At 43.8% G+C, this 72,089-nt stretch overlaps 1 long non-coding RNA gene across 1 annotated transcript; it reads left to right on the top strand.

The window, feature by feature from the left end:
• Positions 1–32,814: 32,814 nt before the first annotated feature.
• Positions 32,815–40,944, top strand: LOC102552793 (uncharacterized). Its single transcript, XR_015641335.1, has 3 exons — positions 32,815–33,311; positions 39,387–39,561; positions 40,521–40,944. It is a non-coding gene; the product is annotated as an uncharacterized LOC102552793 (long non-coding RNA).
• Positions 40,945–72,089: the final 31,145 nt, after the last annotated feature.

The raw sequence follows: 72,089 nt of genomic DNA, 5'->3' as shown, positions 1-72,089 counted from the left end.
ACGAGGGACATTGGTGACTGCTGTGGTTAGAGTAAAAACAGCCACTCCATAGGGAGTGGCGCTATTAAGAGGTGTGGCCTTGTGGGAGGAGGTGTGTCACTGGGGGTGTGGCTTAGAGGTTTCAGATGCTCAAGCCAGGTCCAATGTCTCTGTCACTTCCCGCTGCCTCTGGGATCTATGTAGAACTCTCAGCTCCTTCTCCAGCACCATGTCTGCCTGCACACCACCATGCTCCTTGCAGACCAGAGCCTACCATAGTTGTCATCTGAGATATTTCACTCAGGAACTGATGGGGGCAGGGAGGATGCAGAGATCCACAGCCAAACATTAGGTGGCTCGCTGGAATCCTATCAAAGAAAGGGAGGAAGGGTTGCGTGGGCCAGAGAAGTCAAGGGTACCACAAGAAAACCTACAGAATCAACTAACCTGGGCCCATCGCGGCTCACAGAAATGGAACCACCAACCAGCAGGCAATAGGACAGGCCTAGGCCTTCTACGCATATGAAACAGATGTTCAACTTGGTCTTCACATTGGACTCCTAATAGCATGAGCAGAGAACGTCTCTCTGTTGCCTGGCTTTGGATCTCTTCCCCTGAATGAGCTGCTTTGCCTAGTTTCAATAAGAGAAGATGCACCCAGTCTTACTGCAACCTGATATGCCAAAGTGGGATGATATCCATGGGAGGCCCCCCTTCTCTGAGGAGAAAGGGAGGGGGTAAAAGTGAGGTGAAAGAAGCATGGGGGTTCCTCATACAGGAACTCTCAGAATGGCAGGAAGATAGGAGGGTCTCTAACATGACATTGGAACACACAGCAACTGAAAAGCATCTAAAAATCATGAGATAACTATAATGTATATTCACAGGGAGCTCAACAGAAACATGTGAGAGAAATTCAGAGAAACCCACACCTAAAGATGTTACAATCAGCCTGGAGGAAGGTGAAGGCAGGGAGAGCCTGGAAGGCCCAAGGGAGAAGGGACCTCTCATCCACAAGACAGCCTTTTGATTTTCATCAGTAATTATGAAGGTCAGAGTCGCCTCCCACTTTTCGCTACATAAGAGAACACCGCAGTCCAGGTAATATATGATAGGAAGTTTATTTGGCTCCTGGTTCTAGATTCTGGGTGTTGTAGAAATTAGTCAATCCTGACATGAGGTTTCTACCCTGCCTTAGACCATTTAAGTTCCCGGATGAAAGTCACACACAACCTTCATATTTACAGCCTTAAACGACACAAGAGCTGGGCGGAAACTACTTTCTATGCTGTTAGAATCCACTTTCCTATTGATAACTCTGAGTTATTGCTATGTTTCATCTGGCCTGCTCTTAACTACAATTGGACAGCCCTCAGGGCCATGTTCTCTGGACTCCTAACCCTTCCTGCATTCCTCCTCTCTATCCAGGTCACTCCATACCTCTAATCCCTCCACTAACTGGCTGTTGCCAATTTTATTTAACCAATAGTTTTAGGTTAAAGAACAAGGTTTGCACAACAAAAGCTTATAAATGTGAGAAGTCGCTCCTAGACCTAGACCTAGACCTAGACCTTTGGGTATAGGATCTAGCATTACAACAGACTAGCAGTAGACCTAACCTCAAAAGTATTTCAAGGCCAGAAAAATGAATCTCATAAGGCTCTTCTGACTGCATCACAGTGTGACAAAAGTCGTTCCTGAGAAAGGGAAAAAAATGGAAACAAGCTGACTTTTGGTTTTTAAAAGTATTCTAACTCCCAAGAGAACAACCCAGTACAGAGAAAGACATTATAAGAGAAATTTCTTAAGTGTCCCACTGTGGTTTTTTAATCACAGGGACTTATATAAAGGGACACAGTTAACCAAATAAGCAACAGTGGGAGAGTAGGAGAATTCTAACAACACATACAAAAACTGATGCCAGTTCCACTTTTTCAGCAGTTACAGTAAGTGCAAATGAATCTCAGAACTCAGGCAAGATAACAGAGATTGGAAGAACATGCTTTGACTTGGCTTTTAAATTACAATCCAAAGTTACACATGCTGGCACATGCCTGTTATCCCAGCCATTGGGAAATGAACAGAGAAAGACCATCGATTCAAGATCAGGCTTACTATATGGTTCAAAGCTAGCCTGGGTTACATGAAACCTGGTCTCAAAACACAAAAGCAGAAGAGGCCAGAAAAATCACACAGTCTATCAATGTGTTGTCTACAAAAGACAAACCAAAAATGGGGGTAAATTTAATGAGTTCAAAGCTGAACTTATTTTGAAATCTCCAAAACTATTGAAATAGGTTAACAAATAAATATGCAGACATCTTATACCCATAAATTGACTAATTGACTTAATATTATAAAAAGTAAACATTCCCCTGCTCCATTTGTAGATTCGATGAAATTCTATCAAACTCATGGGCGATGTTTTTTGAACAAACACGGAAATGGGAAAGACCTGGAATAGCCAGTTTTTGAAAGAATAGCAAAGTTGGAAGGCTCAGCCTTCCTAAGTCAGAGCTCACTAAGTAGTTACAATAAATGAGAGACTGTGGTGCTGAAATAGAACAGTTGCACACCAAATGGCATAGGATCATCTAGAAACAAGCCAGTTGAGCTGAATGTTTGAAAGAGAGACCAGACAATTCAATGCTGAAGGAATAGTCTACAGTAGAAAGACTTGTTTTAACCCTTTCTAAATTATGTGTCTGCATGTGTGCATGTGAGTGCAGGTACCCTGGTGCCTGAGGGAGAGGGCACTGGATCTCCTGGAGTTGGGTAATAAGCAGTGTGAGCATCCCAGTATGAGTGCTTGGAAATGAACTCAAATCCTCTGCCAGAGCAGTTTGTACTCTTAACCGCTGAGCCATCACTCCGGCCTCAAAGATAGCCTTTCAACCAAATACTGCTAAGAAAATTAGCTATCCAAATACACAAGGAGTCACGTGGCATATGTTCTCGTGGCATACCAAATTAGTTAAGACCTAGATCTAACAAAGACCTAAGCATACTCATTAAAGACAGAAACATTTTGAAAGAAAACACGGACATCTACAAGAACTTGGACTAGACAGGAAGTTCTTAGACAGGACTGAAAATGCAGACAACATAAGAAAAAATAAATACATTTATACATCATCAAAATTGGGATAATTTGTGCTTCCAGGAACTGCCTCAAGAATTAAAATAACTCACAGAACGAAGGTAGACATTTGCAACTCATAGACTGACAAGAAACTTGTCTCTAGAATATATGAAGAATTTCTGAATCTCAACAATAGCAAGGCAAACACATCCTTTATTTTAGCAGCTAGAGTTTAAACTCATGTTTCTGCAGAGAAGAAGCTCAGAGGTACAGAGAAGCCATGAGTAGACTGTCTCATCATTGGACATCAAGAACACACAAATTGAACACGGTAACAGGCCAACCACTTCACGCCTGTGGGGAGACGGCTGCCACAGCTGGCCTAACACGTGGATCTGGAAAGCTCACACACATCTCTGGCAGGAGCACGAACTAGGGGCGTCTGCTTTGGAAAACTGCCTGGCTGGTCCGCAAAACTTCACGTGGGTGCACTCTTCCACACTTAGTCATATACTCAAGAGAATTTGAATTTATAAACAAACAAGCACAAATCCGCATAGAAATCCGTACACAGCATTTACAGGAGCCTAATTCACAGAGTAAAATAATGGGAACAAAATGCAGAAGTCCATCCGCAGATGAAATGTCTAAAAGCACGGACACGCCATTCATCCAGTGGGATGTGATTCAGTCACAAAAAGGGATGAAGCCCTGGCACAAGCAAGAACAGGAATGGATCCAAACAGCCTGCGCTAAGTGAAAACGGACACCAATGGTAGCATGTTCTCGGTTCCACCTATGAAATGTGCAAAACGGGCATCGGAGAGACCGCAAACAGATTCCAGAAGCCAGAGTAAGTGGGGGAAATAAAGGACCACTAGCCCAACGTGGTGACCGACACCTGGAATCCTAGTACTCAGGAGGCTGAGGCAGGAGGATCACTTCAAGTTTGGAGCCCATCGGGGTTACACAGTGTATTTGTTACTTTTCAGAAATACTTTTCAGATAAAGTCCATGGTCCAAAGCCTTGTACGGAAGACAGGGCTTGTTTGGCGTATGGTTCCGTAGAATACAAGACCATGATGGCAGAGAGCCATGGCAGCAAACAGGCCCGTCAGCATGAACAGAAGACAGAGAGATTATATTCCCACCACACACAGAGAGAAGCAGAGTGCACGAACTGAAAATGTGACCAGGAGGTATACTCTCAAAGCCTGCTCAGTGACGCACTTCCTCCCAAGGCTCCGCCTTTTTTTTTCAATTTCAGTCCATTTTATTTTTATTTCCCACTTGCTACACTCCCACTCTGATCTTAAATTGATATTCACAAAGGGTTTATGCTTCTCACTGTATATGCAGATGTGCAGTTTGGATGTTTTTTATTGGATTGTTTTTATTTACATTTCAAATGTTTTTCCCTTTCCTGGTTTCCCAGACATAAGCCCCCTATCCCATCCCCTTCTCCCTTCTTCTATAAGGGTATTCCCCTTCCCCAACCAGTCCTTCCTGCCTCCCCACCCTGACATTCCCCTACACTGGGTGGTTGAGCCCTAGCAGGACCAAGGGCTTCTTCTCCCACTGGTGCCCAACAAGGCCATCCTCTGCTACATATGCAGCTGGAGTCATGGGTCTGTCCATGTGTACTCTTTGGATGGTGGTCTAGTCCCTGGGAGCTCTGGTTAGTTGATATTGTTGTTCTTATGGGTTTGCAAGCCCCTTCAGCTCCTTCAATCCTTTCTCTAACTCCTCCAATGGGGATCCCGTTCTCAGCTCAATGGTTGGCTGCTAGCATTTGCCTCTATATTTGACATGCTCTGGTTGATCCTCTCAGGAGACAGCTGTATCAGGCTCCTGTCAGCATGCACTTCTTGGCTTCATCATTATTGTCTAGGTTTGGTGGCTGTATACACTTGGGCTGGATTCCCAGATGGCCAGGCACTGAATGGTCATTCCATCAGTCACTGCTCCAAACTTTGTCTCCATATCTCCCCCTATGAATATTTTTGTTTCCCCTTTTAAGAAGGACTGAAGAACCTGCACTTTGATCATCCTTCTTCTTGAGCTACATGTGGTGTGTGGATTGTATCTTGGGTAACCAAGCTTTTGGGCTCATATCCACTTATCATTGAGCCAGGAACAGACTGAGCATCCCCAGGCAGCTAGAGGACGGTCTCCAAGCCCACCCCACAGTGACACACTTCCTCCAACAAGGCCACACCTTCTAATCATACCATTCTCTGGGCCAAGCATATGCAAACCACCACATTCCACTCCCTGGCCTCCACAGACTTGTTTAAACACTCGAGTCTGTGGAGGCCATACCTAAACTTAGCATAATAAAAAAGTACATTTAGTTCAACTTCTAAAGTCCCCATAGTCTATAGCAGTATCAACAATGTTAAAAGTCCAAAGTTCAAAGACTCTTTCTGAGATCCATCCAATCACTTAACTGTAATCCCAAAATTAAGACAGGCAACCAGCTGGGCAAACGTCACACTCTGCCATCTCCATGTCTGATGTCAAAGTGGTCTTCGGATCTTCAACTCCTTTGTCATCTTTGTTGACTACAACAAACTTCTTTCTCCTGAGCTGGTTCCACTCCCTGTTAGCAGTTTTCCTCAGCAGATAGCCGGTGACTCTGGCAGCTTTAACATCTTTGGGTCTCCAAGGCAGCTTCAATGTTACAGCTTGTTTCAATGTCTCAGATCCACACATGATCCTCCAAAGGGCTGGCTTCACTTCTCCAGCTCTGCTCTATGTAGCAGTTTAACTTCAGGTTGATCCACACTACACTGTTGCTGTTGTTCTTGGTGATCATGGCATGGTCTTGGCATCTCTAATACACTGGGGTCTTCTGTTCCATCTAGACTTCACCAATAGCCTCTCCTAGGCTCTCTTCATGGTGCCAACTCCTTTGCATGACCCCTTCAGTGCTGGGCCATCAATTGCAACTGAAGGTACACCTTCTCCAACGGACCCCTTCAGTGCTGGGCCATCAATTGCAACTGAAGGTACACCTTCTCCAACGGACCCCTTCAGTGCTGGGCCATCAATTGCAACTGAAGGTACACCTTCTCCAATGGCCTTCCACGGCCTCTCACAGTGCCCAGCCTCAGCTGCTCTTCATGACCCCTTCATGCCTTCAAAACCAGTACCACCCGGGTGACTCTTACACACTACCAAGTCCAACCACAGCACGAGGTACAACGTTGGCATCCCTGGAACACAGCTCTCAAAAGACACTTCCCAGAAGATTTCACCTCAGTGATGCTGATCTCTTCCTTAGCTCCAGCTAATCAGCATGAAGTGTCCCAGTCGTCTCCTTCTCCTCTTGAATAAAAAGCCAGAGACACATGGCTGCAGCTGCTGACTTCTGCTGCTTGCAGGAGCTGGAACATGGCCCCCTTGTTCTATTACATTATCACTAGCTTCCTCTTTTCTAACTCCTTCATTGCTGAAACGACTGTCCTCAATTTTGCTTTGTAGATTGACCTTGAATTTAGAGAGCTATATGCCTGTCTCCTGGGAGTAAAGCTTTATACTAAGTTGCCTGGAGCTAATTTAGCAGGGTGGGCTCTTGGCCGAAGGTCATTACTCCCTTAATTCAATTTAATATCGTTGAACACAGGATTTAGCTCCGTTTTACTTCCAGGTGTCCCTTTAATACTCAAACCATATATTTTGTATTTTTCCTTTTTCAACTTCCCTTTTCTCATTAAAATGCTCTTCATGAGACTTAACCAGAGAACAAAATCTATGATGGGCGTTTCTGAAGCTTCCTTTGTCAATTTAATTAATCTGAGCCTTTTCACTTTAGTCTCAGGCAGACCCTTCAGACAAGGGCAAAAAGCAGCCACAATCTTCACCAAAATACCACAAAAGCAGTCTTTATAGCACATACCGAAATTCTTCTCCTCTGAAACCTCGTGGGCCAAGCCTGCACAATTCAAATCACTCTGAGTAACAAAGACTTCCACATTCCTACTAAGATTCCCACTAAGCCCCATTTAAATCATTCCATGACTTTCCAAATTCATAGTCCCCAAATCCACATTCTCCTAAACAAAAGCATGGTCAGGCCTATCACAGCAATACCCCTGTCTCTGGTACCAACTTCTGAGTTGGTTAGGGTCTTATTGCTGTGAACAGACACCATGACCAATGTAAGTTTTATAAAGGCAACATTTAATTGCAGCTGTCTTACAGGTTCAGAGGTTCAGTCCATCATCATCAAGGCGGGAGCATGGCAGCATCCAGGCAGGCATGGTGCAGGAGGAGCTGAGGTCTACATCTTCACCCGAAAGAAGCCAGGAACAGACTGAGCATCCCCAGGCAGCTAGGAGGAGTGTCTCCAAGAACATCTCCCACAGTGACACACTTCCTCCAACAAGGCCACACCTTCTAATCATGCCACTCCCTGGGCCAAGCATATCCAAATCATCACAAGTATCCTTCCTTATCTTTTCTGATAACTTTTGGTTGAAGTCGATTTTATCCAATATTAGAATGGGAATGGCTACTCCAGCTTTTTTCTTGGGACCATTTGCTTGGAAAATTGTTTTCCAGCCTTTTACTCTGAAGTAGTGACTGTCTTTGTCACTGTGGTGTGTTTACTGTGTGCAACAAAATGCTGGGGCCTCTTTATGTATCCAGTCTGTTAGTCTATGTCTTTTTATTGGGGGAATTGAGTCCTTTGATGTTAAGGGATATTAAGGAATGGTGATTGTTGTTTCCTGTTATTTTTGTTGTTAGAGGTGGAATTATGTTTGCGTGGCTCTCTTCTTTTGCCTTCGTTGCAAGAAGATTACTTTCTTGCTTTTTCTAGGGTGTAGTTTCCCTCCTGGTATTAGAATTTTCCATCTATTATCCTTTGTAAGGCTGGGTTTGTGAAAAGATATTGTGTAAATTTGGTTTTTCATGGGATATCTTGGTTTCTCCATCTATGTTAATTGAGAGTTTTGCTGGATACAGTAACTTGGGCTGGCATTTGTGTTCTCTTAGTGTCTGTATGACATCTGCCCAGGATCTTCTGGCTTTCATAGTCACTGGTGACAAGTCTGGTGTAATTCTTATAGGTCTGCCTTTATATGTTACTTGACCTTTTTCCCTTACTGCTTTTAATATTCTTTGTTTTGTGGGTCTCGTGTTTTGACTACTATGTGACAGGAGGAATTTCTTTTCTGGTCCAATCTATTTGGAGTTCTGTAGGCTTCTTGTATGTTTATGGGCATCTCTTTCTTGAGGTTAGGGAAGTTTTCTTCTATGATTTTGTTAAAGATATTTACTGGTCCTTTGAGTTGGGAGTCTTCACTCTCTTCTATACCTATTATCCTTAGGTGTGATCTTCTCATTGTGTCCTGGATTTCCTGGATGTTTTGGGTTAGGAGCTTTTTGTGTTTTACATTTTCTTTGATGGTTGTGTCAATGTTTTCTATGATATCTTCTGCCCCTGAGATTCTCTCTTCTATCTCTTGTATTCTGTTGGTGATACTTCTGTCTATGACTCCTGATCTCTTTCCTAGGTTTTCTATCTCCAGGGTTGTCTTCCTTTGTGATTTCTTTATTGTTTCTATTTCCATTTTTAAATCCTGGATGGTTTTGCTCAATTCCTTCACCTGTTTGGTTGTGTTTTCCTGTAATTCTTTAAGGGATTTTTGTGTTTCCTCTTTAAGGACTTCTTGTTTACCTGTGTTGCCCTAAGGGAATTATTTATGCCCTTCTTAAAGTCCTCTTATCATCACCATGAGATGTGATTTTAAATCCAAATCTTGCTTTTCCTGTGTGTTTGGATATCTAGTATTTGCTTCGGTAGGACCATTGGACTCTGATGATGCCAAGTAGTCTTGGTTTCTGCTGCTTCGGTTTCTGCACTTGCCTCTTGCCATCAGGTTGTCTCTGCTGTTAGCTTGTCTTGCTGTCTCTGACAGTGGCTTGACCCTCCTAAAAGCCTGTGGGACAGCACTCCTGTGGACCTGTTTTCTTACATCTGGATCTGGGTGCAGAGAGTTGTGGGACCATGTCAGCTCTGGCAGGCAGAAATGGGAAGTCAAGGCTCAACCTTCTAAAGGTCCCGTATTCTTCCCAAACAGCACCGCCACCTGAGTTTAAAGTATTTGAAGAGCGGAGCCTCTAGAGGACTTTTCTCATCAAACCACCATGCATACTGAGGTCAAAAACAGCCTGAGTTATATTGTGAGACCCTGTGTTGGAAGGGAGGGAAATAAAAGAGGGAAGGAAGGAAGAGAGGGAGGGAGAGAAAAAGGAAGGACAGAAGGAAGGAAGGAAGGAAGGAAGGAAGGAAGGAAGGAAGGAAGGAAAAGAGGAAGATAGAGAGGGAAGAGGGAGGGAGTGAATGAAGGGAAGGAGGGAGGGAGAAAGGGATACAGGAGGAAGAAATGTCTACTAATATATTTGGAGTTTCTCTGAGGATTGACCAGCCAGTTTTAGAATCGTGCAATGGTGACAGATCACACTTGTTAAGTGTGCTGCAAACCATCAAACTGCATAGTGGATTAGCATGTGTATAAGTTTACTGTTCTTACCATTCCAGCTTTACAGTTGATAAACTGAAGGCACTGAGGATTAAGCAGTTACCCCAAGTCACACAATCAGTATGTGGTAAAACGGGGGTTTTAGTGTAGCCCCCCCAGACCCAGAGCCCAAGCATCAGTGTCTGGGTCCTGTGGAATCCCTTTAAAGTTCTCCTTGCCTCTAAGAGCTCAACTAATAAACCAAATAGGAGCCCTTCTGTTTCTGTTCGTTGGAGACAATGATACAAATGGGGATAATGCACCATTCTTATAAATAAGGTGGTAAATCCAGATATCCTGTTAGAGTCCAGGGACATATGATGAAACCTGGAAAGACTTTTACAGAAATTGCCTCTTCCTGCGTCATTTTCAAACCCCTTCTGCCTTTACACATATAGAAGCTTCTCCCCTAATGACAGAGGAACAAGGCTTTCACCTGTACAGATGTTATTATTGTAGATGTGTCTTTCTCTGTTATACAATGTTGCTTAACCCTTTAGTTTCCATTTCTTTGTAACAGAGCAGCAGTGCCCCACACCTTAAAAGGCTGCGTCCTTCAACTGGAGGTCAGTCTCTCTCATGAAAACTGGCTGTGCATAAATTTTAGTTGTCATAGTAGTGGTTAATATTGTCTCCACAATGATTCCAAAAGCAAACCAGCACTTTCCTCGTGGTTCTCGTTAACATCAACTTCAACTCTGCATCAACAAAAGGTTATACATTTCAATGACAGCGCAGTCAACTCAACCCTGTACAACTGAAACATAAATTGCTAATAACTCCTGGCCATGGGGAAGGGCAATGAAGTATGAGCTAACCAAGTAAAGACTGAAGACTGGAGAAATGCACTGTCCTGCACCAGCAGCCATTGTTCTCAAGTGAGAGAAACAGGAAATAGCTAAGATAAAATTATTCACAGCAACCAAGTCTTGAAACCAATTTATGTGCCTATCAACAGAAGGGTTAAGAAAACGTGGTTTATGTTGCATGTGGAATTCCTTCAGCCATGAATGAGAGGATGAAGTTATGAAGGAAACCAGATGCAACTGGAGATAACCACCCTGAGTGGGTAGTCAGTCTCAAAGTAACAAAGATGTTTCCTCTCCTCTAGACATGATAGACAGCTAATGCTACTGGGCCAAACGATGTAAGAGTAGAAACAAAATTGCCATGAGATGAAAGACAGAGAGGAGCATGCTGGGAAAAAGTAATCTAAAAGTACGTTATATACTGACACCTGTGAGACCCTATAAAATAAAAAACGTCATTTCAGATAGAGAGAGAGAGAGAGAGAGAGAGAGAGAGAGAGAGAGAGAGAGAGAGAGAGAGAGAGAGAGAGAGACCTCAGAAACAGGAGGGGCTTGACTAGAAACAATGGACCCGATAAGATCCACAAAGGTACAAGCTCAAAGCACAGGTGCCCGCACGCACACAGAGCAATGTCTGCATCTGCCAACAGACATGAAGTCAGTCTCATTTCCCCCTTTCCCAGCAGTCTTTGAGCCTCTATCACGTCTCCTCTAAGAAAGCTTACTGGGCTCCTCTTTTCCAGTTATGCAGAAGCACCCAGAAGATGCGGTGCCTACAGAACCCACAGGGGTGAAGCGTCAGTCACATAGGCCTTCTGCTTGCTGAAGCTGCTGGGTCACCTTCTAGTCCACCCTTAACAGATCTTCTCTCAGGTGACAGCTCTGTGATTACTTTCCTCCTTTCTTCATCCTTCCTTTTTAAATTAAATCCATAAAAACAACTGGAAAAAAATAGAACATACTAAAACCCACATCAAATCCCTTAAAGGCTGACCATCAATTTAGGAAGATCTTGGGGGACAAGGAATCAATACACAATCTCTCAGTGTTTACTCTGTACCTTTTTCTTTTTTCATGGAGTCATGGGAATGCATCATTTTCTTCACTGAGGTTATCTACATTAAAATATTCCCAGCATTAGAAGTTTGGTGTAGGGCTGGTGAGATGGCTCGGTGGTCAAGAGCACTGGCTGCTCTTCCAGAGGTCCTGAGTTCAACTCCCAGCAATCACATGGTGGCTCTTGAGCATCTGTAGAAGGATCCAATGCCCTCTTCCAGCCTGCACTGTCACATGCAGAGAAGAGCAATCACATTTTAAAAAAAAATCAGTATAGAGGATCCATTGACTCGGAATCCATTTTCTTCTTCCTCCTTAGGCGTATAATTTGAGGATTTGGTTTTTTGATGGTGTCCCCCATTTTCTGCTTGACTCTCTCCCGATTTGGTTTTTTTTTGTTATTGTTGTTTTTTGTTTGTTTTTGTTTTTCCTGTACCACTTATTTGTCCCACTCCTGGCTTATTTGGCTAACCCTCTATCTATCATTTGTTTTTTGTTTTTTGTTTTTTGTTTTTTTATTAACTTAAGTATTTCTTATATACATTTCGAGTGTTATTCCCTTTCCCGGTTTCCGGGCAAATATCCCCCTAATCCCTCCCCTTCCCCTTCTTTATGGGTGTTCCCCTTCCCATCCTCCCCCCATTGCCGCCCTCCCCCCAACAATCTAGTTCACTGGGGGTTCAGTCTTAGCAGGACCCAGGGCTTCCCCTTCCACTGGTGCTCTTACTAGGATATTCATTGCTACCTATGAGGTCAGAGTCCAGGGTCAGTCCATGTATAGTCTTTAGGTAGTGGCTTGGTCCCTGGAAGCTCTGGTTGCTTGGCATTGTTGTACATATGGGGTCTCGAGCCCCTTCAAGCTCTTCCAGTTCTTTCTCTGATTCCTTCAACAGGGGTCCTATTCTCAGTTCAGTGGTTTGCTGCTGGCATTCGCCTCTGTATTTGCTGTATTCTGGCTGTGTCTCTCAGGAGCGATCTACATCTGTCTCCTGTCGGCCTGGACTTCTTTGCTTCATCCATCTTGTCTAATTGGATGACTGTATATGTAAGGGCCACATGTGGGGCAGGCTCTGAATGGGTGTTCCTTCTGTGCCTGTTTTAATCTTTGCCTCTCTAATCCCTGCAAAGGGTATTCTTGTTCCCCTTTTAAAGAAGGAGTGAAGCATTCACATTTTGATCATCTGTCTTGAGTTTCATTTATTCTAGGCATCGAGGGTAATTCAAGCATTTGGGCTAATAGCCACTTATCAATGAGTGCATACCATGTGTGTTTTTCTGTGATTGGGTTACCTCACTCAGGATGATATTTTCCTGTTCCAACCATTTGCCTACGAATTTCATAAAGTCATTGTTTTTGAGAGCTGAGTAATATTGCATTGTGTAGATGTACCACATTTTCTGTATCCATTCCTCTGTTGAAGGGCATCTGGGTTCTTTCCAGCTTCTGGCTATTATAAATAAGGCTGCGATGAACATAGTGGAGCACGTGTCTTTTTTATATTTTGGGGCATCTTTTGGGTATATGCCCAAGAGAGGTATAGCTGGATCCTCAGGCAGTTCAATGTCCAATTTTCTGAGGAACCTCCAGACTGATTTCCAGAATGGTTGTACCAGACTGCAATCCCACCAACAATGGAGGAGTGTTCCTCTTTCTCCGCATCCTCGCCAGCATCTGCTGTCCCCTGAGTTTTTGATCTTAGCCATTCTCACTGGTGTGAGGTGAAATCTCAGGGTTGTTTTGATTTGCATTTCCCTTATGACTAAAGATGTTGAACATTTCTTTAGGTGTTTCGCAGCCATTCGGCATTCCTCAGCTGTGAATTCTTTGTTTAGCTCTGAACCCCATTTTTTAATAGGGTTATTTGTTTCCCTGCGGTCTAACTTCTTGAGTTCTTTGTATATTTTGGATATAAGGCCTCTATCTGTTGTAGGATTGGTAAAGATCTTTTCCCAATCTGTTGGTTGCCGTTTTGTCCTAACCACAGTGTCCTTTGCCTTACAGAAGCTTTGCAGTTTTATGAGATCCCATTTGTTGATTCTTGATCTTAGAGCGTAAGCCATTGGTGTTTTGTTCAGGAAATTTTTTCCAGTGCCCATGTGTTCCAGATGCTTCCCTAGTTTTTCTTCTATTAGTTTGAGTGTATCTGGTTTGATGTGGAGGTCCTTGATCCACTTGGACTTAAGCTTTGTACAGGGTGATAAGCATGGATAGATCTGCATTCTTCTACATGTTGACCTCCAGTTGAACCAGCACCATTTGCTGAAAATGCTATCTTTTTTCCATTGGATGGTTTTGGCTCCTTTGTCAAAAATCAAGTGCCCATAGGTGTGTGGGTTCATTTCTGGATCTTCAATTCTGTTCCATTGGTCTATCTGTCTGTCTCTGTACCAATACCATGCCAATATTAATCCTGCCAATCCATGAGCATGGGAGATCTTTCCATCTTCTGAGGTCTTCTTCAATTGCTTTCCTCAGTGTCTTGAAGTTCTTATTGTACAGATCTTTTACTTGCTTGGTTAAAGTCACACCGAGGTACTTTATATTATTTGGGTCTATTATGAAGGGTGTCGTTTCCCTAATTTCTTTTTCGGCTTGTTTCTCTTTTGTATAGAGGAAGGCAACTGATTTATTTGAGTTAATTTTATACCCAGCTACTTTGCTGAAGCTGTTTATCAGCTTTAGTAGTTCTCTGGTGGAACTTTTGGGATCACTTAAATATACTATCATGTCATCTGCAAATAGTGATATTTTGACCTCTTCTTTTCCGATCTGTATCCCCTTGATCTCCTTTGTTGTCTGATTGCTCTGGCTAGAACTTCAAGAACTATACTGAATAAGTAGGGAGAGAGTGGGCAGCCTTGTCTAGTCCCTGTGGGATTGCTTCAAGTTTCTCTCCATTTAGTTTAATGTTAGCAACTGGTTTGCTGTATATGGCTTTTACTATGTTTAGGTATGGGCCTTGAATTCCTATTCTTTCCAGGACTTTTATCATGAAGGGGTGTTGAATTTTGTCAAATGCTTTCTCAGCATCTAATGAAATGATCATGTGGTTTTGTTCTTTCATTTTGTTTATATAATGGATCACGTTGATGGTTTTCCGTATATTAAACCATCCCTGCATGCCTGGGGTGAAGCCTACTTGATCATGGTGGATGATTGTTTGATGTGCTCTTGGATTCAGTTTGCCAGAATTTTATTGAGTATTTTTGCGTCGATATTCATAAGGGAAATTGGTCTGAAGTTCTCTTTCTTTGTTGGGTCTTTGTGTGGTTTAGGTATAAGAGTTATTGTGGCTTCATAGAGGGAATTCAGTAGTGCTCCATCTGTTTCAACTTTGTGGAATAGTTTGGATAATATTGGTATGAGGTCTTCTATGAAGGTTTGATAGAATTCTGCACTAAACCCGTCTGGACCTGGGCTCTTTTTGGTTGGGAGACCTTTAATGACTGCTTCTATTTCCTTAGGAGTTATGGGGTTGTTTAACTGGTTTACCTGTTCCTGATTTAACTTCGGTACCTGGTATCTGTCTAGGAAATTGTCCATTTCCTGCAGATTTTTCAAGTTTTGTTGAATATAGGCTTTTATAGTAAGATCTGATGATTTTTTGTATTTCCTCTGAATCTGTAGTTATGTCTCCCTTTTCATTTCTGATTTTGTTAATTTGGACACATTCTCTGGGTCCTCTCGTTAGTCTGGCTAAGGGTTTATCTATCTTGTTGATTTTCTCAAAGAACCAACTTTTGGTTCTGTTGATTCTTTCTATGGTCCTTTTTGTTTCTACTTGGTTGATTTCAGCTCTGAGTTTGATTATTTCCTGCCTTCTACTCCTCCTGGGTGTATTTGCTTCTTTTTGTTCTAGAGCTTTTAGGTGTGCTGTCAAGCTGCTGACATATGCTCTTTCCTGTTTCTTTCTGCAGGCACTCAGCGCTATGAGTTTTCCTCTTAGCACAGCTTTCATTGTGTCCCATAAGTTTGGGTATGTTGTACCTTCATTTTCATTAAATTCTAAAAAGTCTTTAATTTCTTCTTTATTTCTTCCTTGACCAGGTTATCATTGAGTAGAGCATTGTTCAATTTCCACGTATATGTGGGCATTCTTCCCTTATTATTATTGAAGACCAGTTTTAGGCCGTGGTGGTCTGATAGCATGCATGGGATTATTTCTATCTTTCTGTACCTGTTGAGGTCCGTTTTTTGACCAATTATGTGGTCAGTTTTGGAGAAAGTACCATGAGGAGCTGAGAAGAATGTATATCCTTTTGCTTTAGGCTAGAATGTTCTATAAATATCTGTTAAGTCCATTTGGCTCATGACTTCTCTTAGTCTGTTTACGTCTTTGTTTAATTTCTGTTTCCATGATCTGTCCACTGATGAGAGTGGGGTGTTGAAATCTCCTACGATTATTGTGTGAGGTACAATGTGTGGTTTGGGCTTTAGTAAGGTTTCTTTTACGTATGTAGGTGCCCTTGTATTTGGGGCATAGATATTTAGGATTGAGAGTTCATCTTGGTGGATTTTTCCTTTGATGAATATGAAGTGTCCTTCCTTATCTTTTTTGATGACTTTTAGTTGAAAATTGATTTTATTTGATATTAGAATGGCTACTCCAGCTTGCTTCTTCCGACCATTTGCTTGGAAAGTTGTTTTCCAGCCTTTCATTCTGAGGTAGTGTCTGTCTTTGTCTCTGAGGTGTGTTTCCTGTAGGCAGCAGAATGCAGGGTCCTCGTTGCGTATCCAGTTTGTTAATCTATGTCTTTTTATTGGGGAGTTGAGGCCATTGATGTTGAGAGATATTAAAGAATAGTGATTATTGCTTCCTGTTATATTCATATTTGGATGTGAGGTTATGTTTGTGTGCTTTTCTTCTCTTTGTTTTGTTCCCAAGACGATTAGTTTCTTTTTCTTCTAGGGTATAGCTTGCCTCCTTATGTTGGGCTTTACCATTTATTATCCTTTGTAGTGCTGGATTTGTAGAAAGATATTGTGTAAATTTGGTTTTGTCATGGAATATCTTGGTTTCTCCATCTATGTTAATTGAGAGTTTTGCAGGATACAGTAACCTGGGCTGGCATTTGTGTTCTCTTAGGGTCTGTATGACATCTGTCCAGGATCTTCTGGCCTTCATAGTTTCTGGCGAAAAGTCTGGTGTGATTCTGATAGGTCTGCCTTTATATGTTACTTGACCCTTTTCCCTTACTGCTTTTAATATTCTTTCTTTATTTTGTGCGTTTGGTGTTTTGACTATTATGTGACGGGAGGTGTTTCTTTTCTGGTCCAATCTATTTGGAGTTCTGTAGGCTTCTTGTATGCCTATGGGTATCTCTTTTTTTAGGTTAGGGAAGTTTTCTTCTATGATTTTGTTGAAGATATTTACTGGTCCTTTGAGCTGGGAGTCTTCACTCTCTTCTATACCTGTTATCCTTAGGTTTGATCTTCTCATTGAGTACTGGATTTCCTGTATTTTTTGGACCAGTAGCTTTTTCCGCTTTACATTATCTTTGACAGTTGAGTCAATGATTTCTATGGAATCTTCTGCTCCTGAGATTCTCTCTTCCATCTCTTGTATTCTGTTGGTGAAGCTCATATCTACAGCTCCTTGTCTCTTCTTTTGGTTTTCTATATCCAGGGTTGTTTCCATGTGTTCTTTCTTGATTGCTTCTATTTCCATTTTTAATTCCTTCAACTGTTTGATTGTGTTTTCCTGGAATTCTTTCAGGGATTTTTGTGTCTCCTCTCTATGGGCTTCTACTTGTTTATTTATGATTTCCTGGAATTCTTTCAGGGATTTTTGTGATTCCTCTCTGTAGGCTTCTACTTGTTCTCTAAGGGAGTTCCTCACGTCTTTCTCGAAGTCCTCCAGCATCATGATCAAATATGATTTTGAAACTAGATCTTGCTTTTCTGGTGTGTTTGGATATTCCATGTTTGTTTTGATGGGAGAATTGGGCTCCGATGGTGCCATGTAGTCTTGGTTTCTGTTGCTTGGGTTCCTGCGCTTGCCTCTCGCCATCAGATTATCTCTAGTGTTACTTTGTTCTGCTGTTTCTGACAGTGGCTAGACTGTCCTATAAGCCTGTGTGTCAGGAGTGCTGTAGACCTGTTTTCCTGTTTTCTTTCAGCCAGTTATGGGGACAGACTGTTCTGCTTTCGGGCGTGTAGTTTTTCCTCTCTACAGGTCGTCAGCTGTTCTTGTGGGCCTGTGTCTTGAGTTCACCAGGCAGGTCTCTTGCAGCAGAAAAGTTGGTCTTACCTGTGGTCCCGAGGCTCAAGTTTGCTCGCGGGGTGCTGCCCATGAGCTCTCTGCAGCAGCAGCAACCAGGAAGATCTGCGCAGCCGTTTCCGGGAGCTTCAGTGCACCAGGGTTCCAGATGGCATTTGGTGTTTTCCTCTGGCGTCAGAGATGTGTGCAGAGTGCAGTCTCTTCTGGTTTCCCAGGCGTGTCTGCCTCTCTGAAGGTTTAGCTCTCCCTCCCACGGGATTTGGGTGCAGAGAACTGTTTATCCGGTCTGTTCCCTTCAGGTTCCGGCGGTGTCTCAGGCGCAGGGGTCCTGCCGCTCCCGGGCCCTCCCCTACGGGAACCCAGAGGCCTTATACAGTTTCCTCTTGGGCCAGGGATGTGGGCAGGGGTGGGCAGTGTTGGTGGTCTCTTCCGCTCTGCAGCCTCAGGAGTGCCCACCTGACCAGGCGGTGAATTCTCTCCCCCACGGGGTTTGGGAGCAGAGAGCTGCTGCAGGCAGGGATCCGCCGGTTTGGGACTCCCGCTAACCACCAGAAGTGCCCGGTCCTAGAGGAATTTTGCCTCAATGTGTCCTGAGTTCACCAGGCAGGTCGCTTGCAGCAGAAAAGTTGGTCTTACCTGTGGTCCCGAGGCTCAAGTTTGCTCGTGGGGTGCTACCAGGAAGCTATCATTTGTTTTTTATACTCCAGATTTTATTTCCCTCTTGGTCCACCCCCTGAGGGTTCCACATCCCTTATGTCCTCCCTTCACTCCCCCGTCCCCACATGGATGTCCCCACCCCATCCACCCCACCAGACCTCTAAACTCCCTGGGTCCAGTCTCTTGAGGGTTAGGTGCATCTTCTCTGACTCAACCCAGACCCAGGAGTCCTCTGCTGTATGTGTGTTGGGGGCCTCATCTCAGCTGGTGTATGCTGCCTGGTTGGTGATCCAGTGTCTGAGAGATCTCAGGGGTCCAGGTTGGTCCCCCCCCCCCACAGGGTCACCCTCCTCCTCAGTTTCTAACAGATTTTCCCTAATTCAACCACAGGGGTCAACAGCTTCTGTTTGTTGGTTGGGTGCACATATCTGCATCTGACTCTTTCAGCTGCTTGTTGGGTCTTTTGGAGGGCAGTCATGCTAGGTCCCTTTTTATGAGCGCCTCATAGCCTCAGTAGAGTCCTGATATACTCTGCTCCTTGATTCATTGTGTTTGTGAGGCTTTCCTTGAAGTTTTTCAGTTGGGGTGTTGATTTTTAGGTTCCATTGCGTCTACTTGGGTCCTTTGCAGTGTTTCTGTCTCCTTATTGAACTCCATTCACCCACCCAGGTTTTTCTTCTTCTCTTCCATTAGCCTTACGTTTGCATTGTCTTGGGCATCCCTGAGGAGTTTCTTTTTAAGGTCTTTCTCCCTGATTTCTTTGTGCTTTGTTTAAATCTTGAATTCTTTGATGAACTGTATGATTATTCATTTGGATTCTGTACCCTGGGGCTCGCATATGAATTCTCATTGGCAAGCATTTCTACAGGATTGGTGGATTTTGGAGAGAAGATATTGGCTTGACGTTTGCATTAGTAATAATAATGGCGCCTCAGATAAACCTCCTTGGCTATGATACAGCCACTGCGCCAAGCTTGGCTTGATCTTTCATGTTATTTGCATCTTTGTGATGAGATCTGGGCAGGCAGACTTCTTTTTCAGATATGTTCAGAACAGTGCAGGAGAAAGGATGTGTGGTGGGTTGGGCTAGAAACAAAATCAAGAGGATGGAGGAAAATGAAATAGTGTATAGGCTGTGTCTACTGATCCAAGTCTGGACTATGGATGTATATTTGACTTGGTTAAATATCCTATATTAATAAAAAAACAACATGATGCTGGCAGAAAAAGAGACACGCAGACCAATGCGGGGGCAATACCGAAACATCAGCACACATAACTTCAGCTGTATCTGATCAGAGGGCTGAGCTTTGAAACCACCGACGAGAGTCTGAAGAGCAATTTTTGAGCAATGGAGAACACTTCCAACTTCTTGGTAATGAGAGATCCAAACACCAAAAGGTCCAGGGGCTTTGGGTTTGTCCCATACACCACTGTGGAGGAAGTGGATGCTACCATGAATGCGAGACCACACAAGGTGGGTGGAAGAGTTGTGGGACCTAAGAGAGTTAGCTGTGGCATGGAAAAGTCTCAGAGACCAGGTGCCCCCTTAACTATGAAAAAGGTCCTTGTTGGTGGTATTAACGAAGACACTGAAGAACATCACCTACGAGATTATTTTGAGTGGTATGGGAAAACTGAAGTGATCGAAATTATGACTGATCGGGGCAGTGTTAAAAAGAGGGGCTTTGCTTTTGTCACCTTTGATGACCATGACTCTGTGGATAAGATTGTCATTCAGAAATACCACACTGTGAATGGCCACAACTGTGAAGTAAGAAAAGCTCTGTCAAAGCAGGAGAGGGCTAGCGCTTCATCCAGCCAGAGAGGTCGAAGTGGCTCCGGAAACTTCGGTGGTGGTCGTGGAGGCGGTTTTGGTAGCAATGACAATTTTGGTTCCGGAGGAAATTTCTGTGGTCATGGTGACTTTGGTGGCAGCCATGGTGGTGGTGGATATGGTGGCAGGGGGATGGCTATAATGGATTTGGCAATGATGGAAGCAATTTTGGAGGTGGTGGAAACGACAATGATTTTGACAATGATAACAATCGGTCTTAGAATTCTGGACCGATGAAGGAGGAAACTTTGGAGGCAGGCACTCTGGCCCTCATGGTGGAAGAGGCCAGTACTGTGCTAAACCATGAAACCAAGGTGCCATGGAGGTTCCAGCAGCAGCAGTGGCTATGGCAGTGGCAGGAGGTTCTAATTACAGCCAGGAAACAAAGCTTAGCAGGAGAGGAGAGGCAGAGAAGTGACCGGGAAGCTACCGGTTCACAGGTTTTGAACTCAGCCAAGCACAGTGGTGGCAGGGCCTAGCTGCTACAAAGAAGACATGTTTTAGACAATACTCGTGTGTGTGTGGGCAAAATCTCCAGGACTGTGTATCTGTGACTAATTGTAGAACAGGTTATTTTAGTTTCTGTCCTTTGGAAAGTGTAAGGCATTCCAACAAAGGGTTTTACTGTAGACCTTTTTCACCGGTGCTGTGAATTGCTCAATGTAAAAGTCTGATCAGGAGGCTGAATAGATGTGTCTTAAAACAACAACAACAAACATGACTACCATGAGTTTAGCAAGGATGACACACCGAAAGGGACAGGGGAAAGACCGTAAAACCTCCATGCCAAGGGTAACCAAGAAATGCTGAGAAATAGGCTTCCCCAGGGTTGGCACAGCGGTTGGCTATCAAATGTCAAATGCTCAGCCCTGACAGCGTAAACACAAATCACATCCTACAAACCAAGCAGGTTCCATTTAGGAATAAATATTCATGTCAACGAAAGGGTGAGGCCATGAATTTGTAAGAGAGAAAGAAGGGGTGTAGAAAAGGGTTTGACGGGAGGAAACGAGAGGGAGAAATAATGTAATTATAATCTCAAAAACAAAAATAATAATAAAAATAAATTTAGTGTGGAGATACCTCAGTGGTCTCTCAGAGGGACCTGCGTTCAATCCTCCTTACCCACTAAGTGGCTAGCAATCACCTGTACCTCCAGTTCCAGGGGATCAAACACCCTCTTTTGGCCTCCTTGGAGGCCACACCTGGTGCACAGATATAGATGCGGCAAAACATTCAAACACATAAAATAAAATAAAACTTTAAAAGTTTCCTACAGCTCAGAAGTCGTGCTTAAAGTATGGCCCAACTAGCCTGGCACGGTGATCTATGCCTTTAATCCTAGTACTTACAAGACAGAGGCAAGAAGATCTCTGTGAGTTCAAAGCCAGCCTGGTCAACAAAGAGAGTTCCAGACTAGCCAGGGCTGTTACAGGAGAAAACTTGTCTTGAAAAACAAAACAAAACAAAACAAAACAAAACAAAAAAAGACCCAACTTCTTCCTGAGGTCTAGAATTTAAACTTACAAAAAAAGGGGGGGGGGCTTTTGTTTTTTTTTAATTAAGTCACTTGGTTACATGCTAGGTTTAATAGAAATATGCAGCTATCTATTCCAATACATTGTTTGAAGTAGAATTTTTATTACTTTGCAAGGCATAAGAAAGATAAGCCATGTTCTCTAGATTAAAGCTAACATATACAAGTCTATAACAAATAAAACTCGAGCAAGGTTATTTATGCTCCATCAACCTTCTCCAGTTACCAGTTTAGTCTTGTCATTTAAATACAGAATTATTTTTGCTTGCTTAATAAGCATAAATATCGCAGCTCCATGTCTGCATACAGATGTGTGAATGTGTGTAGAAAGATTGCCGTGAGACGTTGCCACAGTGATTCAGTAAAAAAAAAAAAAAAAAAAAAAAAATTGTATTTCTTCATCATTTCTTGCAGCCTCTTAGAGAAATTCTAGTTTGCATTCGATATATTGGTCATCGATATCTATGGAGCTTCGACATGAAAGCAATTACAGTCGGTTTCGGAGAGATCATTTCTCTGAACAGGGCTGCTGAATATCTTCAGTGCACTTTGTAACAAATGATTTTTCAAATGTCATTTTATCCAACAGCCTTGGGCTCGAAAGACTGTACATCCCTTCTGAGCCAAAGGTGGGTTATTTCAGAAGATCTGATCCCCCCAATTCCGGGTTCCATCCCCACAGTGTAGACCCTTTCATCAAGAACAACCCATAAAGTACTAGTTGGCTGTTTTGCTAATTAGTTTTTGTGTGATAATCAGTTCTAATTGTTAACTTGATGCAATCTGGAATCAGCCAGGAAGGAGGGCTCAGTGAGGGGTTGTCTAAAGCAATTGGCCTGCAAGGGTGGCTGCATGTACCATGTCTTGATTGCTTTAACTGATGTGAAAAGATCCAGACTGGAGTCCCTCCCTGCTTTGGAGCCCTGGGCTTTATGAGAGTAGAGTCAGATAGCTGAGTACCAAGCTGCAACCATTTCCCCTGCTCTTTAATATGGATGCCACACGGCATGCTATGTAAGTTCCTGCCGCCTTGACGCCCCCGCATTGGGGGACTGTGGCCTGAATTACGAACTAAAATAAGCCCTTTCTCCCCTAAGTTACTTTTCTTTAGGGTATTATTTTTATCACACCAACAGAAATGAAGCTAGGACACCTTGCATAGTAGGACAACTCTTGGGCTTTCCTGTTACCTGACACATGGACTGACACTTTAGTGTGCAATGGATGAAGCCCAATTCCTATAGGTCATGTAAGGTCTACATGATCCCAACCCTGCCACCACCCTATTGCTTCACCAATCTGTTGTCCCCTCTCCTTGCTGTCATTTCCTTGGGGAGACCATAGTTTTGACCCTGTTTTTGATTCTTCTTAGTACCCCCCACCTCAACAGGGCTCAACTTCTTCATAACAAACATCAATGTTTGGAGAAATATCCGATTCTCTGACCCTGTCTGAGTGGATATATTGTCTCTCTGGGACCTGATCATTCCTGCTTTTGTATTTTTTGTCTTCTCTACTTCTTTCTTCCCATTGTCGTCTACTCCCTCCACCAACGGGTCACAGGAATGAGATAATCAGAACTTCTTTATGCTACTGATTTGTAAGCCTGGGTTATGATCATTTGCAACATGCTGTAATGTTTTGTGCCTACCCAAGCGTGAAAAAAGACGTAGATGTGAGATTGAATACCATATTAATATACAGTAGAGCTGTAATTGCATGTGTCCACTTACACTATTAGGCCCAACAAATAACATTTTACCGTATCCATCTAACCAATCTGACAATCTTCCTCCCTCCTCTTATGTAATGGTCCCTGAGGGAAGGGTCGTGACATATGGCCTCTTTTCATGCTGACCAGTTGTGGGTCTCTGTATTGATCATTATTTGGTGGGGGAAAAGCTTCTTTTATGAGGGCTGAGAGACTCACTAATTTGTGGGTATTTTGAATCTTTAGATATCTGTGTTCAAATGAGTGATTTGATATCATATCTACAAATCCAGTTGTCGTCTGTTGCTAAGGAAGATCCAACAGGTTTGACTTAATGCAATTGTGCTTTATGTGGGTATCTTCTGTTTCTTTTTACTTCTACTAGTAGTCAATCTTGTGCAGATTTTGCATCTATATTTAAATAGAATAGGGTGAGTAGTTGTTTTCTCAAGGACTTTATTTCATTTGCAAGTACCACTTACATTAGTCAGTTGAATTAGCATATGTAAGGATATGTTTTCCTGCAAACACAGCACTATAGATTTAAAAAAAAATAAAGTGTTTATCGAAGATACAGTATCAATTTCACTTTGTAGAGGGCCCCAGGTTCTCAAAAGGAAGGAGAGAAATCTGGGTTTGATGAGGGGAAGTCAAGGACTATGAAACAACGGAAGCCAGCTGCCCTGAGTTGATCTGCAAGCGTTCGTGGAGAAAACCACGTGTAAAGGGGAGAGCTGTTTTCTTGACTTTTTTTTTTTCTCACGTTTTATAAGAACCTGAAACCTTTGCTCCATGGGGACTGTGTTCTTTATCTGCAAAGAGAGAATTGGATGAGTCCACTTTTGACCTACTCTTTCTCTTAGGTCTACCACCAGGAGTCAGATTCTGCAAAAGGGATTCCCAGGAGGAAGAAGGCCAACAAGACCAGATAAGTGGGAAAAAACACAATAGAAATCCTGCCTCCCAAAGGGCCTACATGCGACACTGGACATAAGAACAGAAAACTGGGTAAGAGGGGCCTCTGACAGAGGCTTCATACTTGAGTAGGAGAGTTTACTAAAGTATTAACTAGGGGCCAGAAGGATGGCTCAATGGATAAAGGTGTTTGCTGTGCAAACATGACGACCCCAGTTCAAACCCAGAACCCATTTAGAAGTGGAAGGAGAGAAGCCGCTCTCCACTAAGTTGTCCTTTGACCTTCACCCGTGCACAGTGGCACGTGCATGTACCTTCCCACATCATACACTCATGTGCACAATAACAAATATTTTTCTTGATAAATGATAAAAATTGGAAGACCGCGGTGAGAGATTTAATGTGAGAAGGTGATATGTCTTAAACTCAGATGATAATGTTTCCAAGAGGATTTGAGCCCCCAAATCTAACAGATGTCATCCATTAGTTTATACAGTCGAGGGAAAGAAACTCACGTTTCTGAGCTTCGATACCTCAAACATGAGCATGAACAGTGTTAACACTGGATTTTCAAAGATTCTCAAAAAAGGGTACAGAAAAATGATTCTTCAGTGGATAGGCATAGTAAGGGAGCATCTTATACTTTGATTCCACAGAGCTAAGCCTGGGGCTTTGCCTCTAGAATTATTGCTGAAATTGAGCAGAGTCCCACTGTACATCAGTTCCAGTTTTGATAATGCATCCCCTCCCCATCCAGAAGCCCAATAGACAAGTCCCCAAAACATCCATTGAGATTTTCCAGTAATTGAAGACCAACAAACCCTACCAACCTTGATGCATAGACTCGTATAAAGCTGGCTTGTATAAAATATAGGTGTGAAAGAGATGAGCTTAGTGAAATGCCCTCAATTACATATCTGGACATGCCAGCCAGGGGTAACAATTTTCTGCTAAAATATTAATGTTTTGTAGCTCAACAACTGGAGGCCTAGTCTGCTGGTTTCATTACATTTCATGGTCACCATCTCCATTGGGATTCGTACCGCTGCTATGTGGAGAAACAAGGCACAATGGAAGGCTAATTCAGGGTTCATTTCTTTCTAACTCTGTTTCAGTGGCTTCATAGTGATAAATTGCCTTTAGGAAGGGGTTTCCACCATGGACGTCAAGAACAGCTATTAAGTCTAGGTGTGACCGACTATTTTAATAGGGCATCTGAGCAAATCTTAGTGTTGCACACTGTACTTCAGTGAGTGTCCCTCATGCAGCCATGATATTGCAAAGAGTACATATTGAAGATAACATCCATCTACATCGAGGAACCGTCCCTGAGTACAGCCAAGGGATCATTCGTGTTGCTGACAGGGAAGTGGAGCTCCTTACTGTATCTTTGCTGTTTTGGTTATTGTGAATAAAAACATCAATCAACAACTGTATGAGAACCACATCCATTCTTCATCTGAAACCGGCAGGTTGCCACAAACCATGGCTATGAACAGCAGCTGTGACAGCGACTCATGAGATTCAAAGGACTAATTGGGATTGACAGTAAAGAGTTTCCGTGAGTGTTTTATTATTTGTCAATTGTGTGGTTTATTTCCTTTCAATTAACGAAACGTGTAAATGAACCTCTGTACAAATAAATATGCAGGGTCGGGAAGATAGGTTGGTTGGTAAAGTGTTTGCCTTGCGAGCCCAATCATCTGAGTTCCATGCAAAGTTTTCACATGAAAATGGAAGCAGGCTGTATACTTATAATACCAGCACTTTGGAGATAAAAACAGAAGGCTCTGTGGGACTCTCTGGCCAGCCACCATAACCTATTTGGGGGTTCCAGACCAGTAAGAGAGCCTATGGAAGAAACTAAGGTTCAGCCAAGTGGTGGTGGCACACACCTTTAATCCCACCACTCGGGAGGCAGATTGAGTTCAAGGCCAGCCTGGTCTACATAGTGAGTTCCAGGACAGCCAGGACTACAAAGAGAAACCCTATGTCAAAAAAACAAAGATAGATAGATAAATAGGTAGATAGATAGATAGATAGATAGATAGATAGATAGATAGATAGATAGATAGATAGATAACAAGGTTAACAGCATGTAAGAAATTACAACCTAGAGCGCTTGCCTAGCAAGCGCAAGGCCCTGGGTTCGGTCCCCAGCTCTGAAAAAAGAAAAAAAAAAGAAAGAAAGAAAAGAAAAGAAAAAAGAAATTACAACCAATGCTATTCTTTCCACACAGAGACGCACATATATTCACAATACACACATGCACACACACAATTAATTCATATACATGCATGCATATTTGTATGTAATGAACCAAGCACTGGAGAGCCGACCCTTAAGGGCTTGCCTATACGATGTGGCCTGTGATCTAGTATGAAAGAGAAAACTGTGGCACACAATTAATAACAAAGGGCGGAATGAAAGATCCCAAGTCTTAACACATAAAGGAGCAATGTGTTCATCACTCTGAGGAAGGAGGCATGAAAAGCAAACCCAAGGCTCAGATAGGTGAAGAGAACTTGGTTGGCTAGAAAAGTCAATCAGAAGTCATACACAGTAGTCTCAGCTTCCTGCCCAATGTCAGGCTCCTTTTCTCACTTCTCTTTGCTTTGAATACAGATCATCTCTGCAAGGTAGACAAGGCTCTCTGAGGGTGGGGATATCAAGAAGACTGTGAATGCCCTGCTTAATGAGCCAAGATCCAAAAAGAGGCTTCTCCTCTCCACATCACTTCTCAGTGCCTTCCCACGAATCTCAGAGACTTCCCAATGGGAATCCTTTCATTACCGCAGAGCTGAGGAGTAAAGTCAGGACCAAGATTTGGGTCAGCATGTGATGAGATGCCTCCTACAGATGTACACAGGGCTGGAAGCATGGTGTGGTCAGTAAACTGCTCGCTTTGCAAACCTGAGATCTTGAGCTTGATCCCCAAGACCCAAATCAAAAAGTCAGGCATAGTGGTACACACCAGTGATCCTAGTGCTGAGGAAGTGGAGACAGGTGAGTCCCTGGTGCACGCTGGCTAACCAGCCTTGTCTCCTGGGCAAGCTGCATGCTAGGGAGAGACCCTGTTTTAAAGATAAGATGTATAGCCCTTGAAGATTATCTGAGGTTAACCTCTGGGCTCCATAAGCACACGTGCACACAGGTACACAGGTGCACACACACACACACACACACACATACACGTGCAACACACATGCACACACACCTATCTACACAGGTACATAAACACACAACAAAGATATACTCACACATAGCACATAATCGACATTTGTGCATGCCAATGGCAGTACACTTGAAGCATCCTTGACACTCCTCCTAGACAGGAATGGAATCTGGAATTCGGATTAATTGGGGATAATCATAAGACAAAAGGCTATTTAGCAATTACCCCTAGGGTCTGGAGAGATGACTCAGCGGTTAGGAGCACTGACTGCTCTTCCAGAGGTCCTGAGTTCAAATCCCAGAAATCACATGCTGGTTCACAACCATCTGTAATAAGATCTGATGCCCTCTTCTGGTGTGTCTGAAGACAGCGACAGTGTATATAATAAATAAATAAATCTTAAAAAAAAAAAAAAAAGAAAGAAATTACCTCTAACAGAACATTCTGTTTCTGGAAATAACTATTATTCCCAGGCAGAGTGGGAACATAACTGGGGAATTGATTAATTCAGTGGTGCCTTTATGAGCCAAAAGACATCAATTTACAGCCATACACTTCTTTCTCCCATCAAATCCCAGTGTTGAATGGGATGGTTCTCACATCCCTTCTCAGTGCTGCCATCACTTGACCTTAAGAAACAGCAGAGCAGAGATCTCTCTAAAAGAATATTTAGAGAGTCAACTCAATGAATGCATGCTTCTATAGTCCAATTTAACTGACTCGTGACTGGTGATCTGGGAATAGCTAGAAAACAGAAAAGACATGTCAATCCACCCGCCTTCCCCACATGTTGTACTTTGTCTCTCCACATAACCAGCAGCTTCAAGCAAACTCCAGCTTTGCTGAACACAGCCAGACAGGCCGCATTGAGAGTGTGAAGGACTCAAGGCATCTCCAGGGGAATATGTCAGAAATATAAAGTCCTAGGCCCTACTCCAGGCCAGCTGAATGAGAATCTTCCCCAAACACCTCTGGATTCCCTGTTTGCATTTTAGGGTTTAAGAAGCCATGCTGTCTTCATGACCCGCTCACCTTCCTCAGCTCGGTGGGACGACTGATTTCTCCTAGACTTCTGCTGGGCCACATCCTGTTTTTCTTTTGCTTTAACCTTAACGCTCGAAGCTGCCATTTTAACTTTACTGTTATTCTCTAAAGGTTTGTTCTTGTTTTTACGAATAGTTACTCAGGTTTGCACAAGTTATGAGTGAGTCAACCTTCCAGCTGCCAGCCACATTACTCTGTGCTAGGCCTTGTTAGGTGCAGGTACGTGGTTTGACGGAACTAAGGGTTTTTGATGAAGTATCCATCCCTTTATGACAAAAATGCCAATAGAGGGCTGGTGAGAGGGCTGAGTGGGTGAGAGCAGGTCTGAAAGCCTGCGGTCACCTCTGAACACACACTGGGAAGTGGAAAGAGAGAACCAACTTCATGAAGCTTTCCTCTGACCTACACACACACACACACCCTTTCTCTCTCTCTCTCTCTCTCTCTCTCTCTCTCTCTCACACACACACACACACATACACACACACACAAACACACACATCATGCATATAGTTGTAATATTTTATAAAGTAATGACGACAATATGTTGCTTCCATTCTGTTTGATTTTATGTCTGTTTGTTCATCTTGAGACAGGGCCTCGAGATGTCTCCTAGACTCTCCATCCACCATCCTCAATCTCTGAGGGCTGCTGTGTGCCTCAACTTCAGTTCTGTATCTACTAAAAACAAATTGCTGAAAAAAAAGTCTCCTTTTAAAAAGATAGTGCGCACACTATTCGAGTAAAAAGAAAAGCTGTGTTTCCCCTTATCCTTCACAAGTACAATTTCATAAGATTGGCATTTCTGCCCACTTGACTCACCAAACACAGATGGGGTGGGGGTGGGGGAAGAAGAGGGGTGGCAGAGAGAGGACTAGGGAGGACTGAGTGACCAAAGCACAGTCTATATGAAGGCAATCAGCGAATAAAAATATTTTGATCTGATACTGAGAACTTTACCACGTACTCAGTCCTGGAGGCTTTTGTGAATTTGTAAAAGCTGGGTGCCTGGCTAGTTTTATGTCAGCTTGATGCAATCCAGCGTTGTCTGAAAGGAAGGAGTCTCAATTAAGAAAATGCCTCCGGAAGATCAGGCTGTAAGGCATTTTCTTAATTAGTGATTGATGGATGGAGGAGAGCCCAGCCCTTTGTGGGTGGAGCCAACCTAGTCTGGTAGTTCTGGGTTCTATAAAAAAGCAGGCTGAGCAAGCCATGGTAAGCAAGCCAGAGAGCGGCAATCTTCCGTGGCCTCTGCATCAGCTCCGGCCTCTGGGTTCCTGCCTTGCTTGAGTTCCTGCCCTCGGTGCTTCGGATGATGAGCCCTTACATGGAACTGTGAGTGAAATAAACCCTTTCCTCCCCAAGTTGCCGTTGGCCACGTTGTTTCATCACAGCAATAGTAGCCCTAACTCAGATGATGTGCTATATTCTTTTGCCTACAGGGGCTTCAAGTTTTGTATTTAGTTCCACATTTCACCACGAGGGGGCACTGTGCCAAACTTACAGAACGGAGTATCTTTCTGATTGTGCTACCAGGCGGTAATCAGGCCGGTAATCGAGAAGCTTCAGTTGGGTTTTCTAATAAGAAAGATCCAGATGAACCACGTTTTCCTCTTCAGATCCAGGAGATACGAACTGACTGAGTCTCCCACCGGATCCTATGCTGAAAGATGTTATCCAGCCAGCGGGCACCACCTGGGGACATGGTGCCTAGCCAGCAGCCTCCACTTTGGAGGCTCTGAGACCTCTCTCAGCATCAACGAGCTGTATCTTGTTCTAAGGTAAGTGTTCTCTTCTTCCAAACCACCCTCTCTCAAAATAGGTCTCTAGACCGATATACAAAGAAAATGGAAAGGGCAAGAGGAGAAACAGACGGGAGAGAGAAAGGGGAAAGAAAGAAGGTGGTTGAGCAGGACAAGCAGAGGGGAGGAGGAAGGAACTCACTTGATTTTTCTTGTTTGATTGATTGATTGATTTTATTGTTAATCCCTTTAAGTTTCCACCTCCACTTTCATTCCATCTAGTCTTTAGTCGCCCTTTTTTTTTAAAAGAATTATTTATTATATATAAGTACACTGTCGCTGTCTTCAGACACACCAGAAGAGGGCATCGGATCTCATTACAGATGGTTGGGAGCCACCATGTGGTTGCTGGGAATTGAACTCAGGACCTCTGGGAGAGCAGTCAGTGTTCATAACCACTGAGGCATCTCTCCAGCCCTTGTTCTTTATTTTTATGGGGTTATTTAATGTTCTCATTATGGTTGTGGTGGTATATATGAGTGCTTGTGCGTGTGTGTGTGTGTGTGTGTGTGTGTGTGTGTGTGTCCCCCATCTCATTCTACTGAATACTCCCATATACTGTCTAAGTAAGATTTAAAATATATAGTTCTGTCTTTCCTTTCTCATTCCCTTGAATCTGATGAGAATTCAGCAGCCATGGATATGTAATAATTATTTGCTGATTGATCGACGAACTGTAAGCTTACCATGTTGGCTTCAGAATTATAGCACAGTCAATCTGGTTCTGGGGTGGCAGGTTATTGATATGGAAGCCTCGAGGGATGAGCAGTGATCCAGAGAAGTTTACGTACTCCTTTAAGAAGAAACTTCTGGAGAGCTTTGTGGACACCAGACCCTGATGACATTGTCTCCTAAGGTCATTAATTACCTTCAGGACAGCCAATAAGCCAGGCAAATTGCCTCTAGGATGCTGGGAGTCCCTGTAGTCTAGAACCAACTGGGGCAGATATGAGATGGCTGCGATATCAAGTCACATTAGGACACAGGGTGGCAGTGTGGAAGAGGGACCCAGCAGCACCAGCTGCCGTGTGACTGCTGTGGGAGGTGGTGGTGGGGCTCTGGTTCTCTTTGCAAATTCCCAAGCTGCTGGGATTAAGTAGGGGCACTGTGGGAAAGTGATCAGGCTCTGAGGATCGAGCCCTGGGGAGGGAGACTGGTGCTCTGAGAAGGAGCCAAAGTGTTGTGGTTTAAAAGTTAAAAAGTAATCTTTTTCTATCAGTTCCTGAGAGCCGGCTCTGCTCGCTCCAGCTGCTACTCTGCCATGTGGTCTGCAAGCCGCCCTCTCCCAGCTGTCAGCATTTTAGCCGCCCTCTCTTCGGGGTCCCCAGGAGGTAGTTACCATGACACACACACACACACACACACACACACACAATCTCCTTCTGTGGGCCCTATGCGTTCTCACTCCACCCGGGCAACACAACTGCCCCTCAGCCATTTCTTTCACACACTGTCCTCTTTAGCCTGGTAAAATCGAAGTTGCGGAAACTTGTGATTTAGCAATTAAATCTATGTTAAATTCTCAATCCACAATTCATCCACACAATAAATTCACTACCAATTGATAAAGATATAAACTGTCCACCTAGACAAGATAAAATCGATCAAGTTCACCTAAATCTGAGCCATCTTCCTCTGTAGACGCCATCTTGATCTCCCTCCTTCCTCCTCTCTCCCGCCTTACAAAAACTTTGTCCCCGCCCTACTCTCTACTGTCCAATCATGTTGTATCAACCTTGACATCAACCTATAACAAAGAGGGGAGGTTTTCCCTGCCAACATATGAAGAGACGGAGAGAAGACCTGTGAATTGGGGCCCTAAATATGCTGCCATGTTTAACATCTTGCCTCCAAAGCTATCAGAACTAAGTTGTTCTTGTTCATAAGCCTCCCAGGCCATGGTATTTTGCTATTAAAACCAGGAATGAAATAAAACATAGATGCTTGTTTGTCCTGTTTGCAACATCCTATCTGATCAGTTGCTCTGTTTGTTGAATCCTTCAAGCCCCCATCTCTTCTCTCCAGTCTCTGCCCCAACCACCTGGAACCTCTGTATCTCTCCGTGCCCAGAGAGGAAGAAAGGAGAACGACCATAGATGAGAATGATCGTAGACGAAGAGCGGATGGTCTCCTGCTGATGCAGACACTCTGCAGAGCAACTCCACAGAGTTTCAGCAAGAGCTCAGTAGAAATATTAAAGCTCTGAGGGGTAAGGTTTCCCTGATAGAGGTGGTGTAGCTCTCAGGGGACCAGTATCCTGGCAGTCAGGAGCCAAGGAATACCACAAAGTCAGACTGTGCAACAAACCTCATCACGTGGGAGATTTATTGGGAGAGACCCAAGAGGGTAGCTGCATCTGCCTGGGCTAGAAGCAGAAGTAAAACGGTTTCATATAGAACCTCGGGAGGGGGCGGGATCTCCAGGATAAAGATTTCAAGGGATGGGATTGGTGGGATTTCAAGCTCAAGGGATTGGTGAGTTTTTGAGTTCAGGGATTGGTGGGATTTTGAGCTCAGGGATTGGTGGGTTTTTTAAGCTTGGCGATTGCTGTGTGTTTTGAGCCCAGGGATTAAAGGAGTTTAGTAGGTTTTCAAACCTGGAAGTGGACTTAGACCTTTCACCCTTTCTCAGCACCTTGGCCACACCAGTCAAAAGGAAGACTGGGACATACAGGTTTACCTCAGAGCCTCATGCCCGTGCTTTAATGGCTCAATGTCGAAGAGGAGGAGAAAGTGGACTGAAGATAAACTGTAGCCTCTCCTGTGTTGAGCACGGACAGACGGCCCTGGGGGAGCGCAGGAAGAGACTCCTGGAAAGGCTTGACTGGAAAATTGATTCCCATCAGCAAGCATCCCTTCACCACCCAGGTTTCTCAACTGCACCTAAATTGCAAGCGATTCAAAGCGAGTACAAAGGGGCCGTTGCTGCTGCCAAATTGGCTTATCCTTGGGAAATGTAAGGCATTTGCAGAACTTCTTTATTAACTGATATGAGTAAAAGTTTCCCACTTTCCTTATCCATCAGGCAGAAATACCCTAACTGCAAAATGACTAAGTGTTTTTGGTAGCAAATCTCAGGTGACACCTTCAAGGAAATACCAAGGGGGGCACGTCTTACAGTATTACAAGTTCTTGGGGGCAACCTTGGACACTTCAAAGATCTGCCCAATGTTTGTTTTCAGTCTATGGATAGTTCCCAGAGATCACTCAATCAGAAGCCAGTTGACTGGGCCCAAATTTTCATCCCTCAAATTTTCATGCTATTTTCCCAAACCATGCCTGGTCAGACCGAGCCAGCTGCCTGACAATCACAAACACGGGCGATTAGAAGAATTGATTCCTGGCCCAGAGCAAGATATTGCAATTTTGTGTTGGAATCTATATTTTTTTTTTCAAAATCGGTTTTTAACTGCCACTTTGCCCAAGCTAGCTTTCAATTCACTATGTAGCTGAAGAGGGTGACCTTGAACTTTTGATCTCCTGCTTCCACCTTCTAAAGTCTGGGGTTACAGAGTTGCACGAGAACATCTTGTTCATAGGGGTCAAATTCAGGATTGGTCATGCTAGTCAAGAACTCATAAGAGTAAGTCCTTCAAATATGGTTTCAATACGTGCAAGCCCTGAATAAGACAGGCAAGGAGATATTAGCCCATGTGGAAATAATTATATTAATAAATCAACACGTATAGGCAGACTAATGAATATACTATTCAGAAATATTTTGCGCCAACACTATTAAAACACTTTGCTATCTATGTTATGTCAGAAATCCTTTAAATTCCTCTTATTAAATTACTAGCACATCACCCTTATTAAGCATAAAAATGAATCTATGTGGTTACATTTTATTTTATTTAAGAATAAAAAGGAAACCTTACAAGACTACGTTAGTCATTGGCTCAGTGTTAGGGCTCATGATTACAGATAATGGATGTACTATTAAGATGGTCAGAGAAGAATGAAGTTTGTAAGGGCTTGTATCTGTTCCTATTTAACCAGGAAAATAAAGTGTGTGTGTGTGTGTGTGTGTGTGTGTGTGTGTGTGTACTGTATGCCTGTGTGTGTGTGTGTACTGTATGCCTGTGTGTGTGTACTGTATGCCTGTGTGTGTGTGTACTGTATGCCTATGTGTGTGTGTGTGTGTGTGTGTACTGTATGCCTGTGTGTGTGTGTGTACTGTATGCCTCTGTGTGTGTGTACTGTATGCCTGTGTGTGTATGTGTGTGTGTGTACTGTATGCCTGTGTGTGTGTGTGTACTGTATGCCTGTGTGTGTGTGTGTACTGTATGCCTGTGTGTGTGTGTGTGTACTGTATGCCTCTGTGTGTGTGTGTGTACTGTATGCCTGTGTGTATGTGTGTGTGTGTGTGTGTACTGTATGCCTGTGTGTATGTGTGTGTGTGTGTGTACTGTATGCCTCTGTGTGTGTGTGTGTACTGTATGCCTGTGTGTGTATGTGTGTGTGTGTACTGTATGCCTGTGTGTGTGTATGTACTGTATGCCTGTGTGTGTGTGTGTGTACTGTATGCCTGTGTGTGTATGTATGTGTGTGTGTACTGTATGCCTGTGTGTGTGTGTGTGTACTGTATGCCTGTGTGTGTATGTGTGTGTGTGTGTGTACTGTATGCCTGTGTGTGTGTATGTACTGTATGCCTGTGTGTGTGTGTGTGTACTGTATGCCTGTGTGTGTGTGTGTACTGTATGCCTGTGTGTGTGTGTGTACTGTATGCCTGTGTGTGTGTGTACTGTATGCCTGTGTGTATGTGTGTGTGTGTACTGTATGCCTGTGTGTGTGTGTGTGTGTACTGTATGCCTCTGTGTGTGTGTGTGTGTGTACTGTATGCCTGTGTGTGTATGTGTGTGTGTGTGTGTGTGTGTGTACTGTATGCCTGTGTACCCACAGTGAGGTACAGGCATGTAGATGTACATGCGTGTGGATGTCAAAGAGCAACCTCAATGCTATTCCTTCAGTGTTGTCATCTTGTTTTCTGAGACAAGGTCTCTCAGTATCCTGAAACTCACCAAGCAGGCTAGGCTGTCTGGCCAGTGAGTCTCAGGTATCCGTCTATCTCCACCTCCCCAGCTCTGGGAGTACAAGGCACACACTACCTTGCATGTTTTTGTTTGTTTTGGTTTGTTTGGGGATGTGGAAGTCAGTTCTTTTGCTTGTTTGGTAAGTTCTGTGTGGGACCGTGAAAGGCACCCTGGTTCCCAGTTGAGGAGACTAGAAACCCCAATGACCCTGAAGGGACAGTAGGTGTTTCCACATGAGTCCCAGGCACCAGGTCCCCATCACTAGCCACAGCCCTCCACAGATTTGTGGCATCAGTTATGTAAGGACAATGCCCCAAGCCCCTCCAGAGGTAGAGGATGTGACCCATGGTCATGGTCGAGTAGGCTCATGGCAGATCTCCATTACAATGAGGTACCTAAAGGCCTGGAGGCTTAGCCAACGAATTTCTCTTCCCAGACACTCCTCCCTGCAAAGGGTATTTAATCTTAGGCCCACCCTGAGAAATGGGGTATGGTTCTTTACACATCCACATTCCGCCATGACAATAAATGTCTTAAAATGATGGACTGCCTCTTTTCACCAGGATCCCCCATGAGGAGCCACAGAAAAGGCCTTCACCTATAGAGCCTCAGTCTAATCTAAGGGAAAGGTAAAAGGCCTCCCTGCGCTCCCAGCCCTGGCCACCACCACCAAGCCAAACCAAACCGGCCACTGTCAAGCCAAGAGCTATCCCCTCAGAACCAGCCATAGTTTCCCCCCTCCTTGGCCCCAGGCTACATCCAGCCCCACAGGCCCCCACTCCATTCTCAGCTCTTCCAACACCTGGATACCCAAGTCTGAGAACCAGATGGCCCAGCATCCATGGAGGCTCAGGGACCCCCAAGTCAGCTTCAACTGTGTCCTGCCCCTCAGACTGTGCTTCCCAACCCCTGGGGCAGTGTCCCAAGGCTTCCCTACAGCCTGACACCTGTCTGGTGACAGCATGGGGCAAGTGCAGTCAACTTCGGATCCCTCCTACAGTGCCCGGTTCCCTGAGGCAGAGCAGACTCTAGGCCCAATGACCTTAAACAAAGGGGATTTCTGAATGCCTGCAAGGAAATGTTTCAAAGAATGGTGAAGGAGTTGATAAGCCATGGACCTGCTAACCCAGAGAAGTGTGACAGCGGGCAGCCAGCCCACCTGGGGGGAGCTGGGACACCCTGTGCCTGCTAGGGGCTGAGTCAAATAGAGAGGAAGATGGTGCTGGAGGTCTCCTTCAGACTCTAAAGGAGGAAAGTACCACCCTGGGACCCCTCTTCCCAACATGCCAACACATCACTAATGGTCTGAAACGCGTGTCAACTCAATGTCTAAAGGAACCACTACAGATCTCAACGCCTTCCAGAAAAGGACATTGGTGATTAGAAGCATAGAGAGAAATGGACAGAGGTTAATAGTAAAGTGTATTGGCAAAGTTGAATCACAGGACAGAGAGAGCTCAGGATTTTTGTTGATGCTGTTGTTGCTGTTGTTGTTGTTGTTGTTGCTTTAAATTAGACTCAGAAATGGAAAAACACACAAAGGAAATGCAATACACATGGCAAAGGTATAACATCTATCAAAAACCATTCTGTTCTTGCGTAAGAACCTCCCTCATTGAAAACAAACTTCGTAAGCATAATGAAGTTCTCTCCCACCAGTGTCAACATTACTCTCCTGATTAGTCTGTTAGAGGGAAATCGAATAGACAAGGATCTAATTTATAGAGCTTAAACTTCTTCTTCTTTGCTGGCTTGGTGGCTGAAGAATGAAGACCTGAGTTCAGATCTTCACAATCCACGTAAGAGCCGAGAACAGAGAGCAGCACAGTTGAGGGAGGGGCAGGACGGTGGACATTGGTGGTCATTGGTGGTCATTGGTGGTCATTGGCCAGTCAGCCTCAATGAGCCTTAGGCCTCAATGAGACACTGCCTCAGGGGAGGAGGGCAGAAACTACTCCACAACACGTGATTGCTCCACACGAGCGCCCGTGGACACACACACACACACATACACACACATACATACACACACACATACATACACACACACTCATACACACACATACATACACACACTCATACACACTCATACACACACATACACACACACTCATACATACATACACACTCATACACACACACACACACAGCCACTAAGGAAAAGAAAGGGGTGTGGTTCAACAGACACAATCAAGAACGCAGAAAGTATATGTGAGGGCCAGGGAGAATTAGCCCCCAAGATTTAAATTTAATAAAACTGTCTAAAGCCCTAGTTTGTAGAGTTGGAAAAATGGCTCAGCGGTTGTGAACACTTGTCGCTCTTCCAGGGGACAGGAGTTTGATTCCCAGCACCCACCTAGCAGCTCACAACATCAGTAACTCCAGCTCCAGAGGACCCAATGCCCTCTTCTGACATCCACAGACACCCGCCAGCCATGTGCTTTCCAGGCATACATACGGACAAAGCACCCATACACATAAAATAAATGAATCTTTTTAAACAACCCCTTTCTCAGCTGAATTTCATCATTGCCTCCTGTTAAGAGGCTGATTTTATCCCTCCACCCCTATTTCTAAAAAGCCTGTTTCAAGAGTTAATCTGTGCCGCCTTACTATTGCATGCTGGGAAGAAGTGGTTTTCAGCTTTAGTTTCATGGATCCCCCAAGTAAGGAGAAATTGTGCCACAACGCCTGTGTCAGTGAATTTGACCTAGCAGCTTCGTGACCGCCTGAGGCAGATATATGTTTTGAACTAATAATTTAGATGGGACGCTTGGGAAGATAGATGTGGTCTGCATTTGACAGGAACAAAAATCTTTGATAGCCAGATACTAGAATTTTCCATGGAAATTGAATGTGATTTGTATTTCCCTGTGGAGACATGATCAATCTTGTCAATATTTTTAATGGTCCACTTGGTTGAAAGCACAGAAGTCCCCTCACCCTGAGGCCGTTCGCTCTCCTCTGGTGTCAGAATTTAGCATGTTAGAGAAGGGATCATGAGGGGGGTAAGATAAAAGGCGATAATATGAAGAGTTTTCCCCCAATACATTCTCAGACATGTTTGGGGAAAAGGATTCATGAACATCAAGTTCAGACTCTGGAAAGTGACTTTTAATCCTGCTTTCCCATGGGCTGTTAAAGCCTGCTCTGAACTCAGAACATGCTCGCTTGGGAAACGGTAAATCAAGACATCTCTGAGTAAATTATCTAGCTGCACAGACACAGAAAGAAAGGTGCTCTGGTCTCCTTTCTGGTGCGGGGTTACTGCCTGAAAGTAATTTAAGGGCAGAAGGGGTTGGTTTGGCTGACAGTTCCAGGTCAGTCTGTCATCAAGAAAAGTCAAAGCAGGAAGCTGAAATAGAAACTGGAGGAACACTGCTTACTGGTTTGACCACACTTACATTTAACCATCTGCCCAGAAAATTCTTCAACTGAGGGTCTGCTCTCTGGTGACTCTAGGCTGTGTAAACTTGAATATTAAAACCAGACATGTGGGGCTAGGGGAGAGAGGTTGGGGTTGGCGGGCGGGGGGGGGGGGGGACAGGAAGGGAGCAACATTTGGAATGTAAATAAATAAAATAATTAAAATTAATTTTAAAAAGAAAGGGAAACTGCCACTTAAGCTGAGCTGATAATACACTTTTGAATATTTTTTACATTACTTAAGCTTTGTCCAGTATTGGTGCATTTGGACCAAAAGATAAAAAAGAAAGTCAGGATGGTATTTGTTTCAAATGTCCCACTGACAGTGTCTGCATCAGACTTAACATTGCCTATTAATCAAAGTGTGATCATTTTAAAAAGCAAACAAATACGGGGGTTGGCCTTTATTTTGCTAAGATGTTGCTCTAAGTAACAACTAATGCCTTTGGGGATGTCCATATTTTCTCACACCTGTGGCCTGAGTAAAACCACATTTTAGTGAACGCCTGTGGGAAAATAACATTTCTAGGACCGGGTGTGGAATCACCGATCCTCTCCTTGCTTCTATGTAGATGCAGAGAAGTGTTGGAGAGTTTTAGAACATCCGTACTGAGTGATCAGTTCGTAAACTTTCAAGTAGCCATCATTTGTTACATTTAGACATTAACTTTCAAGCGCCATTTTTCATCCGGAATCAAAGAGGATCACAACGTACTCCACTGTGGGCAGCTAGAGTCATGAAGACAGGTCAGTAAATACTTTCTAGATTCCACACGTATAATTCCAGCTCTTCATGTTTCTTTTATATCCCATTGTAAGTCTTCCCTGCTTTCCAGCTTGCACTGAGACAGCCCAGTTTCTAGTCAGTAACTGATGGGTCTGTGTGATTTAGAAAGAGCTGTGACCAAGAACTGTCAGAGCCAATTTCCGAGTCGTACTGGGAACTGGAAACTAGCCAGGGATTTGGAAGACATTTATCGGTAGGGTTTCGTTAGAGTTTACTTGGATATGCAAGCAGCTACCGAGCACCAGCTGTATACTGAGCATTGGCAATAGCAAATACAGCAGCAGTATCTTCTGTACTGAGCTGTTTCCTCTGCAGTGAGGCTTGAGTTTAATGCAGTCAATGTTATGTCGTGCTCACACTACACCTGTGAGACGGTAATCAATTTTGCATCCTTTATATACAGAAGATAAGAAGGAGGATTGGATTATAATTAAGTTTCCAAAGTACATACATGTTTCTTTAAAAAAAAAGACGTTTGTGTGTGTGTTTGTGTGTGTGTGTGTGTGTGTGTGTGTGTACCCCAGTGTATGTGCATCAACTGCATTCAGGTGCCCATTATCTGAGCCCCTGGAAATGGAATTATAGACAGGTGTGAACCAGCCGATGTGGATTCTGGGAACCAAACTTAGGTCCTCTGCAAGAGCAGTAACTGCCCTTAGCTGCTGAGCTCTCTCTCCACACATAGTGTGTTCTTCTTGGTCCTGTTAGCTTTGCTTTAAAAACCAACCTAGTTTTTTTCAATTAAGAACATTTTAATGTTCTGTGTCATATTAATCACCCTAATGTCATTAATTGTAATCTTATTTAAAATTGTGTGTGTGTGTGTTCGTTCATATGGTGTGCGCGCGCAGGTTTGAGTGCAAATGTGTGTGAAGGCCAGAGAACAACTAGTGTGCTTCTTATTTGTTCTCCACTGTAGTGAGCCATATTGGATTTGGGCCTGGCCGCTTTGTGACTGCATAGCTCAAGGTGGCTACGTGACTCTGGGCTGCATGGCCACAGAGGTTCAACCTTGAAATGACTGCCATACAGACATGAGATTGTTGAACTAAAGCCTCTCCCAGGAAGACCCTGGGAGCAATGACAGGATGTTTCAGCCTGAGCAAAACACCGATGTCCCTGAGCAGATTCCTGAGAAGGGTTCGACCTTTTCAAAGAACATGTCCCCGGAAGACTGTTGCCTCTTTGTTATAGGAGGATATCTTGCAGTGTAGTGATTCACCTTATATCCTTGGGCACTTCCCAAACTCCCCCACCCTAAGGTTCAGTTCCCGCTTCTATTCCTGCCTCAGAGCTTTAAATGCTGTACATTTCTCTCAATAAACGAGACCTTGACAACAGAATCTTGCTTGGTCTCCTTCTTCTCTTCACCCTCATTTGGCCCACAGGTAGAAAGCCTCTTCGGGACCCTGAATAACTGGGTCCCCGCTGGCGGGGACACTCCACCTTATAATTTTCAGACAGTGCCTCTTATTGAACCCAGAATTCACCAATTTTGCTAAACCAGCTGACCACCAATTCCCAGGAATCCTCCTGTCTCTGCCTCCCCAGTGCTGTGATTACAGGCACATGTTGTGGAACCCAGCATTTTGTGTGGGTTGCTAGGATTCGAACTCGGGTCCTCGAACTTGTGCAGCAGGAACCTTATCGACTCCTCAGCACTATTTAAAAAAAAAACTTAAGTATCATATTTAAAAATTATAAGCGTTAGAACTTTTTATCTCATTTATATTTAAAATATGATTAAATAGTTTTAAAACTGAAGTCAAGAATAAGGTGACTAAGGTGTGGTGCCCGTGTTTTCTTTTAAGGAATCTTCACTTTACTCAGTTTATGAAGCATTAAAGAGCGTGCTTGCTACAATTTGAACGTTTAGCATCCCCAAAGTACTCAAGCTGAAGTGTAATTGGCTTGGTCTAAGGCTACCGCTCAGCAAAATAGTACTTGTCAATCACACATGAGACCCTGGGTTTTATTCCCAGCGCTGCACAAAAGATGGGCAGAACTTTAAAAGAAGTGTTTAGGCTGTAAGGAGTCATGTCATTGTAAAGGACTGTCAGTGGCTGGGGAGGGGACCTGGTGGATCAAGTGCTGGAATTACAATAAGTACACAGAACACACACACACACACACACACACACACACCAGTGGATACGAGCACGAAGACCTGAAGTTAGGTCCCCAGTGTCCACCTATAGACATAAAGCTGGACAGAGCAGCACTGAGTGCTATGACCCTGTCATTAGGGAGGCGGGGACGTGAGAGACCTCGAGGCTTGCAGTAGGCAATACAGCCCAATGGTGAGCCCTAGGTTCTGTGAGAGACTCTGCCTCAAACAGTAACAAGGAGAGCAAATACACGGAAGATGGCAACACACAAGCATTCACACCCGCACATGCGTGAGCATGCATAAACAACACAACTGCACACGCAAGGCAAGAGGGGCGGTCTCCTCCTCCTGGGTCCTTTCTCCCTCCCTCCCTTCCTTCCTCCCTCCCACTTGCCATGTTAGATAATGCAACAGCTAAGATACCAGCAACCGGATATGTTAGATAATGTATCAGCAGATACCAGCAATGAGATTTTCTACATCCCCACTTCCCCCCAACGATACCAAAGTAACTTCGTTGGACTGTAAATTACTTAGTGTCTGTTAAAGCAGCATCATATGGACTAAGATATTTTGGTAGCTCTAAGAAGATGAAAGCCGGGTGGATCAAAGCCTGAAGGAAACATGTCATAAGAGTTTTCCTCCCTCCAGATTGTAAAGGTCTATTTGGAGCATTTTTCTTCACTGCCCCAAAGTGCTGGAATCATAATTAGTGGGGAAAAACATGCACGCAAGTGTGCACAGACACGTGCATGCACTTGTGTACACACGTGAAACACACAACAAGCTGCGATGAGACACCTTGGGTAAAAATTGAATTTTTTTTCTATTGTGGGAATTTCAGTAGAGACTCCCATAGCCAATTTTGGGTCTTGGGTGTCCTTGAGAGTGGTAGATGAAAGGGTCATTAAAACACACTTCACGCTCGGATCCAGTGACTCGAAAGAGAAAGGTCTAGAAGCTGGAGAGGCAGAAGACTCGCTTCAAATCTCTGTCTCTTATATCAGAACTGTACGTTCTATGTTGACATATGGAAAGCAGGCTGTATTTGCAGGCAGAGAGGTGCCAACAGCAGACAGAAAGTGTGCTACTGCCCTGAAGAAAACTCAACAACAGACTGAATCACTCTGAACAGGACAAGCAGAGCTAGCTCCCGCTCAGCCTACAGAGATCTCCAGAGACCGCTGTGCTCTGTTACAACTCCGATTGTGATCTAGCCCACCCACCCATCCCTAGACTTTCTATCCACGGTCCACCACACTCCCATCAAAAACTTAAAATAAAAATAAAAAACAACCACGGGTTCATTCTTCAACCCAGGAAAACCTTAACAGAAAACAGAGTCTCCTGTTGGCCGACGAAAGCCAATGAGCAGAAAGTGAACAGCTCATTTCTGTCTAACAGGTAGGAAGACACAGGGCAACAGGAATCTCTGAGAGGTGAATAAGCCCAGGGTGTAAATGCTACGGACTGAGATGGTCTAATGGTGGTGAAAACCCTCACATTATACTCTAATATCAATGGTTGAAAACATGAAGGGCAATGAACAATTGTAGTCTTACCTTTACCTCACTCACTATATTGCCAAAGGAAAACAACATCAAAATATTGCCTGAATGCCCATGTAGCCCCCTCACCAAATGGTTGCACGTGCTTGTAGCACATTCTCTATGAGTGAGCATAATACTGCGGTCGGCCGCTCACCCTTTAGCTCTACTTTTTTCTTTTATCTGTCATTGCCTTCGGACACAAATGAATGTGTGTGTGTGTGTATATATATACATATATATATATATATATATATTGTGTGTGTGTGTGTGAAAGAGATCGTGTGTGTGTTTGGGTGTGTGTATGTGTGTGTGTGTGTATGTGTATGTGTTATGTATATGTATGTGTGTGTATATGTGTATGTGTTATGTGTATGTATGTGTGTATGTGTGTGTATGTGTATGTGTGTGTGCGTGTATGTGTATATGTATGTGTGTACGTGTATGTGTGTATGTGTATGTATGTGTATGTGTTATGTATATGTATGTGTGTGTATATGTGTATGTGTTATGTGTATGTATGTGTGTATGTGTGTGTATGTGTATGTGTGTGCGTGTATGTGTATATGTATGTGTGTACGTGTATGTGTGTATGTGTATGTATGTGTATGTGTATGTGTGTGTATGTGTATGTGTATGTGTGTATGTGTGTATGTGTATGTGTGTGTGTGCATGTGCATGTGCGTGTATGTGTATGTGTGTATGTGTATGTGTGCGTGTATGTGTATGTGTATGTGTGTGTGTATGTGTATGTATGCACAGAGATTAACCTCAGAGTTACAGCTAAGGAGTCAAGTCATTCACTTTATTTTCTGAGGCAGAGTCTCTCATGAGGACTTCGGGCTCCCGGATTAAACTAGGTTTCCTGGAGAGCAAGGACACAAGCCTCTTGTCTCTGCTTCTCTCTTGGCACTAGGATTACAAAATGCACCATGGCGTTTGGCTCTTCTGTTCTGAGGCTCAAATTCAGGTCTCGGATACTCGCCCAGAAATCATGTCTCTGACTAAGCCATCTCTCCAGTCCCTTTTATTTTTTAGATTTTTTTTTTTTACTATTTACTGTCTGTCCCTTTGATGAAATAAAAATATCTTAGATATATTTTTACTAATCTATCCAATGCCCATTTCAAAACATATTCATATCAAAGCCTGACCTTTATAAAGGCTCACTCCATGTTCACTGACTGCATAACGGTCTCTCTCGTTTGTTTGTCCTACTCTATTGTAGATTCTTTAAACTGGAGAGCCACTTTTGATGTGTATCGATATCCCAGCACACAATGAGTATTTCATGAGGTAAAATGAATTGAGAATGAAAAAAGACCACAGTCTGTGTCCTTCAGATGTTGACCTGGAACTTCAGCTAGAACAGGCTAATCCTCTTGTTAGATATAAACCACCTCAGAAGAGGCCAGCCTCAGACATGAGGACTCTGACCTCGTTGGAAATTGATACAAAGCAGGCCCACTTCCTAATTCCATCTAAGCACAGGCAAAAATAATAATAAATATCTAGTACCCACCCCCCAGAACAGGTGAGAGGCAGCTGCTCTCACAGCAGAGACAGTGATCCCTGCCAGCCTCTCGTCCCTTGGATTACTTACTGGTTTGACAGTCTTCCTTTATCTAGGAAGAATTTATATCCTTGCACCATTTCCCAATTACAGCTTGAAGCCCATACAGTGTTATTGTTCCGTTTAAACCCTCCACAGTGTGTATTTTCCTCCACTGCAACAAATAATTAGCCTGTCCTTTCTACAAGAGTATTTTGAGTGGTCCTTGGCTGAAGACCATTGACAGAATAAATAATTTAATTAATGTGAGTATTTCATGAATTAGCTGCCTAAGGATCCCTAAGGTCTCTTGGATGTTTTAATTCCCTGAAGCCATTAGAAGAGAGATTCATCTCCTCATTGCTTCTCTATCAAAAGAGACAGATCCTCCTGCCTCCAGGCAGTTCCCAGGATACTTAGATCAACAGGATTTAGTCATTTAAAATAAACCCCATACATCAGGGACAAAGGTTGTAAAAACCTTGTGGGTAAGCTAAGTTATCAAACCAGCTGTGCTATACATATGTATGCATGTATATTTATTTATTCATGGCCATGAAATCATAGATTAAACAAGGCAAATTTTAGTTATATCTCTGACCCATAGCCAGATCTATTTGATAGATGATAATGATGATGTTGATAGATAGATAAGTGATAGATAGACAGACAGATAGATGATAGTAATGGATAGATAGATGGATAATAGATAGATGAGATAGATAGATAGATAGATAGATAGATAGATAGATGATAGACAGACAGACAGATGAATAGATGGATGGATGGTAGATCTAAATTTCAAGCTTCTTTAAAAACAAAATGGTATTACTGTGCGTTCCCTGCTACATAAGCCCAAAGAAATAACAATAGAGGGGGTGCAGAGAAGGAGGAAGGATTTGGATGCAAAGGATGCCAATCACGGATTGGAAAATGGTGAGAACAGATTTTATTCTGTCTACTGCACAGACAGGAGACCCAGTATAAGCAGCTTATCTTATGCAGAAGTGAGTGTGTTTGGAAGTCCAGATCCAATCATGGAGAAGAAAGATACTGGGGAACAGAAAGGAGGGAAGAAGAGGGAAGGGAATGGGAGAAAAGGAGAGAGAGAGAGAGAGAGAGAGAGAGAGAGAGAGAGAGAGAGAGAGAGAGAGAGAGAGATGGAAAGGGATCCAGTTATCTGGGGAGTAGAAATTTGCCCAAAGCAGGGAGAGTATTTCCCTCAGTTTCTCGGTCACGAGAGTCTGTCCACTGGTTTTTATGCCTCGAATAACAAATGTTTTCAACAGGTGTTAAAGTCTAAGACCCCAGGCGGAGCTGCTATTCAGGAGGTTCTGGAAAGTTTAGGAGGTAGGGCCTCGCCATAGCCATAGTCTTGCGTAGAAAGTACAACTCTACGAGAGGTCTTTTGAGGTGTTTTGCTTCTCCCTATCCTACTCCCTGTCAGCCATGAAGAGAAGAATCTCTTCCTCCACATAGTCCTGCCATTGTAATGTTCTGCCCAAGCCCCCAGAGCCATCAGAACCACACACCTTCTGAAAACTGAGAGAAAATAAATATTTCCTTCTTTAAATTATTTGTGAAAAAATACTTGATCACAATGATAACAAAACCAACACAGTGGCGTTTGCTCAGGTTAACCTCTACCCTCTCACGAGACTAGAAGACAGAATTCATGACTTTGGGTGTCGCCTAGAACACATATCAACTCTTTCTGGTGGCCTTGTTTCTAGGCGGAAGCTTACAGGGACTGCAGCCTTGATCCCAAGGGCACAGATAGAACTTAGAAACCATGCTGGTGTGTGAACACAGCATTGAGTGTGAGAGTAAGTGAATCAGAGTGGTTGTGCTAAAAGTTCACAGTCGTTGCAGGTCAAGGTCAAGGCCCAGAAGTGTTTGAGTAAGAGGAGCCCAAATCTGGTCCAGAAGTTTGGTCTTTATGAACGATAAGACATTTCTGGATTCAGTTTCTCCATGTACCTACCAAGTGACTTCTGCCAACCTGATATTCACTATAATAGACATCAACACTCTCTTTCCCTTCTCCCTGATCTCCTCTTCTCTGTGTAGCACACTTCAGCTTGAAGGTGTCTGATGTTACACCTACCCTGTGAGGGCCAGGGCACTGAGGAGGAATTTATATACCTCAACCAATCAAGGCAATCGGAATCTCTTATCCAGTATTCCAAGTCTCGGGGAGTCAGCACACACCATTGCCCCAGCCATGTGGATCTGCACTTTTGTAAGACGCCTGTGGGAGCTGAGCTACACTGGTTTGGGGAAGCATGTCTCCTACTCATCCATACAGGACAGACGTCTGTCAGAGGCTAAAGCAGATCTACAGACAAACGCTCTGGAGTGGAATCAGGTTTCTGATGGAGCAGTTCTGCCTTGCTCTGTGTCCGGCCCTAGAACACTCATTTGTGTAAAAGAGATACCAAGAAAACAAATAACCCAGTTTTAAAATGGGGGACAATCTAAACGGAGAATTCTTAATAGAGGAAACGCAAATGGCTAAGAAACACTTGAAATGCTCCACATCCTTAGCCGTCAGGGAAGTGCCAATCAAAACTACTTTGAGACTCCATTTTATACCTGTCAGAATGTCAACACCCATAACGCAAGTAAGAGATGATGCTGACAAGGGGAACACTCCTCCATTGTCCTCCATGGGACAGCAAATCTGTACAACCACTATGAAAATCAATATGGCGGTTCCTCAGGAAACTGGGAATTGATCTACCTCAAAACCCAGCTATACCGCTCTTGGACATATACCCGAAGGATACTTCATCCTACCACAGAGACACCTGCTCAAATATGTTCGTAGCAGCTTTATTTATAACGGACAGCGAGATGCCCCTCAACCAAAGAAGAAAGCATGACACATTTACATAATGGAGCGTTGCTCAGCTGTTAAAAAGACGACATCGTGAAATCTGCAGACAAATGGATGGAACTAGAAAAAAAAAAATCATCCTGAGTGAGGGAACTCAGACCAGAAAGACAAACATGGTAATGCACTCGCTTATAAGGGGATGTTAGCTGTGAAATAAAGGATAACTATGCTACAATCCACAGACCCGGAGAGGCTAAGTAGAAAGGAGGACTGTGGGGGCACGCATGGATCTCCCTGGGAAGGGGAAATGAACTTTGTGGGTGGACTGGGGACAGGTGGAAATGGGAACAGGAGGAATCCGGCCGAGGACGGGGAGGATGGAGAGAAAGAGTATGGGGAGAAATGAATGGAATGGGGGCATTTGGGGACTCATGTGGAAGCCTACTGCTGTAAAAACTGCCAGGATTCTATGAAGCCGATCCTAGTAAGGACTCCTAATACAGAGCCTGAACCGGCCGTTCTCCCTCAGCAGGGCAAGGCTTCCAATAGTGAGACTGAGACACCAACCCAACCACGAAGCCCTCGACTAACAATCTATCCTCCCTGCAAGATGTGCTGGGGCTCTGGAGGCACAGAAGTTATGGGAGTGGCCAACCAGTGACTGGTCTAATTTTAGATTTACGCCACCAGAGGGAGCCCAGGCCTGACGCTGCCTCGTTAGCCAGGAACAAGATGCTAAATAACCTAGAGAAAAAAATCATTAAGACGATTTCTAATCAATAAGATGATGTTCCGCTACATGCATAGATCAATACCTAGCCCAGTCCACCCCCACCCTAGCTGATGGGAGCACATACAGAGCCCAGAGCCAATCATTAGGTGGGGAGAGATCCCGAACGGGAGATCTCCACCCGGCCCCTCCCCTTGGAGCTCAGGGAACCCTGTGAAAGATTGGACAGAAGATCTGTTAGAGTCAGAGGCTCATAGAGGATCACTGAGGCTGAAGCAGCAATCATTGGGGCCTGCATGGGTCTGTGCTAGGTCGTCTGCCTATGTGTTAATGGTTATAACCTGTGGGACTCTTAACAGCAGGAGCAGGTTCTGACTCTCACCTGCTCTTGGGACCCTTTTCCTCCTATTGGGTTGCCTGACCCAGCCTTGATATGAGGGTCTGTGCCTATATCGTGCTATTCAGCGTTCGGTTTGTATCCTTGAGAGGCCTGCTCTTTTCTGGTGGGGAAAGAAAGGAAAAATGGATCTGGGTTGGGGAAGGGACTGGTAGGAGTAGAGGTAGGGGAAGCTGTGGTCAGGATGTATTTGTATTGAAAACAAAAAATTAATTAATTAATTTTATAAAATGAGTCTACTTTCCTGTCATTTGCGATGAAAGGCATCTAAACTTAAAAATAAAATGTGAATTTTATTAATTACTTAATGTATTTACTTAGAGAGTGTGCCTGTCATGGAAAGCATGTGGCAATCAGAGGACAGTTCTTGAGCACTCCATTTCCCTCCTGCCTCTGCCTCCCTAGGGACTGCAGGTTCACTGCCTCCCCTCCCAAGTTTCCAGGCACTCCTCTCAGCTGCGCCTTGGCATCCAGCTTTTGAACATAGAACTTGGGTTACAGAACTGCGGTCATGAGGCATTTTGCCTGTTGGGTCATTCTGCTGGCCCTGAAATGTAAGTTTTAATATCATCCTCTGTGGGGAGAGAAGCCAGTGCAAACACAGTCAGAGGGACAGCAGTCAGAAATGACCAATGCTTAATGCTTTCATATTTCACATAAAAGAAGAAATTCCTTTCTAAGCAGATGACCCCATGGGAAGATGGTAAGGGGCAGGGGCATGAGACATCTTTGTGTTGAGTGAAACGTTCTCCTGGATACCTTTTATTATTCCCAGCAGTAATTGTTTGCCCCTTAGGATGCGTTAAAATGAAATTAGTTAGTGAATAATGACCCCTTCTTAATTCACACAGCATAATGATGTCAATTTATTTGAAGAGCTGGCTTAGATCATTCTGCCAAGCCAGGTATAAGCACACAGACACAACAGTGTCTTTCAGAACCCTCTGCCCTCTGCACACACATCCATTATCTCCTAATTAGACAACAAAGGGTCTCTGGAAAAGCCCCAGGTAGACATTACTAAACATTTTGCCAGTATTCATTAGATTAATGTAACTTGTTATACAGCCTTCCACCATGACTGGGGACTGGTCTATAAATCCCTTTGTAAACTGCCTTAAGTCCAACCAGTTCAATCCTGGGCGATAGACCAGGTCACTTTACGTGAGATTTACATAAGAGTAGTTTCCTTTTCCTCTCGGTCCTGAAAGTCTAAAAGGAGAATGGATGACTCATGACTCCTGGGAATTGAGTTTCTGAGACAGCAGGAGATCCATTTTCAGCCACAGAGTAAGGAACACTTAGCCTGGCACCAGATATACATAATACAGATCACGGGTGTGTGTGTGTGCGTGTGATATCTAGGAAAAAACTTTCTTGAAGAGTAAAACAGGGGCTGGAGAGATGGCTCAGGGGTTAAGAGCACTCACAGTTCTTCCAGAGGTCCTGAGTTCAATCCCCAGCAACCACATGGTGGTTCACAACCATCTATAGTAAGATCTGATGCCCTCTTCTGGTGTATCTGAAGACAGCTACAGTGTACTCATATACATAAAATAAATAAACCTTTAAAAAAAATAAAAAATAAAAAAAATTTAAAAAAAAGAGTAAAACAGATGAATGGGAACTGTGCGTGCCAAAAAGAAAAAAAGGATGAAAGTATTTGACTGTGTATCTGTGTGTCTGTTTGTACACATTCATGCAGAAAGTGCACACATGTGAAGGTCAGAGAACAATCTTGGGTCCTTGCCCAATATCTACCCCACAATAACTGGGACAACAGCCTTTGGAGATTTTCCTGCCTGTCTCCATGTTGCTATAGGTGTTGGGGTTTAAGTCTCAGCTTGCATCTGGACAGACCACACAAAGCCAACATGGTTCCACATGGAGAGGTTTAATGAGAGAAGAGTAGAAGAGGGGAGAAGTAAAGGCCGGCCATGAGCATGTGGTGGGAAGAGGGGAGGGGAATGGGGAGAGAAGGGACAAAGGGGAAGAGGGCAAGAGAACAGAAAAGAGAAGAGAGAGAGTGAGAGGGCAAGCAGCTCCTTATATAGTGCCAGGTACAGCTGGCTGTTGCCAGGTAACTGTGGGGCGGAGCAGACCTGGTTGTTGCCAGGTAACTGTAGGGGTGGAGCTTAGACAGAATACCAACAATAGGAACAGTAGGGTTACAGGTACAGGTCACCAAGCCCAGTTTTACATGGCTCCCGGGGATTCAAACTCAGGTCCCCATTCACGTCTGTGCAACAAGCACTTTACCCACCGAGCCATCTCCCTAGCCCTATTTAATCCTTTCAAGACTCATTTTCCCATTCTGTGAAACAGAGACAAGAATTGAACCCCACGCATAATTCATGAATAGTCATCGCCAACCCAAGTGCTCAGCCCAGTGCACACAAATGCTCAACAAATGTTAGCATATGGTTCTGTGAAAAGGATTGGGGGAATCTGTTAGAAAAATGAACATTCACGTAAATAACCGTATTCTTTCATTTATCCTTACTGGAGCCTTAGCACTGCTAAAAAGGCAACATTACTACAAATTTAGTTAAAGATCTATAGTTGGCTTTTGTTTGAGATTCCCGAATTAGAACAGACAACATTCTATAAAAACAGAATGTAAACTCCACCAGCAACTGCTTTGTAATGTGGAGACTAAGGGACAGGAAGAGCTAACTGGATAGCATCCATTATGGGTTTTGGTAAAGGTTAAAAAAGAGGAGACTTGGGGCTGGAGAGATGGCTCAGTGGTTAAGAGCATTGGCTGTTCTTTAAGATGCCTTGTATTAAATTCCTATCACCCGCATGGTAGCTCACAACTATCTGTAATGGGATTTGATTCCCTCTTCTGGTGTCTATGAAGAAACACTCATATATATATATATATATATATATATATATATATATATATATATATATATAATTTTTTTAAAGGAGAGGGGAAAAGAGAGAAGACTCCTGTGACTCTGACTCTAATGAACAGAAATCTGTTTGAGGAAATCTCACCTATTTGTGGATCTGCCCACATCTGTAAAGTTACGCAGCATTGGCATAGGTGACTCCATTTTGTTTGTATGATCTTTTGGGGCTACAGTGAAGGAGTTAAGTCAGAGCACAATTACATCATAGCACCATTTCAAGATAAGGACTCAGGATATTTTGGGAGTCTTAATTCTGGTATTAGCTCTCTCTCTCTCTCTCTCTCTCTCTCTCTCTCTGTCTCTGTCTCTGTGTGTGTGTGCGTGTGTGTGTGTGTGTGTGTGTGTGAGCATGCGTGTGTGTACACATGTGTGTATGAGTTGGTATGCAAGCATGTATGCACACGTGCAGAGCATGTAGAGGCCAGAGATCAACTTTGGGCATCTTTCCTAGGTATCCATCTATCTCGTCCTTTGAGACAGGGTCTCTCGTCGACCTAGAACTCACCAATTAGGCTAGGTTGGCTCACCAATGAACCCCAGGGATCCTCCTGTCTTTGCCTCCCAAGCACTAGGATTACAACTGTATGACATCATGGCCAGTTTCTTTATGCGGGCTTTGGGGATCACACTCAGACCCTCATGCTTGTCTGACAGGCACTTTACCAGATGAGCTGTCTCTCTAGCCCTAGGATAGTTCTCTTAATGTGAAGGCTTGATTAGGAATGAGAAAAGGTAAAGAAGAAATCATCTGGGACTCGCAGGTCCAGGAACATGTACATTTCCAGGCAAGGGTGTTATGGTTAACTGCTGTTTCACAGTGGAGAATTGGTGTGCCTTTGAAGTCTTGACATGAACAAGAAGGTTATTTGAACATCTGAATGTTTTATTTCCCAGGCAAGAGGTCCCCAATATAACAAAATCTCATTGATGAGCCCACGAAATAATGAAAATACCCTGAGGTGTGCATTCCTAGGCTCAGTATAGAGTAGAGGTTCATCCAATAAACATCTTCACAGAGAACTTTCTAGTGCCAATGTCAGCAGTGAATCTCTATTGCCAATGCTATTTTGTAGTCAGTTCTGTGAGACCCTGTATTCGTCGAGTACTTGCCCATCTAATCGTGCAAGAAAATGAACCAGGAAGAACAAAAGGGAGGCTCGCATTGAAATCTCTCTTCAGAGAATCCATGTTTGCAAACTCAAGAACCAAGCCACTCCTGTGAAGAGTAGGGGATTATGCCATGGAGTTGTCAGTCACTTGGGGTGACTCTTGTTTTTATTTGGGGCACACTGCTAAAACACCTTTTTAGAGAATAAGTAAAAAATGTTAAAGAGAGCATGGTGATGATTGTTTCCCTTTATCAACCACTGGATTCCGCTGTGTTTCTTAGCAATTAACAACCTCCTAGTTCAGGTCATATTCTGCAGATGTGTGCACACCCCATCACCAATACTTCAACTCACCCCTCTCTTCCTAAGCACCCCTTACAGTGCAAGATGCCATCTGCACATGAACCCATCTGTGGTGAGCAGGAAGCCTTGTTACCTTGACTTTAACCATGCCAAATTCTTAGTTATTTTTAATAGATAACCATAGTATGGAAAGTATGAAGTAGATATGAGTTTCCTGCCTCCTCACAAGACAACCATATGTTTATCATAATAAAACCAAGACACAGCTCGAACATTGTCACATTTGGAGACCTTTATACGTCACTAGGGAACAGATGGGGAAGATTCTGAAAGATCAGTAGAGATTCAATTCGATGACCTTTTAAAAGATCTGGTCTGGCACAAGAGATTGGAGGAGCCCACGGGATTTCAGACACAAGATTCACTTACTAAACACTTGCCATTGGCCCACTAGAATGCCCCAGACTTCCGTCTAGACAGAGGCCATCCATAATAGGGGTGTATTTGGTCCCATAAATGAAAGTAAAGTCTACAAAACATTTTAGGCCATTCAATGCCTTGAATATTGCTGAATTCACTTCTAAAACCCAAGCCCAATACTCACATCAATTTGTGAGCCCCTACCTTTACAGATTAAAATGCTTCCTTAACTGTGACCTATGCTGATTAGTAAAATATATCATGTTGATCAGGAGGTCAAGTTTCTTGAGATAAATGCCTGTAGAGTGTGGCCAACCTGACTCTCTAGAAGGTTAAACTTGTAATCTGGCAAATGATTGCACCTAAGGCCAGACGTCCTCAATCCTTCCAGTATGGAGGAACCCTTTGAAAGATTCTCAGAAGACAAAATTTAAACTTTTATGGCCCAGCTAGGCATGGTGGGACATTTCTCTAGTTCTATCACTTAGAAGACAGAATCAAAAGGATCAGGATTTAAGGCCAGCCTTGGCCTCATACCTTATTTCAAAGGTAAAATGCAATAATTCTGTGTAAACCATGATCCACATGGTATATCCAAGTGAGACTTTATCTTACTTAATACAAGTAATGTGTGTTTAATTAATCAATACTAAAGAAAAAGTTAAAGCAAGTAAGTTTAATTTCACACATTAAGCCCATACTTTCATCTTCAAAAAAGATGGGCATTTTTCTAATGGTTTAATAGACAGGATGTGGCTCCGTCAGTAGGATATCTACATAGCATTCACAATGCCTTGAACTGGATGCCCAGCATTTCATGAGCTAGGCACAGTGGTGCTCACCTATAATCCTAGCGCTTGGTGTTGGTCCTTGGAGAGATCCATGTCCAATCTAGACAGAACAATCCAGCTACAGTTAAAGTCCTTCCTCATTCTTCCAGATGGTTCTCAAGAGGGTCCAGGTTCAGAGAAACTTTCCAGCTCATGTCTCTAAAAGGAAGAAAGCACAATTTGGTTTCATTCTGTAATGTCTCCAACAAGAAGACTGAGGCTCGGGGCTGAGCTGGCTCTGTCAATTGAGTACTTGTCTGGCATGTATGAGGAACTAAATTTGATCCCCAGAGCCCATGTAAATAAGCTCATGTCAATAAAACAAAAAGCAAAAAACAAACAAACAAACAAAACAAAAACCACAGGCATCGTGGAGCACGCTTTGAAAGCCAGCTTAATCTGCTTAGTGAGGTCCTGACCCTGAGAGGTCTTGTTAGCAAAACCAGAATGTGTCTATAAGCAGTACCTCATAGTCCTCTCGGTCCTCTGGTTCTCATAACCCTCCCGCCTCCTCTCCTACACTGTTTCCCAGAAGCTGTGTGGTAAAGAGAAGATGAAAGAAAGAGTGTGGTGTAGTTACCTCAGTCAGGGCTGAGGATTCCGCACTCACTAACTCTCTTCATTGGACCATTTCTTTTCTTTTTTTTTTTAAATATTTTATTTATTTATTATATATGAGTACACTGTAGCTGTCTTCAGACACACCAGAAGAGGGCATCGGATCTCATTACAGATGGTTGTGAGCCACCATGTGGTTGCTGGGATTTGAACTCAGGACCTTTGGAAGAACAGTCGGTGCTCTTAACCACTGAGTCATCTCTCCAGCCCTCATTGGACCATTTCTGAATCTCTGTACTAACCTCCACCCAGTAACAAAGATGCTTCTGTGATGAGGGCCGAGAGATGCCCTAATCTACAGGCATGGAGATCGATAGTTAGAGAGCAGTTTGGTATAATGTCCATTTAGCAAACTAATTGTAGCACGTTCATTCCTGGGCCCTCTGGACCGTGGGTTTTTGGCCAGATATTCAGTACCGGGAGTGAGTTTCTTCTTGTGAAGGTCCAATCAGAAAGAAATTGGTTATCACTAAAACCACCATGCCACCATTGCACCCATGGGCCATGTCTTGCCAAGTAAATATTATTGTATCTCACAAAGTTTGCCTCTGAGCAAGGCTGTTGATAACGCTTCACCCCTGGCACTCTGCATTGTACCTTGAAATGCTATAAAAAGCTGTCCAGCAAGAGAAAACTTCCAGGTTAGCACAAGCTTGATATTTCCTGATCCTGTGACCAATGTGTGTGTTGTCTTCATCACTAGGGTCTTACCATCAGGTTCTGCTGGGTTATTAAGAAAGAACAAATGCCTCTTGAGTTTTTTTTCACCCTAAAGCTTACTTACTCTGTCACTCTTTGTGTTACTGTGACAAAACACCTAAGAAAGGCTACTTAATGAAGTAGGAGCCTATTTTAGTAGGACTGTATTATTTTAGTAGGGGTGTCTTTCAGCTACCGTTTGAAGACACAGTCCATCATACTGGGGAATGAGAGGCAGATGAACTCGAGGAGATAAAGGCCACTCAACATGACAGCTGCAGTCAGGAAGCAGACAGATTCTAACATAGAAGCTTCCTCTTGCTCTGGACAGCTTATTTTTTTTTTTTTGAATTGGAAAGAACATTGCAAACTGCCAGGGGAGAGAAGTTATCAACAGCCTTGCTCAGATATAAACTTTGTGTGTACAATAATATTTGCCTTGGCAAGACGTGGCCCACAGGTACAATAGTGGCATGGTGGTTTCAGTGGTTACCAACTTCTTTCCGATTTATATTTACCCCAAAGGAGGGTGTCACTCACAGTCAGGATGGGTTTTCCGCCTTCAGTTAACTCAATCTCGAAACTATCTCAGATACACTCCAGAGATCTCTCTCCTAGGTGCTAGGTCTTATAAGTTGAAAATCAATCTTAACTGTTGCCCTTACAAAAGACCTAATGTAAGTTGAGAAAGACCAGGAAGCAGTCTATATCAGGTTACCACAGCATCACTATGTCAACATACCCTGTTTGAGAGCAGAACACTTAATAATGTGATGTGTGACTTTTCCCTTTGGGGCTGGTGAGTTTTACTACTTAGATAGTAAAATGCCTCAAGAAATATTCCTCTCCAAAAGAAACTCATTTTAACAAATGCTTGTGTGTGTCTTGTAGAGGCCAATGGTTATTTCAACAAACCAGCACACTCGTCTGTCCAGTTTGTGGCACAATGACCTTTTTAATTTGGCAGGAGCCATTGCTGCATCTGTAAGGTCTTTTCAAAGAAGGCTGCTAAATGGAGTAAGCCACCCTCAATGACCCATAAGGTCCATTGAGGAGCAGTTGACTCCGTTGAAATGTGAGTACAAGCACTTCTTTCCTGTGAGCCCTTTGTTGTGCTGATACAGGGGAATGACTCACACAATGGCAGTTGTTCATCACGGCCCCGATTTATCAGAAATGTGTATAGGTCTAGATGTCAATGTTGCCTCTTTCTTCTCATATCTTATTTTGAAAAGTCCTCACTCGGGCTCTCATATATGTCTGCAGATATAAATTCTAACAAATTAAAATATCGAACGTAAGCTGAACAACAGAAGAGAAATTGCAAAAAAATATATGAAAATGGCAAAGTGAAAGCTGTATCATCTTGCTAGCTGACCTGTGGAATTCTTATTTTTGCCAAGTTTACCCAGTGCTTCGTCTGGTGCCACGGAGCTCTGAGCAGACATAAGGAAGGATAATCATTAAATGGAGGAGACCTCAGCCAGCTGTCTAGCTCCGAGGAAGGAGAGGTGACTCAGAACCACAATCGAGGGGGTCCATGCCATAAGCCAGCTCTACCTCCCCATCTACGCCAACCTCAAGTCCAGGTGAGTCCAGATTTCTGACTCTCACACATTATAACACTTGCGATAACTTCTCTCTACAAAGCGTCTTGACTTCTTCGTGCCCAGAGAATTTCCATCCCTCTGCCTCATTAAATCTGACTTGCTGCCTTTCATATGATCAAATGTGTGACCTAGCCTAATTTATGCCACCTCTTCATGGCATTACGTAAATTTCAACACACCCATATTTCATTATTTATTTTGGGTAGCAATCACTTTATTGAAATATAACTCTTAGCATGAGAACAATGCCTTTGATGTGTATGATATTCTTGTGTGCTCTGTTTTGGGCAACCATCACCATAATTAATTTTTGAATATTTTTATCACATCCAAATAAGACATGTCTCTTTTCCCCTCTGTAGTCATTCTTAGACAACTGATGGTCTACTGCTTTGTTTTGTATGGATTTAATGACTCTGGACCTTCCATATAAATAAATGGTGCATAGGGGTTATCAACATCATTACTGATCCTAGCTTTCTTTTTTTTTTTACTTCATTATTTCTTTTAATTTTTTATTGAATATATTTCTTTACTTACATTTCAAACGTTATTACCCTACCTGGTTTCCTGCCCATAAATCCCCATTCCCTCCCCACCCCCTCCCCCTCCCCCATACAGGAATTCCCCTATACATCCCCCTTATTGTACCCCCCCATATTCCTCTGCACTGGGGGGGGTCTAACCATGGCAGGACCAAGGGCTTCCCCTTCTCCTGGTGCCCCAACAAGGCTATTCTCTGCTACATATGCAGTTGGAGCCCTGAATCAGTCCATGTATAGTCTTTGGGTAGTGGTTTAGTCCCTGGAAGCTCTAGTTGGTTGGCATTGTTGTTTTTATGGCATTGCAAGCTCCTTCAACTCTTTCAATACTTCCTCTAATTTCCCCCAAGGGGATCCTATTCTCAGCTCAGTGGTTTGCTGCTAGCATTCACCTCTGTATTGGACATGCTCTGGATGTGTCTCTCAGGAGAGATCTATATTTGGTCCCTTTCAGCATGCATTTTCTAGCTTCATCAATATTATCTTGTTTTCGTGGCTGTATATATATGAGCCACATGTGGGTCAGGCTCTGAATGGCCATTCTTTGAGTCACTGCTCTAAACTTTGCTTCCATATTCCCTCCTATGAATATTTTTCCCCTTTTAAGAAGGAGTAGGAGCATCCTCATTTTGGTCATCCTTCTTCTTAAGCTTCCTGTGGACTGTGGATTGCATCTTGGGTAATTCCAGCTTTTTGGCTAATATCCATTTATCAATGAGTGCATACCAAGTCTGTTTTTCTGTGATTGAGTAACCTCACTTAGGATTATATTTTTTAGTTCATTCCATTTGCCTATGAATTTCATGAAGTCATTGTTTTTGATAGCTGAGTAGTACTCCATTGTGTAGATGTACCACATTTTTTGAATCCATTCCTCTGTTGAAGGGCATCTGGGTTCTTTCCAGCTTCTGGCTATTATAAAAAAGGCTGCTATGAACATAGTGGAGCATGTGTCTTTGTTGTATGTTGGGGCATCTTTTGGGTATATGCCCAAGAGAGGTATAGCTGGGTCCTCAGGTAGTTCAATGTCCAATTTTCTGAGGAACCTCCAGATTGATTTCCAGAATGGTTGTACCAGTCTGCAATCCCACCAACAATGGAGGAGTGTTCCTCTTTCTCCACATCCTCTCCAGCATCTGCTGTCACCTGAGTTTTTTTATCTTAGCCATTCTCACTGGTGTGAGGTGAAATCTCAGGGTTGTTTTGATTTGCATTTTCCTGATGACTAAGGATGTTGAACATTTCTTTAGGTGCTTTTTGGCCATTCGATATTCCTCAGCTGAGAATGTTTTGTTTAGCTCTGTACCCAGTTTTAATAGGGTTATTTGTCTCCCTGCAGTCTAACTTCGTGAGTTCTTTGTATATTTTGGATATTAGTCCTCTATCAGATGTAGGATTGCTAAAGATATTTTCTCAATCTGTTGGTTGCCATTTTGTCCTAATGATAGTGTCTTTGCTATACAAAAGCTTTGCAGTTTTATGAGGTCTCATTTGTTGATTCTTGATCTTAGAGCATGAGTCATTGGTTTTTTATTCAGGAAATTTTCCCCGGTGCCCACGTGTTCCAGATTCTTCCTCACTTTTCTTCTATTAGTTTGAGTGTATCTGGTTTGATGTGGAGGTCCTTGATCCACTTGGACTTAAGATTTGTACATGGTGATAAGAATGGATCGATTTGCATTCTTCTACATGCTGACCTCCAGTTGAACCAGCACCATTTGTTGAAAATGCTATCTTTCTTCTATTGGATGGTTTTAGCTCCTTTGTCAAAGACCAAGTGACTATAGGTGTGTGGGTTCATTTCTAGGTCTTCAATTGGCTTTCTTCTTAAGGATTCACATCGAAATTGCCAAGGTTTTCATATTCTAGCACTATGTGATCATCACCAAGGGTCTAATCAATGGAGAACAGCTTCCAAATCCCACTGGGTGACAGCACCAAGGGAAGGTCACAGGAGACAGCCAAATCAATGTCAGATCCTGTCTAGATTACTTCCTTTGCTGTGAAAGTGAAGCTTTACATACATTAACACAGTATCACAAAACTCCCAGTACAATCTCTAATATGTAATAAATATTCCACATGTGGGACATTCCATTGTTGTAGCTGCTGTGCTATCTCAGGGAAACAAGACAAGTGTGATCCAAATTAAAGTCCTGTCAACGCATTACTGTCACCACAAGACACTTGTCTCCAGCAGCTCCCAGAATGCATCACGTTCTCTCGAAACCCTTTGATCTTCCATCCATCAACACTGAGCTTGTCCATTCTTTTCTTCTGGAGGACTTCCACTTATCACCTAGATTAACCCTCTGTAAAGGAGATTAGCAGGAGCCGGAAGGTGACAAGATGGAGTAATGGGGTGAATATGAACAAAGTACATTGTATATATATATATACATGAGACCATCACAACTAATCATTATGGTACATAATTAATATATGTTAAGAAAAGCATTAGAAAAAGATTTACCTTCTTGCCGTTCTCTAAAATGTTCCCAAAAGACCCATCTCCCATTCCAATCAAGTGACCTTTCCTTGGGTGTCTCTTATCTGTTCATTCTGGTTGTCTGATGCTATGATATATCCTAGTATCTTGCTTCATTCTCTGTTTTTACCCTTAGGACAGGATGTGTGACCTAAACCTCAATGCCTACATTCTCTGATTAGATGCTCAACAAATACTTGCTTCTTCAAGGAATGAATATACGACTGAATAGAAGACAACAGTGCCAGCAGGTCGCAAATGCCTTTAATCTCAGCATTCAAGAGGTAGAAGCACGCAGTCTCTGAGTTCGGAGCCAACCTTGTCTACATTGAGAGTTCCAAGCTATCGAGGGCTACTCAGTGGTCTTCACAATCAGAAAAAATGAGTGAGTGAGAGAGAGGTGGGCAAAGGGGAAGATATGGAGAGAAGAAGGAAGAGAATGGGGGCAAAGAGGAAGAAGGGAGGGAAGGCAAGGGATTGCCCAAGTTGCTTTTCTGTATATTCTTTGAAAGCAAAGCTGAAATGCAAGCCAGTCTTATCTGAAAACTCGTGGTAGTAAACCAGCACTCCCTTTGGGAGCTAAAAGTGGAATGGCCCCATTTCTCCAAAGAAATGTGCGGTTCCTGGGTTTCCATTAGTCTGGCCAGAGGCTACAGGTATAAGAATAGCAGACCACTTGGTCTAGCATGGGAGAGGTCGCATCACACAATTGCCAAGATCCATTTTGTTGGCACTAGTCAAACAAGAGGACAGAGACATCTGCATGTCCCGATGACATCACTTTGTCCTGCCTTTCACAATAGAGGGGGAAAATGCCAGGGCAAATTTCCAGTTTATCTAGACGTAGCTGGTCTCGGGCCAAGTTTCTCCACTATTCTTCCCATTGGCACTGTGTTATTTGGATCCCCAAAGTTCTTTTTTCCCTTATTCTACTTCAAGTCAAGACCCCACTGCCACCAGAGTCCCAAGTTCTAGGAGATACTCTGAGCAGGAATCAGAACCACTCTTTGTCCAGCTAACGCACCAGAGTCTAGAATCTCTGGTGAGGGACAGTGACTTTTTATGTCCCTTTCTTCCTGGTTTCAGGCCTACAGAACCCACTCTTAACTCATGCTTTCCCTGCCTCTACTGGTGGCCTGGTAAGAATTTGCAACCTGGTAGGAATTAGCTTGCAGGCCTTCCACTCTTGGGTCAGACTTCCTGTTTCCTTACTGAGACCTGTGGGATCTGCCTCCAGAGTTTTCCACAATAGAGCAACCAGGTGTTTGTAGGCAAGGAGAGAATGGTTGTCTGGGAAAAGCTGTGATCCAGTGAGTGGCCATCCAGGAGAGACCTTTACATGAGCCACACTATGGAGGAATCTGCTTCCACTCGCAAGGAAGCTCCATTGGAAATAAGCCTGCCCTGCCCTTCTCCCTCCCATCCTCTCTTCTCAAGAATTGTCCCAAGAATTTCTATAAAAGAGAGGGCATGAAGCTGAAAATGACAATCTAAAATTCATCGTGGTGACACCCAGCACGGCTGTGTCTAAATCATGTGTGTCAGCCCTGTGACTAGGACCTAGTTTTGTTTTTGGTTTGTTTTCTTAAGGAAACCCACAGAAACGTCTGCTCCTCTGATTGTTTCTTTTGTGCGTTTGCCTATGAGGGGCTCTGCATGCTTCTGTGTGTGCTTTATGTATGTGTGTTTGTGTATGCACTTGCAGATGCATTCATCTATGCATGTGCACATAGAGGCAAAGTTCGAGTGTGGATGTCTTCTTCTACTCACATCACCACATTACGTTCTGAGACAAGGTCTCTCACTGGACCTAGAGCTCCCCATGTTGACTAGACAGGGCAACCACTGAGCCCCAGGGATTCCCTTCCCCTGACCCCTTTGCACTGGGGATTAAAGTGCATGCAGCCTTGGTTTTTACATAGGTGCAGAAAATCCAAACTAAGTGTATCATGGTTTGTTCAGAAAGCACTTCACCCATTGGGCCCTGTCCTCAACCTTTCTGTTTCTTAATAAGAAAAACTGAATTCTGTGTTTATTGGTTTTGTTGTTGTTGTTGTTGTTGTTGCTGCTGCTGCTGCTGCTGCTGCTGCTGCTGTTGTTGCTAACATGAAGCTTTCTGACACAGTTAAAACTTGTAAGCCATATTTCGAAGGTAAAATGTCTATACTGTTCCCAAATGAAAACAGGTAAGTTTATTCCTGGGCCCCTCACTGTCCTTTGCCTTCTTCCTTCAGAGGCAAATTAAACTTAAGTGATGAGTTTTAGACCCACGGAGCAGACTGCAGGAACCCATCCTAGCGTGCACGCCTAAGAACAGCTCTGAGATTATACTGCTGCTGGTTCAAACCATCTTCCTCAGCTAGTATGCTAAAAGTGCACACCAGGGCGCTTCTAATCATGGCACAAAAGCTGTCTCTGAACATGCTGGTTCCAGAGCCTTGACCAAGATTCACATGAAGGAGAGCCATTCTCTCCCTCGAATCCATACACCATGCCAAAGGTTCTTCTCAGCAGAGCCTAAATTCAGACCCAAGATCCTAACTGCAAGAACACGTAGACGTGGAATATAGCACTCCAGCCTCTCTTCACAGAGTCAACCCAAGGGGTTGGCTCATCCCGCCAGAGGATCCCTGAATGAAATACCATCAAGGAACCATCTGGAAAACTGTGCCGGGAGAGTGCAGAGCAAACAGCCCCACTAGAGCTCAGGACACACTGGGGTTCTTCTTGGCAGACAAGCCTGGAGTAATGAGAAGAGCTGGGGCCGCTTTGCCATCGTCTTGTGAGTGACTGAGGGAGTTCAGCCTCAGCAGAGACGTCTCTTAGATCAGCAGTTTGGGGGACGGAGGTGTGTGAAACCCAGTGGCAAGGTGTGTGCTCAGCGGGCGCGAAGCCCTAGGCTTTACACCGCACACCAAAATAGTTTTGAAAACTTAATCTTCAAATTTCTTCCTGACTACTTTTGCTTTATTTCTATAATGCCTTGGGTTTTATCTGAGCATGAGAAGGACAAAGGTTACCACCCTGCACCCCAAGTTTGAAAGCACTAGAGAGAGAAATGTTTCTTTCACGAAACTCCCCCCACAGGCTACTCATATGAAGAAGCCTCAGTTGATATGAAAGTTGGCGAGTGGGGACCATATATATGTGTGTTTTTTCCTTGTGGAATTTGTATACATGCAATTAACCAACTAGAACTTAGCGTGCTATGCAGATGCTAATTATTTACTTCTCATTTAAATAACAACAATTAAGACATTGTTTGAGCTGTTCCGGTTTGCCTATGCAAATTATGTTTGTCTCAACTCCTGGAAACGCACTGATCACAGCTGTATGAAAAAAATGGGGAATTTATGAAATTTCCATTAGTCTTCACAGGGTAATGCTTAGTTATGCGAAATTAATTAGCATTTGCAAATTAGGACATGGCGATTTCATTCATGTCTACCTTTAACTTCTAGGATTGCGCAATTAATCCCTGAGAGAACTTGTGAAGGATCGTCATTTAATTTTAAATCAAATCATAAAACATTTAAGTCGGGCTGCGAACATGCAACTGGGTTAGGGGACGAGAGTGCTGCTGGCAAGCATCTGGAGCCTTTTGATTGACAGAAGAGCCTTGATCAGGAGGGGCCCAGCCAGTTTGTGCTGGCACAGACTTTGCCACAACTAAGTCTGCTTTTCTCTTCTCTCCGCCTTTTTGTACTTTCTGGAGCATTTTAAAACTGTGTGCTGCTTTTCTATACTGAAGTCACCCAGACTGTCTCTGACTTTTAAAACGAGCAGAGAAAGCCATTATTTGGCCAGAGCAGTGACAAACAGGATCTGCTCTGATGCCTTGCCCTCATCCCCTTGCTACCAGGAACTACCTGTCCCTCTCTGTAAAGGAGCACGTGTGCTCTGCCTCATTTGTCCTTTGCTGTCCCCTCTATGGACAGATATTGGGAGATTGTGAGTATTGGAAAATATCCAGGCCTAGGGAGCTAGCTCAGTCGGTAAAGTGCCTGCCTTGGAAATTTGTGAACCTGAGTTAAATGCCCAGAATCCCCATTTAATAGAAGCAGTGTGGAGGCAGTGTGGGGGAATCCTTGGGGTATGCTAGCCCACTTCAAGTTCCAAGCCAAGGAGAGACCCTGTCTCACAAAGGCGAACTATGTGTGAGTTTGATTTCCAACATCTATGTTAGAGAGCTAACAACCATCTCTACCTCTTACTATGGGGTATCTGGTGCCTTCCTCAGGCCTCTCTGCGTTCCTGCACCCTCATATGCACACACGCACACACACACACACACACACACACACACACACACACACACGCATGCACATGCACATAATTAAAAATAAAACAAATCTTTAAAAATATTTTAAAACTGAATTCGATTCTGTAGGCAGATAATACAACAAATATAAATTTCATAAATTAGCAGATTCGTAATAGCCAAAAACCAAGTTGGCATTCATAACACTGTGATATTTCTATTGAATAAAATCTTTGGAACAAGTTAAAAAAATATTTAAGAGTGACATTACCAGATGTCACTTTTTATATTGATACAAATAAAAACAAAGGAAACACAGGAGAAATGTAACAGCTTTAATTCCAACTGTTATTTTTGTGTGAAGGGAAGAGTCCAACTTATTTCCCCAAAGCCGACGTGTCTCTATAGTTAGAAAGCAAGGCAAAGATATATGATGTCTAGCCACAGTTTGAGGCATTCAATACAAATATTTTGACTTCAGAATGCCTCCTTCAGAGGCTTCTGTACAAGAAGTATATTCCTCACAAAAGACAAAAAAAAAATCACTGTTCAAAACCAGCATGGCTGGATTGGAAATAGCAGCAGCATGTGAGAATCCCTCTGGGAACGAATCTGCAGGAACAGGCTGCGATTTAACACCCAAACAGGCAAAGTAAATGACTGCAGAGAGCCCCTTCGGAAGGCACACCCTGCCAGCAAGTGCACTGATATTACTCAGACTGTCCCCTGGGGTTGTGGTTTCTACTAATGAACAAAGTGCTGACTACCATGGTTGCTACTGAAAGCACCCACGTCTCCCACACCGCATCTGCTACTCCACTCAGAGAGATGGCCTCCGCGCTTTCTACACACGTTAGAAACTTTCAAAGCCCCTTGCCTTTGCTCCTGCTGGTACTTTCTCCCTAAAATGTTCGTACTTCTGCCCTGGGAGAAAACCTACTCATTCTTCCAGATCCTGTTTGCTCCTTGCTTTGAGAGGTTTTTTTCCTAGACATTCATTTATCCTGCTTCTCCTCATAGCACTTAACAGTGTACAGCCAGCCATGGATCTTTGGTTACAGTCTAAATTGTGTCCTTTCTACCCCTGCCCCCAAACCTTTATATGTTGGAATCTTTAAAATCTGATGTGTTTGCACATGTGTGCCGTGTACATACATGCATTCATCTGTGTGTGCCTGGGGGCCAGAGGGGTTCTTAGATGTCCCATTCTATTCAGACCTAGGCAGCCAGCAAGCCCCACCATTCCTCCCCATCTCTGGTCCTAACACAGCACCGAGTGCAGGCACATTTAAGCATGCTCCTATGTTATGTGAGTTCTGGGGATTCATAGTCATGTCCTAATACTGGTGTATCATGATTGCTGTGTACTGAGCCATGTCCCTGTCCACTGAAGTCTTTAAGCTGAATAGCACATAAAGTGATTGTATGTGGAGTTAGAGTCCTTAAAAAGGCAACATGGGCTAAACCAGATCACTAGACCACAATCTAACATCCCTGTAGTTCTTATTAAAAGGTTAGGACCCATACCTTGAGGGAAGACAGGATGCAGGCATAGTTAGAAGATACCCATCTGTAAACCAAGAAGAATGTCCCAGAAGGTACCTCATGTGCTGATGTTTTAGAGTACTCGGTCTCTTGTACTTGGTTACAGTAACCAAAGCTGACAATTACAGCATTTCCCTTTTTTCTTTAGAATAAGTTGATATCAAGGACATGCATGCATGAGTCTCATGATGTGTGCCAAAGAGTTATTTATTGAGTGACTGAAGATGAACCCGAAGAGAGCAGAGAAATAAAGTTAAGACAGCAGTGTGGGTGTTAAAGGTACTAACTACTGTGACTGCAGGAGGGGAGAACAAAAGAAAGAAGGAAAGAAAGAAAGAAAGAAAGAAAGAAAGAAAGAAAGAAAGAAAGGGAATAATGCTCTTTGCTAATTATAAATCTGAGTTTTCAATTGAAAGATTAAGATGATGTAACCAAGGAAGAGGAGGAGGAATGAGAGGAGGAGGTGGAGGAGGAAAAGGTGGAGGAGGAAGGAGAGGAAGAGGAGGAGGAAGGAGAGGAGGAGGAATGAGAGGAGGAGGAGGTGGAGGAGGAGGAGAAGGTGGAGGAGGGAGGAGAGGAGGAGGAAGGGAAGGAGGATGAGAAGGTAGAGAAGGAGAGGAGGAGGAGAAAGGAGAGGAGGAGGAGAAGGAGGAGGAGGAGGAGGAGAAGAAGAGGAGGAGAAGGAGAAGGAGAAGGAGGAGGAGGAGGAGGGAGAGGAGGAGGAGGAACCATGATAGCAGGCTTCTAGACAGATTAGAAAAACCCTAAGATAAATTTCTAAGTCCTCTATTTTAGAAGCTATCTCCTTTTTTTGCATGCAATAATTATTCTGGCTTCACAAAATCTTGACTTACATGTCAAATATATTACCAATTACTGAGAGCTAATTATACCTATGTCACAGAGCTAGGTGTTATAGCTTCCTATGAGAACAAAACAATATGGGGGGAACACTAATGAGCATCTTGGTTAGAATAGAGCTATCAGACTGTAGCATGTGTACATGTATATATATCTATCTTATGTGTATGACTGAGGCATGAGGCTGTGGCTACTCACACAGGGGCAGGATAGGAAGCAGAGATACACAGATGAAAGAAAAGGCTAATTATAGCCCTCAAAGGCCTCCCCTGAAGATCTGCTCCTACCAGATAAGCCTTACTTCCTCCATAGCCTCTAAGAGCACCCTATCTAATACAGAGCAACATTCAACACATGATGAGCCAATGGGGAAAACATTGCAGACTCAAACCACAATAGTTAGTAAGGAGAGTCTCTGAAAGCTAGCTCTGTTGCAAACGGTGGTGGGGAGTGTGTTGTTAATACTAAAAGCCAATACTGCTAGACCTGGATCAGAGCTCTATAGTAGTATTTAGTGGCAATACTATATAGAAGTTTCTTATAAATGGAAAGTCAGGGGCATAACAAAAGGTGTCACAATGCAGCAATATTGGGAAGTAAACAGTGACATACAAATTGCTTTTGTCTTGATTAGAGAGGAAGCATATTTAGAAAAATTTTATAGAGAAGATGACATTTGAACTCTGTTTAAAAGGCATTTTATGATGTTGTGGTGGTTTGAATATGCTTGGCCCATGGGAAGTGGCACTCTTAGGAGGTGTGGCCTTGTTGGAATAGGTGTGGCCTTGATGGAGGGAGTGTGTCACTGTGTGGGTGGGTTTTGAGGCTCCTAAGCTCAGGCTCCACCCAGTGTTTCCTCCTAGCTGCCTCAGGAACAGACTTTCCCTCCTGGCTGCCTTCAGATCGAGATATAAACCTCTCCTTCCAGTACCATGTCTACCTGAACACTGCCATGCTTCCCGCTATGATGATACTGGCCTGAACCTCTCAAACTGTAAGCCAGCCCCAATTAAATGTTTTCCTTTATAAAAGATGCTTTGGTCACGGTGTCTCTTCACAGCAATGAAACCCTAAGACAGATGTCCCACTAACATACCTCTAACATCTCAGGAAACACCACAGATGAGGGAGTAGAAATGTTGTAAAATCCAGAGGTTGGGGAGGACTGGAGGAAAACTGTCTTCTGAACACGGCAGGACCACTGCCCTGATGAACGACCAGCAGCCATAGTTGCTCGCATGATGTCAACATTATGGCCTGGAAGGGGTAAGGAGGGAAGGAAAAGGTTCCCCTAGCTGGGGAGCAATGGACAGTAGGTGGCAACTGAAGGAGACAGTCAGCTTTCTGTAGGGGTGTCGCCGTTGGCAGGTCAACCATGTCCCTGGATGGTCCCACAATCATGTACATGTATTGACAGCACTAATGAGACTCAATAGGTCATAAAAATGAGAAATACAGAAAATAAAAAAAAAAGACATGAAGTTGGGAGGAAGGGAGATCCAGGAGAAGTTGGGGGAGGTACAAAAGTATCAAGGAGCTCTTGCTCTCTTGCTCCTCTCTCCCCTCTCCCTCTCTCCACATTCCCTCCCCCACTTCTCTCCAGGTGCTCATGGCCTACCTCTACTCTTCTTCTCCTGTGTTCCTTCCCCCATCCCCTCTCTCTTTCCCTCTGCTCCTACTACCCACTTAACTCTCCTCCCCATGTCCTGAGTAAACTTTATTCTATACTTAAAAAAGGTATCAAGAAATACATTTTAAAATAGTTTCCTAAAAGATGAATAAACAAATCAAACAATTTTTTTTAAAAATTAGCATTTTGTTCATGTGCTCCCTTTTCTAGAATATTCCTTTTTTACCTACGTACTGAAGAATAGAGAATGCTTTTGAAGAGCGCACAAAGAAAGAGCCTTTCTGATAGATGAAAAGGCGCACACCAAACAAAGGTGTGGAAGTACACATTATAATTTTTGAAGTATTTGTCATCTCAGTCGAGAGTGTACCATACATCAAAGGGCATTTGATCTTGCCGAAGGAGGAGTGAGGGGCGTTCAAGGTACAATCAATGAATGGAAAACAGCAGTGAGCCTAGGTCACCAGGATGAATGGGAAAGCAGTGAGCCTAGGTCACCCAGGATGTGTGGGAAAGCAGTGAGCCTAGGTCACCCAGGATGAATGGGAAAGCAGTGAGTCTAGGTCACCAGGATGAATGGGAAAGCAGTGAGCCTAGGTCACAGGATGAATGGGAAAGCAGTGAGCCTAGGTCACCAGGATGAATGGGAAAGCAGTGAGCCTAGGTCACCAGGATGAATGGGAAAGCAGTGAGCCTAGGTCACCAGGATGAATGGGAAAGCAGTGAGCCTAGGTCACCAGGATGAGTGGGAAAGCAGTGAGCCTAGGTCACCCAGGATGAATGGAAAAGCAGTGAGCCTAGGTCACCAGGATGAATGGGAAAGCAGTGAGCCTAGGACACCAGGATGAATGGGAAAGCAGTGAGCCTAGGTCACCAGGATGAGTGGGAAAGCAGTGAGTCTAGAACACCCAGGATGAGTGGGAAAGCAGTGAGCCTAGGTCACCAGGATGAGTGGGAAAGCAGTGAGCCTAAGACACCAGGATGAATGGGAAAGCAGTGAGCCTAGGTCACCAGGATGAATGGGAAAGCAGTGAGCCTAGGACACCAGGATTAGTGGGAAAGCAGTGAGCCTAGGTCACCCAGGATGAATGGGAAAGCAGTGAGCCTAGGTCACCAGGATGAATGGGAAAGCAGTGAGCCTAGGTCACCAGGATGAATGGGAAAGCAGTGAGCCTAGGACACCAGGATGAATGGGAAAGCAGTGAGTCTAGAACACCCAGGATGAGTGGGAAAGCAGTGAGTCTAGAACACCCAGGATGAGTGGGAAAGCAGTGAGCCTAGGACACCAGCATGAGTGGGAAAGCAGTGAGCCTAGGACACCAGGATGAGTGGGAAAGCAGTGAGTCTAGGTCACAGGATGAATGGGAAAGCAGTGAGTCTAGGTCACAGGATGAGTGGGAAAGCAGTGAGCCTAGGACACCCAGGATGAGTGGGAAAGCAGTGAGCCTAGGTCACCAGGATGACTGGGAAAGCAGTGAGCCTAGGACACCAGGATGAATGGGAAAGCAGTGAGTCTAGGTCACAGGATGAGTGGGAAAGCAGTGAACCTAGGACACCCAGGATGAGTGGGAAAGCAGTGAGCCTAGGACACCAGGATGAGTGGGAAAGCAGTGAGCCTAGGTCACCAGCATGAGTGGGAAAGCAGTGAGCCTAGGTCACCAGGATGAATGGGAAAGCAGTGAGCCTAGGTCACCAGGGTGAATGGGAAAGCAGTGAGCCTAGGTCACCAGGATGAGTGGGAAAGCAGTGAACCTAGGACACCAAGATGAATGGGAAAGCAGTGAGCCTAGGACACCAGGATTAATGGGAAAGCAGTGAGCCTAGGACACCAGGATGAATGGGAAAGCAGTGATCCTAGGTCACCCAGGATGTGTGGGAAAGCAGTGAGCCTAGGTCACCAGGATGAATGGGAAAGCAGTGAGCCTAGGTCACCCAGGATGAATGGGAAAGCAGTGAGCCTAGGTCACCAGGATGAATGGGAAAGCAGTGAGTCTAGGACACCAGGATGAATGGGAAAGCAGTGAACCTTGGTCACAGGATGAATGGGAAAGCAGTGAGCCTAGGACACCAGGATGAATGGGAAAGCAGTGAGCCTAGGACACCAGGATGAATGCGAAAGCAGTGAGCCTAGGTCACCCAGGATGTGTGGGAAAGCAGTGAGCCTAGGTCACAGGATGAATGGGAAAGCAGTGAGCCTAGGACACCAGGATGAATGGGAAAGCAGTGAGCCTAGGTCACCAGGATGAATGGGAAAGCAGTGAGCCTAGGACACCAGGGTGAGTGGGAAAGCAGTGAGCCTAGGTCACCAGGATGAATGGGAAAGCAGTGAGCCTAGGTCACCAGGATGAATGGGAAAGCAGTGAGCCTAGGACACCAGGATGAATGGGAAAGCAGTGAACCTTGGTCACAGGATGAATGGGAAAGCAGTGAGCCTAGGGCACCAGGATGAATGGGAAAGCAGTGAGCCTAGGACACAAGGATGAATGGGAAAGCAGTGAGCCTAGGACACCAGGATGAATGGGAAAGCAGTGAGCCTAGGTCACCAGGATGAATGGGAAAGCAGTGAGCCTAGGTCACCAGGATGAATGGGAAAGCAGTGAGCCTAGGACACCAGGATGAGTGGGAAAGCAGTGAGCCTAGGTCACCAGGGTGAATGGGAAAGCAGTGAGTCTAGGAGGCCAAGGAGTCTGATGGAGTACGACACTATTTTGGGGTCAAAACTGAAGAAATGAGCAGTCATCAGAGCAAAGCAGAGGAAACTCAGCATCCTTGGCTCCCTGAGAGACAGGAGACAAGATGTTCCAAGAGTCAGACACTAATGTCTTATTATTCCCGTTATCTTTTTACCTTGGTGTGATGGATAAGTTTGTGCTAACTTGAAGCAAACCAAAGGCATCTGAGAAGAGAAAACCCAATTAAGAAAGTGCCTCCATAAGATTGGGTTGTAGGAAGACTTGGTGATTAATGGTGGAGGGCCCAGCCCATTATGATGGTACCATCCCTGGGCTGGTGGTCCTGGGTTCTACAAGAAAACAGGCTGAGCACAGGAGGAGCAAGACAGTAAGCAGCACCCCCCACCACCTCTGCATCAGCTCCTGCCTCCAGGTTCCTGCCCTATTTGAGTCCCTGTCATGACTTCCTTCGGTGATGAACTGTGATGAGGAAGCCAAATAAATCCTTTCCTCTTCCACCTGCTTTTTGGTCATGGTGCTTTATTGAAGCAATAGAAACCCTGACTAAGATACATGGGAGCCAGCAATTGCCAAACCTTAGCTGTTCAAACCTTGGGTGACTCTCATAACCAAACTTCATTTCTCTCTCATGACAGCTTTTAGTCAGAGTTCATCTTTATATCTAATGTGTGCCGGCTTGATTTCAGAAACAAGCCTGAAGACACAGCAATCTCATAGTCAAGATAAGAAGGACCTACCTGATGTGATGATGGGATGTGGTATGATGCCATGTCATGTCATATA

This window comes from Rattus norvegicus, chromosome 17 (assembly GCF_021556685.1).
Source record: "Rattus norvegicus strain SHRSP/BbbUtx chromosome 17, alternate assembly SHRSP_T2T, whole genome shotgun sequence".
Classification (NCBI taxonomy): domain Eukaryota; kingdom Metazoa; phylum Chordata; class Mammalia; order Rodentia; family Muridae; genus Rattus; species Rattus norvegicus.
This window is presented reverse-complemented; position numbering and strand designations above follow the sequence as displayed.